The following is a 72089-nucleotide window of genomic DNA, read 5'->3' on the forward strand; positions in this document are numbered from 1 at the left end:
TTAATGGGAAGAATTGCCGTGATAAAAATGAATGTCCTACCAAGGATGCTGTTTTTATTCCAAGCCATACCAATTCTGGACAAATTGGATTGTTTTAAGAAATGGCAAAAGGACTTATCAAAGTTCATATGGCAGGGCAAAAAGCCAAGAATTAAGTTTAAGATTTTAACGGACTCTAAAGAGAGAGGTGGCTTTGCCCTGCCGGACTTAAGACTCTACTTCGAAGCAGCGGCCTTTTGCTGGTTAAAGGACTGGTTCAAACTAGAAAATGTTGATGTACTGGACTTGGAAGGGTATGATAATATGTTCGGTTGGCATGCATACCTTTGGTACGACAAGGCTAAGATCCACAGAACTTTTAAGTCTCATATAGTTAGAAAATCCTTATACCAGGTTTGGTCTAGATATAAAGACTTGTTAGAGAGAAAGACCCCTAGATGGATCTCTCCAGTGGAGGCCAAGGCCTATAAGAGACCGAACATGTCTGCAAATTGGTTAAGATATATGGACATATTGCAGCAGGAAGGGGACTCTTTTAAGCTAAAAAGCTACGATCAAGTGAAAAGTCAGGTCCCCGACTGGCTGCATTATCATCAGGTATATGAAACATTCAAAATGGACAAAAAAGTTGGTTTTCAAGTAGAAAAATCAAAACTGGAAACAGAACTGATAGAATCGAACTTTAAGAACCTTTCCAAAATGTATAATCTTTTGCTAGAGTGGCATACGAAAGATGAACTGGTTAAATCGTCAATGATAGATTGGGCGAAAGATGTAGGACATAATATTATGATGGATGACTGGGAGAGATTGTGGCAGAAAGGTATCAAATTTACTGCTTGTCATAGTTTAAGAGAAAACATAATGAAAATGGTTTACAGATGGTATTTGACACCAGTTAAGATTGCTAAGATAAATACCAAAATGTCAGATGTATGTTGGAAATGTAAACATGCGAAAGGTACCTTTTATCATATGTGGTGGCTGTGCCCAGCGGTAAATGCTTTCTGGGATAAGATTTATAATGAGCTCAAGAAGGTAATGAAAGTTACCTTTTGTAAGAAACCAGAGGCATTTCTTCTGAGCATGACCAATGAAGAGATACCCAGTCAGGATAGAGTGTTTTTTATGTATGCCACAACAGCAGCTAGAATATTATTGGCAAGAACATGGAAAGGAGAAGAGATACCAACGGTGGAAGAATGGCAGATGAAGATGATGGAATATATGGAACTCGCAGAGCTGACCGCCAGAATCCGGGACCAGAGGGAGGAGAAGGTGTCAAGGGATTGGAAGAAATTTAAGGATTATTTAGTTAAAACAGTAAAATTGAATATCTGAGCAGAATTAAATAGAATAGCGGCTTCAGTAGACATATGTTAGATAAAATTGTTGGTAAGATATTTTTGTGTGAAAAACTTAATTGTTAGGAATTGTGTTAAGATTTGGAGTTAAAGTTAAGATATGATTAAGCAAAGTAAAGTGTATTAGAAATTGAGCTAATGTGAATAGAACAAGATACAAAGCTACCTTGAAGATATATATGATTTTGAAGACAGTGGAGGGAATGGGGGAAGTCCCTCAAAATAGAGAAGTTAGTAACAAGAAAAGTAAGAGGATAAGTGTTAGTTTAAAGGTATGTATATGTTTTCTTTTATTGTGATTGTTTGATTATGTTTTTGTGTTGTGTTTTTGTATTGTATTTTGTATTCTTATATTGTGAATGTTGTTGTTTATGTTATGTTTTTCCTTTATCTTAATAGAAAATAATAAAATCTTATAAAAAAAAAAATAAAAAAATTTCCCATACAAGATTGCGTTCAGGTGTCTTCTAAAAGTCAGATAGTTGTTTATTTCATTGACATCTGATGGGAGGGCATTCTGCAGGGCAGGGAATTTGTTGTGAAAAGTTCCAAAATCCATATTGGAGAAAGACTGCAGTTTGTTTCTGGAGCATCTGCTTTACCTGCAGATGGTCCCAGTTTCAGTCCTCAGCATCTGCTGGTAGCGCTGGGAAAGGACCTCATCTGAAACCCTGGAGAGCTGCTGCCAGTCAGTGTACTGTAGACAATGCTGAACAAGATGGACCAACGGTCTGACTCAGTAAAAGGCAGCGTCCTATGTTTGTGTCTACCTCCCCCCACCTCACCCCAACAAGAATGTCATTGTAGTTATCAAAACTACACCCCCATCAAAAAGCTGCAAAGTAGCACTGAGTTTGCGCTGTTTCGTTCTTCCCCTGGACGCTCCAAGCTTAGACCATTGGGCTTTAAGATGCCATTCTTTTGAGTTTCTGTACAAATAATTTAGAAACATTTACCATTTTTGGAACCTAAGTTATGCCGCATGTCTTTTCTTGCTGACCTTTGAAGAGTTTGTAAGCAAACCATTTTTAACTTAACAAATGTGTGGTCTCTTCCTATGCTAAGGGAAGTGGGGAACTTTAGAAGCGATGTAGAAAAGGAAGTTTTAAAGGTCTAGCATGCAGCAAAGTAAAACATGTTTTGTGATTTTAAATCTCTGCTTAGGGTACTCTCTGCAAAGAGTACTTGCCCCAAACTTGGATCTATTCTAGGGGCACTCATGGAATTCTCCTTTTCTTTTACGTAGCATTTTATTATTTAACTAAATTACAAAATAGGTTGGGGCGCGGGTTGCGCTGTGGGTTAAACCACAGAGCCTAGGACTTGCTGATCAGAAGGTTGGCGGTTCGAATCCCTGCAACAGGGTGAGCTCCTGTTGCTCAGTCCCAGCTCCTGACAACCTAGCAGTTCGAAAGCACGTCGAAGTGCAAGTAGATAAATACCGTATTTTCCGGCTTATAAGACGACTGGGCGTATAAGACGACCCCCAACTTTCCCAGTTAAAATATAGAGTTTGAGATATACTCGACCCCAGATTCTCCACCCGGCGTATAAGACGACCCCCGACTTTTGAGAAGATTTCCCTGGATTAAAAAGTAGTCTTATACGCCAGAATATACAGTAAGTACCGCTCCAGCAGGAAGGTAAACAGCGTTTCCGTGTGCTGCTCTGGTTCGCCAGAAGCGGCTTAGTCATGCTGGCCACATGACCCGGAAGCTGTACGCCGGCTCCCTCGGCCAGTAACGTGAGATGAACGCCATAACCCCAGAGTCGGACACGACTGGACCTAATGGTCAGGGGTCCCTTTACCTTTACCTTTACCTTACAAAATAGGTTAAGTCAGGGGTCAGCAACCTTTTTCAGCCGTGGGCCGGTCCATCGTCCCTCAGATCATGTGGGGGGCCGGACTATATTTTGAAAAAATATATATGAAGGAATTCCCATGCCCCACAAATAACCTAGAGATGCATTTTAAATAAAAGCACACATTCTACTCATGTAAAAACACCAGGCAGGCCCCACAAATAACCCAGAGATGAATTTTAAATAAAAGGGCTCATTCTACTCATGTAAAAACACGCTGATTCCTGGACCGTCCGCGGGCCGGATTGAGAAGGCGATTGGGCTGCATCCGGCCCCTGGGCCTTAGGTTGCCTACCGCTGGGTTAAGCTGACACTAATGGCTTCCATTCCGTCAGTGAGGGGAAATTCAGTGCTATTCTCAAAGCAGTAGGGTTTTTGTTGGTAGGAAAACATACACCTGACCTTAGGCAGCTCAGCCTCTGCTGCAACACAAAGTAAGGCAGTAAAAATACCTTCCCAGCCGCTGTCCATCAGAATAATACTTTCTATATGCAACAGTAAGAGCTGTTCGACAGTGCAATTTGCTGCCAAGGAGTGTGGTGGAGTCTCCTTCTTTGGAGGTCTTTAAGCAGAGGCTTGACAGCCATCTGTCAGGAATGCTTTGATGGTGTTTCCTGCTTGGCAGGGGGTTGGACTGGATGGCCCTTGTGGTCTCTTCCAACTCTATGATTCTATGATTCTATTATTCTAACAGCTAGCTAGTTGCATAGTATTCATAGAGCGTTCCTTGGTCTGCTTCTTAAACAGCTAACTTGCCCCTCCTATGGTTTTCCCTTTTGAGTATCTGAATCAGAATTCTATAGCTACGTTTCTTAAGCTGGCCAGTATGTTTCATTCTTCTAAGTTTTTAGTTTTGTGCTCCATATCTCTCCTCTTCCCATAGAGATAACAAGTTTTTTAAAAAAAAACAAACAAACAAACAGCATTGCCTTCTTCACAATTGAAATAGCCTCTCAGGAACAATGATAAATATTTGATGGGTCAGAGTAAACACTACAGGTGCTTTTGTGCTGCATAGAAGTTTAATAATCAATGTTTTTCACCCTCAGATGGAAGAGTTCAAACAGTTAGTTTACTCTCCTGTCTAAAAATATAGGAATGACCTACTTATTAACAACAACAGAGGTGGGGAGGGGGAGCTCTGTATCCCTAGAGGAAAAAACAGCACTTTACATAGATTAAAATCCTAGCCTCACTTGCTTGAATTGCCAGCATGTTGAGAGTAGCACTTCATACAGTATGTACTACAACTGCAAAGTGCATTTTCTGTTATTTCTCCAGAAACAACATATTGCAGAATTCAAAGACACCATCACATTTCATGTCTGGAATTTTACCTGGCAGTTGTGCATTTACAAATGCCATTGGGCTGTTTACCCTGTTTTGTTTCTTTATTTAATTTATATCCCACTTTCAGCTTTTAACCGATGGCTCCTTAAAAAGAGAACATCAGCTCTTTCCCTTAGTATGTAGAACTAGCTTATTAAGGGTGCAATTGTAAATGTACTTTCTAGGGAAGAAGCCCCACTGAACACTGTGGGATAACGGTGCTTGCCCTTTTAGTATGGAATTCCTGTGCCTCTTTCACTACTTTTTGGAGCATATCCACACAATGTTGTCATCCAGTTGTGGCTTCCTGTGTTTTCCCTTGGCATCTTCCATCTTTTATACACTGCAAAAACCACACAATTTTCATTTGTGGAGTGCAGGTGATCACATCAGGAGTCAGGGTTGTTGTGAGCTGTAGTTCATCAATGGACTACATACAACTCCCGTCATTGAAAGAAAAAAAACACCCACGCTTTTATGCTGCGCTGCATCTACACACCTTCAAAAACTGGTGGGCTCTACCCAAGTCTTACTAAAAGTCCTTGGGTTGCCCCATCCCATTGTTCCACCTCTCCCTTTCCTCCCAGGACCTGCTCAGGTACCAAAATTCTTTTTTGTTTCAGGAGCTACCGATCCTATTTACCGGTAGTCACCCCAGCTGAAAAACCTGTAGCCACATTTACCTGCTTTGCCTTGCTCCAAAGTTAAGAAAGGCGAACAATTCATATGGGGGTTATGGTTTCTGGCACAGATTTCTAGGTGGCTGAAAGTGAAGTCACTTATCCAGAAGTAAGTTCATTGAACTCGATGGGACTTATTTATGAGTAGGCATGCATTGGATTTAAGGCGTACAGTTTAAAATGAAACTATAGAGAGCCGGGTAACTGGAATTAGCTGGATCAAGTGCTGAATTTGTGGTTGAGTTCTCTTTTTTGTGATTTTTGTTCTTTCGTTTTTGGCAAACTCTCTTGATACCTCCACAAATTTCAGGGTGGTAAGGGAAAGGAATCTAAAACATAAATCGCAAAAATCCAGTGCAACGCTGCTAATGATGTTATGCGCACTGCAAAGGGCAGAACTTCACAGGAAAACAGTAGCATGAACTCTGTTCTACGGGATGTCTGAAAATATGAAATCACATTAATTGAGCCTTTACAAAACCTTGAGCTGCACAGAAATTTCTCCCACTGCATAGACTTTGTAATAAAGTAACTTTCATTCTGTTGCCAGAGTGCAAACAAGGAAAATCTCTTTGCGATCTTTTGGAGGAGGAAACCATGGAATGAGAGTGTTTTAAACGTATGATGTGCTTGCACCGCGATTCTGTGGACGTATGAAAAGGAAAACACACAACCTTTGTTAAGATCTTCCTTTAGACTTGTCATTTATTTTGTTCCTGCACAAAATGGTTGCCTACATATTTATTTATTACAAAGCTTCAATAGTCTGAAAAGAATAAGTCAGTGGTATACTGTGCACTTTACAATTGCATCCTAAGGAGCTCAGCAAGAATAGTTGGGTTTTCACAATGCGGAGTCATTGCACACATTCAAAGTACTGTACATTTTCATTACTCTGCATGATGTTGTTTTCTTAGTACTAGAATGGTTGTTTGTTTGTTTGTTTGTTACAGGAAATGATTACCAATGAACACTGAAAAGATCATGCTTACCGGTATATACTCACTAACAAGGCAGTCCCATCCTTGAATTATGCTAGCTGGACAAGGGTAAGTCTTATTACTTTTCCTTCGCTGGTGCACCTCCAAATTACCCTATCATAGTGATGCATTGGGACCATTGTTACTTTATGTCAGACATCAATACAGATGTGTGCATTTACAGGCAATTGTGTACACACACAGAGACATACCTAGAGGTTGGTGAAACAGAACCCCCCCCCCCCCGGCCTAGGGCACAAAAATCACCTATCAGGCTATGGGGTGTATGTCATATATTGTGTGGCAATGAAGCAGGACTGTTGTGGCGAGATCGAATGCAGGCAGCTCCTTGCCAAGGGCACAAGGGACCCTGGGTATGCCTCTGTACACATATGTACAGTACATTGAACATATCCAGAAACAGAAATATTCTGATCTTAAAGCAGCCAAGAAACAAGCCAGCAAGGAGCTGATGCAGTATGGCAATCAATTTTAAGCCTGACATGCATGAACTCAGTGTAGCTAATACATAATATATACACTGACAGGCTGTATTCATGAGGAATAGCACTTGTCTGTTACAGGGATTCAGCATTGCAGAAGGATCTTGATTGGCACTAGGGGACCGGGGAGCAGCCCATGCAAGCAATGGGACTGCTTGGAGGAGAACTGCATCAGCAGGTCATCCTGTCACATGCATTACACCATACGATACATCACCCCTTACTTAGCGCTGGTTTAAGAGAGACTAAAAATACACACGGAACATAAACGCAAAGGCAAATTCCACGGGGGCAATAAAAATCCTTCCTCCCACCCACCCCGGTCAAGATTATAATTTTGACTTCTTCTGGAAGAAGCTTGTTATGGCATTCATGCACTCGTCTGAGAAGCATATTTCCACAAGCTGGTCACACTCTCGCGAATTGACTGCATGCAGTTTTTCCTTTTCCACACTTCTCATTAACTGTTTGGAGAGGGCTAGAGACTGGGGTGGAGATAAAAAAGAAGAAAAAAATTAGTTGCTCAAAATGAAGGATGCCTTATTGGTATCTGCACATTTGGGGGCTCTAGTCACATAAGGGCACACAACCCACTATAAATTCAACTGGGGGATATTATCCCAAGCAAGCAAGCCCTGTTGAAATAGATAGAACCAGTACAAGACGCTGGTCACACCCAATACAACAATTCTCTCCCTGCCCCCAATGAACCACTTGAAAGTTGCTGAGGAGTCTCTGTGCACAACTTAATCAAAACAAACTTGTTCATCTAATTAAGTCCTATTTTAGTTTAAAAAAAAAAAAAACTTCGGGAATGACACCATAATCAAAACTAGTGTCATATTATGGAACCTGGGGTCTTGTTAACCTGTTCATTATCCAGTCCTGGTCCAAGTGGCCTCAATCTCCCACATTAGAAATAAACAAAAACAAATCAAGTGCAAAGTACAGTTGTTCTCAACTCTTCTGCAACCTTTCCATTTGTAGCCCCTCCAAGTGTCCCTATTTGCTAGGGACAGCCCTGGATTTACAGAAGCCATCCCGGTTTCTGATTTGATCCTGGAATGCTCTGCTCTTCCTTTGGACATCCCTATTTTCATTGAAGTGTTGGAGGGGATGATGTCGTCTGACCTTGAGCCAGCTGAAGGCAGACCTGTATTGGGAAGTTTTTCAATGTTTAATGTTTTATTATGTTTTATATACATTGGGAAATGCCCAGAGTGGTTGGGGCAACCGAGTCAGATGGGTGAGGTAGAAATAGTGAAATAATAATAATAATAATAATAATAATAATAATTGAATAGGACATCCCTATTTTTATTGGACAAATGTTGGAGGGTATGCCATTGGTTGCCAACTTGAATAAAATATGGGGGGCAGGTAAGCCCCGCCCCACATAATTGATCACATGATGTAGCACACATACACCATTTGAATGACAATGCCTATCAACTTGGAGGGGGCAGCCCCCTCAAATATTTTAGGGGGGGGACAAAGATCCCTCAGCCCCTAGAAGTTGGCTTCTATTATGCCAGTTGTGTGGAGCTCAGGGTCCATAGTTTGAACGCTTCTGTTCTAGGAGGCAGCAGCAAAATCTACTGCAGCAAAAGTAAAAATCTTGTGGAACCTTGAAGAAGAGAAGAGTTTGGATTTGATATCCAGCTTTATGACTACCTTAAGGAGTCTCAAAGAAGCTAACATTCTCCTTTCTCTTCCTCCCCTACAACAAACACTCTGTGAGGTGAGTGGGGCTGAGAGACTTCAAAGAAGTGTGACTAGCCCAAGGTCACCCAGCAGCTGCATGTGGAGGAGCACAGACGTGAACCCAGTTCACCGGATTATGAGTTTACCACTCCTAACCACTACACCACACTGCCTCTTTTCTTAAAGAAAAGAGCACCAGTGAGATAACATTTCCATCTACCAGGAAATTCTGCTATTGATCTGAAAACCACAGTTCTTCAGCAAAGAAAGGCTCCAGTGTGAAATTGCTGAACTAGAATTTATTGGCAAGTTTTCATCCTATTTGTTTGGCACTCAAGTCGAGAGAGACCAAGGTTTTCTCTTCCACCACAGGTGTTAATTAACATAGCAATACTAGGAAGATTCTCCCCCCCCTAATTGCTGCTCTGGTGCAATTATCGTTGTGTTTATCTTATAAACTGCGGCACAGAATTGCCACAGACTGTCAGGCCTGTTCAGGTCACAAGGTTACGCGGGTCACAAAAAACGTGAGCAGGGACAGGTGTGCTAGCTCTGCTCCCTGTTGCCCTCCACAAGTGGGAGGATGAATGTTGGAAGCACAGAATTTGCTTCCACTCATGGAGGCGCCATATGTGATGTAGAGCCCTGGTGTTCCAGGGTTCTTTATCACATGCGGAAACCACTGGGGGATGTTTAAATGCAGTCAAACCAACAATTCATGTTTCATCAGAAGGGGCTGAGGCTCAGAGAGTCTTCCTGTAAACTTGCTAGAGAGAGCTCTGTGAGAACACCCCCCTTGTGCCCTAAGAGGAAGAGGGTATGACTATACATCCTTCTTCCTGCCAGGGCACACCCTCTTTCCGCTTTTCTCCACCATACCTGCAGTGTGAAAACATCTGCATTTTTAAGCTACACTTATGTCTTGGTAACCAAATTACTGTTCTAAGCCTGCCGGAACAAAGCTGCTGTTATCTGTTACTCTACAAGAAGCATACTGAGTGAGCAAATGTTATTTTTACCTTTTACAAGACTGTTTTGTGTGTGATTGTTATTGTAAGGGAGAGGGGCAAAAGGGGGCAATGCTGGGAAAATCCAGTCTGCCTTAAAGCATCCTGGATTACTTAAACTAAAAAGGCTAAAACTATCCTATCTAAGCTTCCCTTTTAAGTTGCAAAGGGATGGCACTCTGCTGAACTCACAAACATGAGGAAGGTAGGACGATGTCTAATAAATATATCATCTCCTAGCATCTAATCACATCCCAACAACTACAAGGACAGGGGCCTCCTTGCTTCAGACATGCTACACATTTTGGTAAAGCATACTGGATGTGGTGTGCTGTTATTTTTTTAGGTGGCAAATACATTTTCAAGGCAAAGTGGATTGTAAATTGTGAAGGGAAAGGGACAACGTGAGGATGGTGTTGCTTGTATCTGCAGCACCTCAATAAGGTGCCTGCATCTGAAGCACTGAATGCCTGCTGTCAAGTAGTGTGAACGTGCCCTAAAATTCAAATCGGGGCTTTTGCAAAGTAGAAATAAGATGTTTCAGGGATTATCACTGTGATGGTCCCTGGCTTTCAGAGAACCACAGTGGGTAATTGAGCTTTTAATTAGGTTTAAGATGCTTTTTGTTATAGAAGGATTGTGAGTTTTACAGAGCCACTAATCTGACACAGAGCTCTGACTTAACAAATGAAGATAAGTCAGGAATGAGCGTACATAATTCAGGCCCGCTGTGTGGGGCTGCTTTTGAACAATCTTTCGGAGGCCAAAGAACACAGTGGCTTGTTTTTTGAGGGTGTCATTTGCTGGAGCGCAAACGCAAGAGTCTTGGAAAAATTCACACTGCTGGGAAGAGCTTTGCACAGCAGAGGAGGATATAGGGCTGTGTGAGCTTTGTGCATGCACTGGGCACTGAGCCGAGAGGGCACTGTCTCAAAGGCACCAGCTTTTGGGAAGGAGGCGTGAGCCTCTGACAGGGTCCTCGGGTCCTCCCTCCTTCCCAAAGCCTAGTTAGTGCTTTTCCAGCTTTGGGAAGGAGCAGGGAGGGCTCTGGGACCCTGCCAAGAGCCCTTGTGACTCTTTCTCAAAACCCAGTGCCTCCTTACCTGGTTTTGGGAAGGTAGTGTGAGGAGTGGGGGTGAGAGTGCCAAATATTGGACTCAAAGTCCACCACTGCAAACAGCCATATTCTATTGCAGCCCCATCTCCCAAGAGTGCCTTGTTCACAAACTGGACTATATAACAAGTTAAACAATCAAGAACAGATATTTGGGCAACCAATGTGAAATATTCAAAACAAAATAAAAAAATTCCTTCCAGTAGCACCTTAGACACCAACTTAGTTCGTTATTGGTATGAGCTTTTGTGTGCATGCACACTTCTTCAGATACACGAAAAGCTCATACCAATAACAAACATGAGTCTGACCAAACTGTGGGAGGCAGTGGAAAACAGGAGTGCCTGGCGTGCTGTGGTCCATGGTGTCACGAAGAGTCGGACACGACTAAACGGCTAAACAACAACAAGGTGCTACTGGAAGGAATTTTTTATTATTTTGTTTTGACTATGGCAGACCAACACTGCTACCTACCTGTAAAGTGAAATATTATAATGGTTCACAAACACACACAACAACAACATATCTATGAGCTCCTGGGCCTAGTGTCTTTAAATTAAGGTTACCAGACGTCCCCGGGGAAAGTCCCTGGATTTACAAATCAGTCCCCATTCAAAATCCATTGAAGCTGAAAAGTGCCCCCCCCCCGGATTCATTGAAAAAAATCCAGTAACCTTACTTTAAATGTGACTTCTGTGGTGACTCAGCGGGCTTTCTTTAAAGGCTGCTCCCATATCCACAGCCACTCCAGGTTGCCCCCTTTGCCCTGCTCTTTTCAGTGAGCCCTGGCTGCTGACTCCTTTTCTACTTAGGGCATTTTCACACAGAAGACTTAAAACAGACTCGGAAGGGGAATCAAAAGCCTTTGATGGCTACAATGTTCATTAGCATTACAAATGCTTCCTCTCTGCAGAGTCTTAATCAGGAATGCCTAGCTACAGGTTATGTTAAATGCATAGCATGCATCATCAGTGGGTTTTGAAAAAATAATATTGAGTATGGGGTGGATTTTGCCAATGCACGGAGAGAAGAGGTTTAACTCTTCACTCTTCAGCTGCAAACTCTCCCCCAGTGTGGAAATTCCCCTTGTCCGGGGAACTCCCAAGGACACCAGAGCACTCTATGCTAGAATAAAGGTTTGCCTGCTATTTTCAAAAATATGTGCATTTTCCTGCACTTACATACTCATTTTTGTACACAGTTATTTTGGTGGAGAATTTCATCATAAATTCCAGAGAGGTGTGAATTTTGGGGTATAGTTTCAGAAAGTACAAATTAAGTAGGTTTGCCTGAGATTGAGAACCGAGCCAAATTCCTCCCCTATTGTCTACGCAAAGCAACTTAAGAAGCTGCCAACCTGAACCAGAGCATTGGCCTTTCCAGTACAGTATTGGCTCTGCCCGGCAGAGGCTCTTTGGGGTTTCAGGCAAGAGACTTTCCCTGGTGTACCGTGAAATGTCAACTTTCCGCATGCAAACCCTGTGCTTTAGCCACTGAACTACAGTTCTGCCCCTTTTCTTATGACCAGGAGAAGGGCATCTACTAAGACCCTGCTGTCAAAGAAAGTTCTTTTCCAGCAGCTGCTTCTGCCACAAAAATACTCCCAAGGGTTGCCTAGAGACTGTGCTTTCATAGTTAGGGATGGCTGGGCTGCAGCCTGATTTTTGCAGAATACAAAGAAAGAAAATATTGTCATTTGAGATCACACATGAAAATTGATGTTTGAATGGTTCGTTTTCTTGGTTCTCTGTCTCATTAGCGAACCTATGTAATGACATCTTTTTTAACCTTTCTAACAAACATTGCTGGCATTTTGACTGGTATTTGGCTCAGTGTTTTAATATGATTAAGGACGCAATCCTAAACACGCGTATTAGGAAGTAAGCCCTCTTCAGCACAATGAGATTTACTCCTGAGTAAACATGTATAGGGTTGCGCTGTTAAGAATAGTGTGTGCTGTAGTTATTACGAACATTTCTAGGAAGATTAGCATATGCTTTCAGCCTTGTCCAAACTTCTTGCTGAAAAGTACTGTCAGCAAAAACCTCCGTCACGAGTCCTTGGGTTCGTGCTTCATTGGCAGTCATCCTCTTGTTAAAAAGGAGCATCTCATTTGCCTAAGTGAAAGAAAACAATAATGAAGATTCAATAGCTAAGAAGTGGTGCTTGCTCCATTTATCCATCTTGTAGGCCTATGTAATTTTGCCAATATGCAAATGTTTCGATGTGCATGTAGCTACTGTGGTACCATGTAATTAGCAAGAAATGGAAAAGCACCCTGTTATACAAGTGCCATATCAATGATGAAAAACGCCACAAAGCCTTAATCTGACTTGTCTCACAGAATCCGGATTGGAGTGTTAAACCAGTTATCTCATAAGTGAGGCTTTCGCCGACTCCTGAAGAACAGAAAAAATAAATGATCTTGGAGTAGGCTGTACAAAGGAGATGGAGGTCTCCTGCCAGTTCTTGGCTGCTGGAGAGACAGAGAGAGCTAAAAGAAGCCACTCTGCCTAAATGCTCTTCAGATGGTGCAAAGTTCCGTTATATCTATGGCGAGACCTTCAGCCAATTTTGTTTTAAGAGTGTGGGCTCTGTGAATACAAGTGGCACCATTCAATTTGGCATTCTCAGGATAGCCAGAGTTGCCGAGTCAGGCTTTTTAACAATGGCACCCACCTTAAAGGTTGTAGTGAAGGTGTGCTGAGATGCAAAAGGTGTGTTGTGTTGTGTTGTGTTGTGTTGTGTTTTGTGTTGTTATGAGATGTGATGTTTTATGTTATGTTCCCTGGTGTGGACAGAGCATAGTGGAATGTTTTTTATAGAAAAGGCACACAGTATTCCCAATTGTGTGGCAGGTTCATTACAATTCTGCTTGCAGCTTTCAACAGAAGAACAATGCTTGGGTGGCACTAAAAGCCAACCAACTGGAAGCAGCCCAGATGTAGAAACCTGGAATACGCCTTACTGCTGTATTCGCCATACTATTCTGTACTATGTTCTTGTGACATTCTTTTCTTATTCTAATTTTTATTAATTGTTCTGAGCGGAAAACAACAACAACAATGCTGTAATTTGATGGCTTTGGAAAACTAAGGGACGTGTTCCCACGGCAAGCAGCTGTCCATGTTTCTTATTCCGAGAAAGTCTGATGACCTGAGATGGGCTGAACAAAAAGGACTCTAGATCAGACCCATGCAGAGGAGGAAGGCAGCTGGGTACACTTCCCCTGGGCTTGGAGGCCTAAGCTAGCTGGGGGACCCTACCAGGGACTGGCTGGGTTTTTTTGAGTTTATAACTTTATTCTAACAAGACTCATGCCCTGGACCTCAGACAAGCTTTGCATGGGTCTGCTTTGGTTGCTAATCTAAAGATTTGGATTCTTCAATAAAACGGCTACACATTCTTCTCAGTGTACTAAGATCAGAATCTATTCCTGAAGGACACTGAATATTACGACCCAACCACACGTGCTCAGCATATTGTTGCTTATGTACATAGTGTTAAACATGCCAGTGTGTGAATGCAGCTGGTATCCAAAATTTTAAAATATTATAATTATTTTGCATGAGTACATTAGTTTTCTGAGGCTGATCCCTGGTATCTCCAGGTAGGGTCGAGAAAGAATCCCGCCTGAAATGGTGGAGAACTGATGGTAAGTACAGTGCCAACCAGCCCTTGCCAGCTTTTGCTGGCCAGGGTTGATGGGAGTTGTAACCCAAAATACCTGGAAGGAATCAGCTTGGCTGAACTTCAGCCAGAGGGCCACATGTATTTCTGGGAAACTCTCTGTGGGCCTCCGAGCCCTAAGTGGGCAAAGCAACAGGTGTAAGTTTCACCTTTATATGGTAGGCTATTTTCTAGAGACACTCATTCCTATCTACCCAGAGAAGCAAAGGGCACTATCAGAGATCAAGGACACCTTCCTGGCAGGCAAAAACAACTGGAGTGTGAAGCAAAGGGCTGTAACCTGGGGAGAGATCTGAGGGCCAGATGGAGAAATTGGAGGTCCTCATTTGTCCCCCTGCCCTCCAGGCCTTAGATTCTCCACTCCAGGTAAAGACAGGCCTTAGCTACATGGTTCCAGTGGTTCAATTTGGTATGTGACAGTTATCCAACTCCCTCTTGGGTTTATGTATGTAGCTGTGTTTCAACACTTAAATGTTAAGTACTGTTCTGGCTCTCTCACCTCAAAACCACATTGTTGAGTAGGAGAAATTGCAGGCAAAGGCAACTTAAATAATCAAGGGAAAACGTGAAGCACCTTCTCTAAGAAGAGAAAAGTTAGTACTTGGGGGCTTTTTTGTTTAAGGCAACAATTACGAAGGGAAGAGTGGGAGATGCGATAAATGTTTGTGAAATTATGACTGGGGAAGAGGAATGAAATTACGGTATTCTCTGCTCAGACTCTAGAAGCCAAACAATGAAGCTGACTAGCAGTAATTTCCGGATAAACAAAAGGAAATGCTTCTTCACGCAAGGCGTAATTAACTTGTAAGATCCATTGCCACGATGAAGTGCTTGACATTAACTCGGATAGCTTTTTAAAAAGTTAGACAGATTAATGGAGGGCAGGGTCCTTGACAGCTCTTAGCCGTGGCCCCTAAAATGAGAGCATCCATTCTGAGAGACGTACTTGCCCTCTTCAGACACTGGATTGCATATGCTTAGTAACGCAGGAAGGAAGACGGAGGTATGAATATGCTGGCTCTACCTCATTGCCCTCTAAAAGTTATCGACAGCAGAGAAGAGAGTGTCCTGGAATATGGATCTTCCAGGGTTCTACTTTGTGGGGGGAGGCTCCACATGGGGTGAAAAGGTGGGGAGAAATCACATTCCCTAAATCACACTCCCTGAATCAATACACAAACTGAAATGTCAAAAAAGTGGTACCTTAGTTCTCAAATGCCTTGGTACTCAAACAACTTGGAACCCAAACACTGCAAACCTGGAAGTAAGTGTTCCATTTGTGAACTTTTTTCGGAAGCCGAACGTGCTTCGTTTTGAGTGTTACACTTCTGTGGCACTTCCATTTTGAGTGCCACACTTCTGGTTTGAGTGTTACACTGAGGTCTGTCTGTTTTTGCTATTTATTTTGCGTTTTCATGGCTCTTTTTTGTGACTGTGTGGAACCCAGTACAGCTACTGACTGATGGATTGTGTGACTGCGGTACATTGTATATCGCTTTCATTTTATGGATCAATGGTCTCATTAGACAGTAAAATTCATGTTAAATTGCTGTTTTTAGGGGTTGTTTTTAAAAGTCTGGAAGGGATTAATCCATTTTGCATTGCTTTCTATGGGAAAGCGCACGTTATTTTTGAAACTCTTTGGTTTTGGAACGGACTTCCGGAACAGATTAAGTTTGAGAACCAAGGTACCACTGTATTGCTCAAAATGTGCACTGCTGCAAATGTTGCAGCACGATTCTCTAACCCAACAGTGCATCCGAAACTACATCTTAGGGGGAAAGTGCACATAAAAACATGTTTATTTGTGAAAATAACTTGCAAAAATGCAATAACTTGCAAATACTTTTGCAATACTTTTGCAACACCTGCAAAAATGCACACTTTTTAAAAATGGCCAAACTAATGCACAAATGGGGGCAAAATGAAGTTAAAGCTAGAAAAACGAGAAGCCAAGATAAACTAAAACTGACAGATCTGCCTCTCCCTAACTTCAGGCAGTCAGGAGACAGAACTAGTGTACTTATCCCCATTTCCCTTCCTAGTATGTTATTTAATGTGCAATCTGACTGCTGGGAGAGAGCTGGTGGGCCTTTAATTATGAGAAACTGGATATGTGTCTCTCCATCACACCCCCTTTGTGAGCTTCCCCTGGCTATCATAGGAAGAAGAGAAGAAGAAGAGTTTGGATTTGATATCCCGCTTTATGACTACCCGGAGGAGTCTCAAAGCGGCTAACATTCTCATTTCCTTTCCTCCCCCACAACAAACATTCTGTGAGGTGAGTGGGGCTAAGAGACTTCAAAGAAGTGTGACTAGCCCAAGGTCACCCAGCAGTTGCATGTGGAGGAGCGGAGACGCGAACCCAGTTCCCCAGATTACAAGTCTACCGCTCTTAACCACTACACCACACTGGCTCTAGGAAGCTAGCTTAATACTGAGTAAGACAATTACTGTATCAGTCTTTCTAGCTTAGAATTGTCTACCTTGACTGGCAGTGGATCTCCAAGGTTTCAGGCAAAGATTCTCTCCTAGTCCTATGTGGAGTTGGTGGGGATTGAACCTGGGACCTTTGCATACAAGACAAATGCTCTACAACTCAACCATGGCCCTTCTCTGTTCTGATTCAAAAACCATTTCATATGGATTCTTACATTCTCATGTGGCCTACCGCATGGGCACTCAGTTTGGACCAATCACTCATCTTCTTACCCTTGTCAGAGCATGCAAATAAAAGGGAGCTCGCGAGTCTCTGAATCATGAATCTGATCTTTCCCAAGTCACAAGCTGTGGGGATTGTTATATGAACCTCAGAAAATTCAATCTGGCAGGCTTGAAAAAGAATAATCAAGATGATGAAAGGGAAACATACTGTTAGGGACGGAGTTCAAATATTTTGCATTGCCAGGCTGAGAGGAGGCTTTCAATTACTTTTCACACGTATAATTAGATGTCTTTAATATAGAATTCCCTGTTCCATGCTGCTACTGCAAAATGTGCAAGGAATGTAGAAAATAACCTTAAAATCTGCCGTATAAAAATAGAGCAGTTTTTAGTACGATTTACAAACATAAATATTTAAATTACAGCTAAGTGAGATGGCTGAAATCGAGATTTCTGCCACTGAAGATAGTCTAGGAAGAATAATGTTAACCCTTCATAGTTACCCATTGTGATAGTAGAATACAGACAAGGCAATCCTATGCATGTGCCAGTGAGTTCAAGGAGGCTTACTCTCAGGTAAGTGTACATTGAGCTGCAATCCTACTTACCTGAGAACAATGATACACAAATCTTTCAATTTTGGTTTTCTCAGTTTCTCATTTTCCCCCGTCTTAAATTCCGTTCTCTACATTTCTAGAGCAATCTTCAAATTTTAGTTAAAATAATCCTCATGAAAATTACCAGCATTTTAGTGCAAAGATCTTACAATAAACACATTTTTGCGTGCAATTCCAATTAATGTACACATTTTCACAAGCATTTCCTCCTAAATAATACATTTTGGTAAGATATTCTCAGTAATATATGCATTTATATGCACACTTCACATTAGTGTATGGATTCCTGTACACATTACTCAGCTGGAGAACTGCCTTGCAAAATTCAGAGAAGTGCAAGTATGGCTGTGTCTTGGTTCAGATTTTGTTTTAGAAAGTGAGAATGAGGTGAGTTCGCCTTTAAATGTGAACTGAATTGAATTTCTCCTGCATCCCACCTGGGAGTAAGGCTTTTGAAGACAGCAGCATTTTCCTCTGAGGAAATACACATATGATCACAATGTAAGGCCCAAAATATACACCAGGGTGGAGAACTATATACACCAGGTCTGGAATACAACTCCCATCATCTCTGACCGTTGAACCCCGCTGGCACGGATTGATGGGAGTTGGAGTCCCAATAGCTTCTGGAAGGCCAGCCCTGCTATATATTGATGATGGCACATTGTGCCTTTAGAAGCAGGGCTGCCCCAATTACATATCAAGTGGGGTGAGGGGTCCAGGTTAAGAGGTGCATGGGTGAGAGTGCTGAAGTATCTCCCCGTCTGCCATGAACTTTTCTGCATTTGGACTCGCTTCCAGTACTGGAGATTAGTTGAGGGGAAAGCAACATTAGGAGATGTGGGGAGGTTATTGCAAGGAAGTAAACTTTCCTTGCTTCCGGTGCATTTTTCTGGTGTATACTCAACTGCAAACCAAACTAGTACCGTGGCTACATTTTGTCAAAGGATTTTAGTGTCTAAGTTGTTTTAATTCTCAAAACCTATTCCTGATCGACTACAGGAACAAAATGAAATTAATCTTAACGATGAAATGCGGAGAAGGGGGAAGAGGTATCACAACTGGTTGGTACTGCGGTGTGTGTCCCCCCCCCCCAGTAATGGGTTAAGCTACTTACCTTTATGGGGCCCATTATCTTAGGAAAGGTGTAAGTTGAGCAGCCTTCTGGAGTCTGTCCGAGTAGGCTGAAAGGGGTCTGAAACACCACCTGCATTGACATTGAAATAGATATAAGAGCAAAAGCCAGAGAGTGTTTGAGAAAGCTTCAAACAGGTAAGATCTTTAGGACGTACACTTACCGGTAATTTATCTACTCTTTTAATTGTATCAGAAAAGTTTCAACCATTTTAACCATATTGTACCCCCACCTTGGGATCACATGACGAAGGATGAGCTAAAAAGACTCTTAATAAATAAACAAATGTGCCCCACTGAACCCAGTGGGGTTTATTTCTTGCTTAGGGTGCACAGGATGTTCCATAGACTCCTTAGAATCATAGAGTTGGAAGAGACCACAAGGGCCATCCAGTCCAACCCCCTGCCAAGCAGGAAACACCATCAAAGCATTCCTGACAGATGGCTGTCAAGCCTCTGCTTAAAGACCTCCAAAGAAGGAGACTCCACCACACTCCTTGGCAGCAAATTCCACTGCCGAACAGCTCTCACTGTCAGGAAGTTCTTCCTAATGTTTAGGTGGAATCTTCTTTCTTGTAGTTTGAATCCATTGCTCCGTGTCCGCTTCTCTGGAGCAGCAGAAAACAACCTTTCACCCTCCTCTATATGACATCCTTTTATATATTTGAACATGGCTATCATATCACCCCTTAACCTTCTCTTCTCCAGGCTAAACATACCCAGTTCCCTAAGCCATTCCTCATAAGGCATCCTTTCCAGACCTTTGACCATTTTGGTTGCCCTCTTCTGGACACGTTCCAGCTTGTCAGTATTCTTCTTGAACTGTGGTGCCCAGAAATGGACACAGTATTCCAGGTGAGGTCTGACCAGAGCAGAATATAGTGGTACTATTACTTCCCTTGATCTAGACACTATACTCCTATTGTTGCAGCCCAGAATTGCATTGGCTTTTTTTAGCTGCTGCATCACACTGTTGACTCATGTCAAGTTTGTGGTCTACCAAGACTCCTAGATCCTTTTCACATGTACTGCTCTCAAGCCTGGTGTCACCCATCCTGTATTTGTGCCTTTCATTTTTTTTAGATTCCTTCCTATTGCTAAGAAACCAAGAACAATGCAAAGGAACAGCCTGTTGGTTCCAAGAGGAAGTGAGAACACCACCTATTATTTTGAGCCACTCCTACTTACTGGCCATAAAACCATATTCCCATCCACAATGACCCACGTTGTATATGTGAGAGAGGCTACAGCTCAGTGGCAGCGTATATACTTTTCATGCATAAAGTCTCAACCTCTGACTTCTCCAATTGAAAATGGTATTGGGTAGCATGGAGGGGCAAGGTCTTTGCTTGAGTCCCTGGGAAGTAGCCAACAGTGGGAGAAGATAACACTGGGCTGGATGCACGAGTGGTGTAACTTAGGATGAGACAGCTAGGTATGTTGACGTAACTATGAGACTGCACTGGCTACCAATTAGTTTTCAGGCACAATTCAAAGTACTGGTTTTGACCTTAAATGGCTCAAGACCACAATACCTCAAGGACCGCCTCTTCCCATATGAACCTACCCGGTCCCTGAGATCATCTTCTGAGACCCTCCGTCATGTGTCTCCTCCTCCAGAGGTCCAGAGGGTGGCAACACGAGAACGGGCCTTTTCTGCAGTGGCTCCCCATCTGTGGAATGCACTCCCCAGGGAAGTTCGCCTGGCGCCTTCATTATACACCTTTAGGCGCCAGGCAAAAATGTTCCTTTTTAACCAGGCCTTTGGTTGATCTGATTGACATCCAACACCCTTTTAGAATGTGGCATTTTTGGGTTATTGCTTTAGGTTTGACTATTTTATGTTGTGGTCTTGTTGTGAACTGCCCTGAGACCTCTGGGTACAGGGTGGTGTATAAGTTGAATTAATAATAATAATAATAATAATAATAATAATAATAATAATAAACACAGCTGTACAGGATATCTGAAGGGGTCCACGTCTTGCCCAAGCCTATATCCCCCCTCTCCAAATATTAGCTTAAAAATCCATGGATGATAGATCTGTAGCTCTGTGAGGGACCATATGTTCTGTATGCAAAAGGTCTCAGGTGTGTGTGTGTGTGACGGGGCAACTTTTATTGATGTCAAAGCTGTCTTTCTAATAATGCACTGTAGACCCTCTGCTCTTTTCCAAGCTGCTGGATGTTAAAAATAAACACAATCACCAGATGCCATGGGGTGTTATTACCAACCTTCCATCATATTGTTTTTGTTTTTTTTAAGGTATCCTTTGGTTACTAATATGAGCAGAAAACAGCAAGTAAGTAGGTCAGCTGGCCATGACGGAGGGCTTCTCTAGCATGCAGGGTGGAACAGTTGCGGCAGTTGTAAAGTGCTTTATCTCATTGAGTTTCGCCGTCTCCAGTGATGCTACTTCTAAAGGGGAGAAGGGGACTAAAGCATTCAAAAATATTGCTTGGCTGAAGCAGTTCCTCCAGGCAGTTTCAGATCATTACTGCTGCTTCCCTGAGCCAACCTGAAAAGACTTTTTTTGCTCTCCCCGTTGTCAATTCATTGTACTCACATAAGACCTCTCATATAAGTTGCGTTACCCACATTGCTGTATTAACTCCTTGGCCGCAACCTGGAGATAAGAGTCTGTGTGGTGTAGAGTATCAGACGAAGACCAGAGACTAGGACACAGGCTTGGATTCCCTATTTTGCGTCCAGGTGACCTTGGGCCAGTCACCATCTCTCAGCCCAACCTACCTCACAGGGCTGTTGTAAGGATAGGGAGGGAGGGGATAGCCTGTCAGTTTGGCATTTCTTAGTGCAGAAAGTATTGATCTGATGTGTAGAGATCTTTCCTATTCTAATTAATTCATGAGGGTCCTAGAAGCTTCTCTGTGTGAAAGTAACAAGCAGAAAGTTCCTGATGTTTAGGTTATTCCTTGAGAGAAGCTGAGTACAGCTGATTTAAACTGGTTCTGTTATCTCTTCTTTCAAGGTCATGCTGACTATAAAAGTAAAGCCAGAAGGAGCCTGTTCTGTACATAGCATGCTTAGTGTTAAGGTTTAGACTTACCGGTATTCTAAGTTATTGTAAGTTTAAGTTAACGTCTGCTGCAACTGGATTTCTTATGGACAGTGCCAATCCTGAATGTATTGGATTTGTGACCATGATGCTCATTTGCCTTCAGTAGCAGTAAAGCTCTGCTGGATGAAATTACAATGGCTTCTGGTCTATTTTTGGGGGAATCCTGCAACGTGTTTACGTTTTTACTCTGCTAACTATACATTGAAGTTCTGCTTTGGATCAATATTGAGTAGAATTCCATGACAGAGCCTTGAATGCTGCCTTGGCCTCTGCAGAGGGGAGCTGGGATATAAACATTGTAAATAAATGGTCACTGGCAGCAATCACATGTAGCGTGATAACCAAAGTCAGTGCATAATGATGCATATTTCAGAGACACAGGTGGGAGAGAGGTGGGAAGATGCTCTTCAGGGATTTAAAAATTCATTGTTGGATCATCGTATGGTCTGTCTGGACTAGCATTTTGTTCTAAACAGTAGCCTCTGGAAGTTCACAAGCAGGTAACGAAGATGACTGATATTCCCGGGGCAAGGAGAATATCCATCATCTTCCATCTAGCTAAATGGAATCTCGGGGTTCAGACATATGCCAGTTGTAGGGGGTTAGAGGGCATCAAGGGAGGGCTGTTGCCTTCATTCTCTGCTCGTGGAGCTTTCCGGAAGTATCTGGCTAGCTGATATTGAAAACAGGATGCTGGAATAGATGGAACTTTGGAGAGATCCAGCAGAGCTCTTCTTCTGTTGATGATAGGATGGCGAGAGGCAAAAGAGAACACAAATCTCCTCTTCTACACCATTGTCCAAGATTCCAAGAATCCCTGTCCTGGCCACCTCAGTTCGCAGTTGTTGCTGCAGGATGTGTTGCTAAGTATCATAATGTAGCTGAGCATTGTTGTTGTTGTTGTTTAGTCATGTCCAACTCTTCGTGACCCCATGGGCAGAGCACGCCAGGCACTCTTGTCTTCCACTGCCTCCCGCAGTTTGGTCAAACTCATGTGCAGCTGAGCATAAACATCCCCTTAGCTATCATGGCCTGCCATCACTGTGTAAATGTAAATGTACATTTCTTTGCCCCTTCCCAAGCATCTGGTGACATCTGCATGTACCAGGATGCCAGTGGAGGTGTGTTACAAAAACAAGTCCTGCAAACACTTATGGCATGTGTAGGGAAACTAAGGCCCAGGGGCTGGATCCAGCCCTATCGCCTTCTAAATCCGGCCCACAGATGGTCTGGGAATCAGCGTGTTTTTACATGAGTAGAATGTGTGCTTTTATTAAAAATGCATCTCTGGGTTATTTGTGGAGCATAGGAATTCGTTCTTTCCCCCCCAAAAAATATAGTCCGCCCCCCCCACAAGGTCTGAGGGACAGTGGGCCAGCCCCCTGCTGAAAAAGTTTGCTGACCCCTGACTTACAAGAATAGCTTTCAGCATGATACAAACATCTAAAATGCTCAGAGTGCGGCCACTAAGAAAGCTGTTGCATATTCCTGCCTTCTCTCCCTAGTTTTATCCCAATAAAGCTGGCTCACTGAGAGCAAAACGCGCAGTTAGTGAATGAATGTAAATGACCCAGTCATAGTTTCATATCAAGTTCACCTGGGACTCAGGATTATATTGTTATAACTGCGTTATAAATGTGCGACACCAGATGGCACTATAGAGTTGTGATCCGTCGCCAACGGGATTTTTCCATTGAGAGCTTTTATACAGCGTTTTAAAAAATCTGTAGAGATCTAGCCCTGATCTGGAAAACCAAAAAAAGACCAAAGAGATTCAATATGCAAAGAAACAGTAGGTGGGGAAGCAGGGTTTCCTCTTCCTTCCTTTTCAAGGGTGCTGCTGAATCAATTCAGATTGTGCAATTATAGTTGACTGGGAGTTCCTAAGAACAAACCTTCTTCCCCCAAAGCCTGGACTTGTAGCGATGAGGAAATCACTGGGAAAATGCCTTAAGAAGTGTGAGCTAACACTTGCTTTGATGCAACATCACTTGGTACTTATACCAGGCAGGTATACAGTGGTACCTTGGGTTACATACGCTTCAGGTTACATACACTTCAGGTTACAGACTCCGCTAACCCAGAAATAACGCTTCAGGTTAAGAACTTTGCTTCAGGATAAGAACAGAAATCGTGCTCTGGCAGCGCAGCGGCAGCAGGAGGTCCCATTAGCTAAAGTGGTGCTTCAGGTTAAGAACAGTTTCAGGTTAAGAACGGACCTCCGGAACGAATTAAGTACGTAACCAGAGGTACCACTGTATTTGAGATGGCTGTTGCACATGAGCAGAGGAGCACTCATGCGCAGATTAGAGCTTCATGAATAGGAGTTCGGGGATGTGGGGGAGGTTGCAGTGGGGAGGAAACCCAAAAGGTTGTTGGGTGAATACATCCGCCCCCGTCTCTGATGTGCACACACTGTGACCTTATTGCTCTTTAAATTGCTGATGTGTACACACACTTATATGCAATGTCCTCAGGAGTACTAGGAACATGCCGTAGTGAGTTGGCAGATCGTCTAGTTGTTGCAACACAGTTTCAGGGAGGGGAAGAAATACCCCCCCCCTCACATCCATTCTCTGATTCTCCAAATAAAGTACTGATTTCTGACTTGGGGGAACAGGGAGTGATGGTGGGGGAAAGTATACAAAGGCCACTACTCAGACATCACATTAAAACTCATCACAGATAGACCTAAATCGTTTTGACAACTTATGCTGTTCTTTGCCCTCGAAGTTCTTTGCAGGTTTTTTCAGCATTTGACCCCAGGAAGCAATAAAACATCTCGTGGTTCTTAAAGAGAATAATCTATACAGATGCCTGAAAGGAAACACTAGGCTCACTGTCTGAACCCAAAGTGTAATCACTCAGCCTTGTACCACACAGAAACGGGTCCTTCAAGGGCTATGGTTATTGACTGCACTTTTCCAAAGCAATGGAGCCGTATGAAATGGGGAATTCTTGCGTTCTATAAATTCTAGTGAATGCATTTTAATGTCCCCACCACCACTTTTCCCCATTCCCTTGTGATACTGCTTTATTCATTCATAATTTATAACAGGGAGGATAAGGGCATCTCAATCAGGCCAGCTGTCATAAATTAAAACTTGCTTTTTACACTTTCAATATGCCATAGATAGACTCTTGCCATTATTTGTACATGGCGTGAGAAAAACAGGTCTCTTGTAAGTAGCAGTCCTTCAAAAAATAAAATGCAATGTACACAGGAGCCACAAACATATCTGAAAATGGATCTTGCACTGAAAGTTTCTCGCATGTCAGTTTACTGTTGAACTGCACCAGCACATGATTTTTGCCTCAGATCGTAATTTCATTAACCAAAATATCAAAATCAATTCCACACCAGTGGGTCTGATCCAAGTCTCTCTTAATGGCAGGTTCCTTTACTTGGAGACGGGATGGCTCAGCTGAATAAAGAAGACAAGGTGGCCTTTGAGCGTGTGCAAAGTATACACCTCTCACCACCACATAACCACAACCTTACCCCCACCCTCGCTGCAAAATGCATACTTGGATGAAGGCTTCCCAGGTGAAACAGCCCGACCTCCAGGCAAGTTTGACTCAGTCTTATGCAGATGACTCACCTTGTCCGACGCAAACACGAGGTCAAACAGCCCAAGAAGAGTGACGGCGATACCAATAGCAGGGCCGTTGACCACTGCTACTAGTGGCTTAGGGAAGTCAATGAAGTGACTGACAAAGTTCCTAAAACCAATGAAAGAACATTCGTTTTGTTTTAGGCAGCACAGGGAGATGCTAAGGTAGGTGTCACCAATGTTAACACCTGCAGGTGTCGGTACCTCTTATGCCTCCTATGAAAAGGTCTACATCAATATCCCTTCTAAAAATCCACAGGGCATATGAGACCATTTGCTTTTACTGCTCAGTCGCTGTTTGGACTTGCTCAGTCTCTCCTATATTGAACCCTGCTCCTTTAAACACGCCTACATTTCATTGGATCCCAGGATGGGGCACCCACCCACCCTTTCATTCTGAACAGCAGAGAGGTGCAAAGATGATGATGTGGATGTGTCCCCCCCCCCCCGATGGGGGGCTCTCAAGGCTTAGGGTTAAGTGGCTCTCAAGGAGCTCTCTAGATTTGCAGTCGCAGTCCAGAGCTCTTTCAACATCAATGTGGATAATAGTCTATGTTGTAAAGATGTGCATAATAGTATGAATCGAGCATTTAAATTATGAGAACATATTTAAAAGTTTCTGCTTACTTCAGCAGCTCTCCACTATTTTTCAGAACCTCTTGCAAGTTTTCGGCAAAATTGTTAAGATCGTTCCCACTGCAGTAGTAATCGCCGCGTCCTACAGAGATCCAAAAGTAACATTCAAAATGTATGCAGTGTGCTGATTTATCAGGGTGGTAAACATAATAGAGATAACAAAGACAAAAAAACATTGCTGAGGTTGCAATCCAAATCTAATTAACCAGGAACCTTTTTTATTATATGACTAGATGACCTTCGTGGTTCCATCCAACTCTTAGAAAGAGAGGCTACAAGTTGCAATGCAACTTCATATACAGTACAGTAAGCCTGCAACTTATTTGAAGGTTCAGTTCCCAGGAACTTCGTGCAAACACAAAAAAATGTGTAAAGCCAGGAAGTCCCTTTAAACAACCTGTAGAAAAAACCACAACCCAAAACACAACAGCATTCACCAGCTCAAAACACCCTCCCCTCACTCTCAGACCACCTTAGCCTTCTCTTTATGCGCTAGCTAGGCCCTGTGTCACTCTCTGACAACACACAAACTCTCTCCCAGGGTGAGCGCAATGACTGAAGGGACTTCCAACTGCTGTTTCCTCCTCTCTTGTCTCCTTTTGACAATTTTTCTACCAAGTATTTTTATTCCCATTCCCCCCATGTTCTTCCAATCTATTTCTTTCTTTTTCGATCGCCCGGGTAAGGTTGGGATCACATAAGAAAAGTGAGTGTGAGTTGCAGGCTTCCTGTACTACTGGGCACAATATAGAGAAAAATATTAATAAGATATACACCCAGTTCAACATCAGAAAGGAGTGACTAGATGGGTGGCCTGAGCAAAACAGCATGTTACAAACGAAATTTGTCTTTTGGTCTCCAATGGCAATTGCTTATCATTTATTCTTGATTTTATTTATATTAACATTTTAAAATGATGATTGCAATGGCTTTGTATCCTTGTATTAATTGGATTCTAGATTTCAAATAAATATATTTCAGAGCAAACGAATGTTCAGGTCCAACTTTTACATCAAGGCACATCTGCTAGTCTACGTGTGTTTACTTAGCAGCCCATTTCATGCTATTCAATGCGGGTTATTCCCAAGTAGGGAAAGGCGGGCGGGGACAAAATTGCATTTAAAGGTTAACCTACTTAATTTGCACTTTCTGAAATAATACGAGAACCTTTTCTGAATTTTGCAATGCTGTTTGCCATCCGATTGCTTAGTACGAATGCACGTTTGCATTTTTATGTTGTGAACCGCCCTGAGATCTACAGAGTCAAAGGGATATTTCACTGAAATGCTCTCTATGTGGCGCTGCTCTTGAGGCTGACCAAGAAGCAGTAGCTAGTCCGACGTGTGGTGGCTCGACTGCTCACAGAATATTGCCATCATATTACACTGCTGAAATATCTGCAGTGGCTGCCAGTTAGCTACTGGTAGCAACATCAGTACACCCAAAATGCTGGTGCTGCTGTTCAAAGCCCTATACAGCTTGAGACCAGGATACCTAAAATATTGTCTCATTTCCTATATACCTCATCAATCACTGTGTTCTACAGGAGAGGGCATGCTGCAGATAAAATCTTATCAGGAGGGTCGTTCCTCACAATGATGTAACTGGGCCTTTACTGTGGTGGCCCCTAATTTTTTGGAACTCCATCTCATTACACATCAAACAGGTACCAACTTTATTATCTTTTCAAGTCCTGTTAAAGAATTCCTCTTTCAGTAAGTCTTCCAAGAGGATATTTCTATTCTGAATTTATTTGAAATTGTTTTATATGTCTGTAGTGTGTAGTGTTTAGAGTATGGGAAGCGGGTGGCGCTGTGGGTTAAACCACAGAGCCTAGAGCTTGCCGATCAGAAGGTCGGTGCTTCGAATCCCCGCAATGGGGTGAGCTCCCGTTGCTCGGTCCCTGCTCCTGCCAACCTAGCAGTTCGAAAGCACGTCAAAGTGCAAGTAGATAAATAGGTACTGCTCTGGGCAGGAAGTTAAATGGCATTTCCATGCGCTGCTCTGGTTCACCAGAAGCGGCTTAGTCATGCTGGCCAATAAAGCAAGAGGAGCACCGCAACCCCAGAGTCATCCGCGACTGGACCTAATGGTGAGGGGTCCCTTTACCTTTACCTTTTAGTGTTTAGAGTACTGGAATAGGACCTGGGAGACCAGAGTTCAAATCTCCCCTGGGTGACCTCGGGCCAGTCACTCACTCCCAGTCTAACCTACCTCACAGGTTTATTGTGAGGATAAACTGGAGGGGAGGAGATACAAGTATGCGACCTTGAGCTCCTTGGAGCAAAGGCTGAATATAAATGTAATTTTTAAAAGGGTTTTAACTGTTCTTGTATGTGCAATATGTTTTGTATATGATTTTTATTCAGAAATGAATTTTATAATCATCATCATCATTCCCTTGTAAACTGTTGTGTGAAGGTTGGAAATACATGTCAATAAATAACAGGAAATGGAAGTATTGCCCCGCTTCCACAAAGGAATCGCAGTGTCTCAGGAGCTTTTAGCATGCGATACTTACAGGCGTTTCTCCACCCCCATAATAATTGGAAACACATTCTTTTTCAATATTTTACAGGAATTCTGTATTTCTTCCTCCCTTGGCGGATAAATTTCAGACTCTGTGGACCAATTGAAGCTCAAAAGTTTTCTAGAGGAAGAGGAACCTTTTGTTCTGCCAGACAGATTCTTTCTAACAATTTCCACCCACAGGAGAGAAGGTTTGGCCGCTGCTTTATTAACACCACTCTCAGAACTTCCACGATAAAAATACCTGTTATTACAGTCAATGTGGAGTCATCCTTGGCAGCTTCTTCAAGTGCTCGCATAATTTCACCATACATCTGTGGGAAAAGAGAAGGGGGGAGGAGGAAACTGAGAGTACAGGGAAGACAGCATTTCACTCACGCTATCTAAATATTGTAGAGATAACATGGCAAACCAACTATCAAATCCTGAAGAATCTCTATCGGGAATATTTTACTCCTCTGTTCTCTGTTTTGTGCCTACAACATGCAGATAAGTTGATTTTGGTTTAATTATTATGAGTTGCCCCCAAATAATGTAAGGGTGGTGTTCATCTAGGTTTCAGTCAGAGCAGACCCACAAAATGAACATGCAGCAGTTGGAGGAAACCACATGTAAAGTTATGCAGCTTAAGCATATATGTAGTCTAAACCACTGAGCCTCTTGGGCTTTCCAATCAGAAGGTCGGCGGTTCAAATCCCCGTGATGGGTTGAGCTCCCATTGCTCAGTCCCAGCTCCTGCCAACCTAGCAGTTAAAAAGCATGCCAGTGCAAGTAGATAAATAGATACCACTGCAGCAGGAAGGTAAACGGCATTTCCGTGTGCTCTGGTTTCCGTCACGGTGTTCTGTTGCACCAGAAGCGGTTTAGTCATGCTGGCCACATGACCTGGAAAGCTGTCTGTGGGCAAACGCTGGTTTCTTTGGCCTGAAAAGCGAAATGAGCGCCGCAACCCTTCGACTGGACTTAACCGTCCAGGGGTCCTATACCTTTTTACCTTATCCTTGAAGAAAATAGATGCTATTGTTGGAATATGTGAGGGAAGGCACCAAACCACTGCCCTGTGTGCTTTGTGCCAGATAGCAGGCAATTTCTCACAATGCTAGAGTGTTGCTCTGGAGAATGGTAGGAAATTAAAATGGTGGTTGATAGCCACCCATATCAGGTGTTCAGGGGCATTGTGGGAAATTTAAAACGATCGCTCATAGCCACCCACCAACTGCTGCTGCCAGGTAAATCCATCCCCACTGATGCAGGAGGGGCCCCATAAATCGATCCTATCAAAAGAAGGAGCCTTACAGCTCCCACTTAGGGATTTTTACACTAGCAGCAGTATAGACTTCCATGGGGTTAAGACTTAGATCATTTCCATGTTTCATAAGCTAGTCCTTTTAGAATATGGATCATGACTGAAACACTCTTGACTTGAAGCAGAACAGACTAAATGTGCTAAGAGAGCTCAGTTTCAGCGGGTAATTTGCTCATTTGGGGGATTACTTCTTAGCCAACAAACGAAAACAAGGGCAAGCCTGGAAGCTTGGCATTCCTCTCCTTAATTATTTGTGAATCTGAGCCAACCATGAATTATTACTGAGAGAATCACGAGAGGCCCGCTCCTTTAAACATAATTTTGGGAGCCTGGGACGGTACATAAATTACCACTGCAACCAATAATTTAGCATAATAAGGCCATTTTAGTTGACATGGAATACACATCAGATTCCAGTTGATGCAGAGTCATCAGAACATTGGCTGGCAGTGAAGAAGAAGAAAAGAATTATGTAAAGAATTTATATGAAACTGCTTCGATCTCTAACAAACTGCAACTTCCCAAACACGTGTGCCAAAGGACAGTGGTGTGACCCATTTGAAGCCCACAGATTTGAAATGAAGGACAGGATTTTCTGCATTACAATCTCTGGAATGACTGCATTGAAATTAGCCTATGATCAATCCATTTAACAGGTTATTACTGCCCTTAGCCAGACCCTGTGCAGCCAGTTTCGAAATTAATGTGCCCTTAAGTGCCATTAGAAATTGTTAACTGCCAGCTTGTGTAATACTTATATAAGTGCACTAAGATTTACACATAAGGACTTCTTACAGTCTCTGCAAGAATGGGGACCCTGAAAGTGGAAGCAACCAGCTTTTTCATAAAAGAATTGTGATGCAGTCTTAAATCAGAAGTCAGGGAGACCACTTTTCTCTGGATCATTGGTTTTCTTCCAGTGACAAAGCTATTCTCTTGGTTCATATGCTTTCTCAGTTCTATAAATGTATTTCCTTGTGCTGATGGGGGAGTGTAGCAGTTCTTACTCAGCCCTTTTCATTGAAAAAATTATTTCCCCTTTTCCTATTTCTGTATTTCTATCAATGATTTACCTTCTGTGGTCTCCGTTGAGTTGAATATTTTGTGAATCAGTCCTACATCCCAGTAATGTAGACTGACTACTGACCTGCTGGGTTTTGGTTTGCACCGATTATTTCGATATTCCTGTTGGTTTTTCCTTGTTATCTTTCCACTGAAAATTTCAACAAAGACAATTCTGAAGCAAAACATTTTGCCTTTGATTTGGATTGTGGAGCCTTCTCTGATCCTACTAGCTAGCTCTCCAGTTTCCTGTAGGCAATTTATATAAGAGCAAACACTTTAACAATGAATCTAGAATGATAATAATAGTAATCCTGATTGGTCAGTAATAAGCAAGTGATTAGCTCTCACGTAATCCTGGCATATGAATCAGAAATGAAATAAAATGAGTCAAAGAGATATTATCAACCGCTCATACTGATTTAGGGGGGTGAGTTATGCATTGACAAGAAAAAGAGAGAGAGCACAGATTTGCATAAGATATGCATATGCTATTTTATATGTGTAGTTGCATATTTAAGGGCCCTCCAGATGCCATTTTATTGTACAATCATGACTATTTTCACTCATGGTGGAATCAGGGCTGTTATGTGCAATCCACCTTTAGGTGCCAAGCAGAAACATTCCTCTTCATCCAGGCAATTGGCTGATTGATATCTGATGCCCTTTTAAATGTATTGCGGGGAGGGAGAATTTCTGTTTTGTTGTTCCTATTTTATTATGCGTCTTGTGGTTTTTATATCGTAATTTCATGTTGTGAAGAAGAAGAAGAAGAAGAAGAAGAAGAAGAAGAAGATTGTTTGCATCTGAAAAAGTTTCAGGATGGAAATGCCATTACATTGCCAATTAATGCAGGACTCATTGCTTCCTGCTGAAATCCTGTAACCTTTTATACTGCAAATGTTCTGGCTTGTTTTGGGTTTTTTTTTTGCCTGTCTTCTGTTGCTCTGTAGTGCAAGAATGCCGCTCCAGATGGCAATAATGTGGTAACATTGGAGAAGCATCACAGAACAACTTAGAAAGCAGAACAATGTGTGGATGCTCCGGTATAAATCCACCAGTAATGCATTAATACTGCGTCAATGATGTGTTGCAGAAGGCACCCACCCAAAAATACCAGTCTGGAGGGGCTCTTAGGAAAAATTAGTATAATTTTACTATAATGCACTGTATTTCTATTTAAATACAATGCATCTCACCATAGCGGGTAAGACTGTGACCAGATGACTTGTGTTCCTGCTCATTCTGCTGTCCAGGCATGATAGCAATTTCTATCTTCATATAGGATTTCCCCCCCCCCCATCTTTAAACCAGACCAGAGAGCCCTTCAAATAGAGGACTCCCTTAAGCAGTGGACAGTTCTTAGTAAAGCGAGTTACATGGCCAAAGTGTTCATACGCCTGCTTGTTTATATACAGAAAATGAAATTTTACCCTCAAACCATCTATTTTTTTTTTTTTGGATTGTGGTTGCTCCAGTAAAAAAGCACAGAAGCATCAATCTGTTTAACAGTCCACTAAAAATAACCTAATAAGGATCTTGCTGATTTATTTTGGGGTCATCTTACTTCAGAGTAGGAGGGTAGTTCCTCATGTTCCGAGTCAAATTCAATTTTTGGCTATTGACCTGTGTTATGTGTTCAGAGCTTAAAATGCAGAGCTAGCCTATAACAACCTGCGATGGTTGTTCAGGGCACACTTGGCTACATCATCCAGGGTCTTAATAACAAATGTTTACTTAGTCATTTATCTTGACATGAAACGACGATAAACCAAGACCCGTGTCATTTCCCCAGGAGTATTATCCTTAGGTCTCAGTTGGCTTCAGCCTTTAATTAACCCCTTGATCATATACAAAAATCAGAGGCTGAAACCCTTTAGAGGATTCTCGTTTCATGATAATAGCTCGTATTATGATGCCTGGAGAGACGCAATTTGCAAGAAAAGGGCCCAAAACAACATTTGCTTTGAAGAACATTTTGATTAAAGGGCCATGAAGTATATCACATCTCGGGGGAGAACATTATCTTCCAGATAAAGGATGCGTTGAGTCTTTATTGACCGCATTTTGCCTGCCTTGGCTAATTTAAACCAGAACAGATAGCCTGTTGTTAATTTCAAATTCTGGAATGCACACAGTGTTACCACCATTTGACACATAATGTAAATACCACTGCAGCCTGTCATTTTGAAGCTATCTTTGTGTACTCACCACAAGGTTGATAGCATTTTTTTTGTCCGGGCGATTCAAGATTATCTTTGTGATCTTGTCCTCTGTGGTGACCAGAAGGGTTTCGTATTTGCCCTTACTTTGAGCAGAAGATGCCATTTCCTTACTGGGAGAGTCACAAGCAGCCAGGCTCAACTGAGAATCCACAGACGAGGGGCCAGCTCCTTTCTGTAGTCAGCAAAACATGATATGATTCAAAAGCCCAGGAATACAAAGCAGAATTACCTCCTACTGACAAATGGCTGCAACACATCTATATTCCCCCTTTCTCTCTTCAAGAAGGGACACAACTAGGGGCGTAGGAAGGTAAATTGGTACCCGGGGGCAAAAAAAATTTTGTCACACCCCCCCCCCCAGGCATGGGAAGGTCAGGTGGTACCCAGTGCGGAAATTTCTTGCCAACCCCCCCCCCATTGATCCCCCCCTCAAAAATGGTTTTACGTTATTTCATATTTTCTTACAAAGGAATAATAACAAGTAATAATAAAAAAAAAACCTTTTATTTATATCCCACCCTCCCCAGCCGAAGTCGGGCTCAGGGTGGCTAACATCAGATACCTAACATTGGTATAAAATCAAACAATAATTAAATTACCTCCTAAAAACATCTCAAAATCAAATTAAAGTCTAATTAGATGGCTTTCCACAGGGTTAGGGTTGGGAACAGTAAGTGTTCTCTGAACTGAAATTTCAGCCTTCATGACATAGGAAAACAGCCAAGTGAACAGCTATTTTGGTGGAGGAGGGTCAAGATATTAACCGATATGCATGAAATTTCATATATAGCTATATAATCCCTAGTATAGTAAGATACGACCTTCGGAGCAGGCATTTAAAAAAAAAAGTTCCTTGATAATTTGTCACCCCCTCCATTATGGAACCCGGGGCGGACCGCCCCCCGCCCCCTTTCTACGCCCCTGAACACAACAAATGGGAAGTAATTATTTACTAGCAGATTTTAGCCCTGTTCATGTGTGTAGGGCATTTACATGTATCAACAGAAGAGAGGCTGCACTTCTGGCTCCAACCTTGAAATTGGGTATCTCAGCTGCCACAGTGAAATGAAGGCGGAAAATGGCGCGATGGCATGGGCAAATCTTTCAATTTCAGTTTTGCATTTGGTTTTGCATTTTTGCAGTCTTAAATACATCTCTCCACATCTGTCTGCAATTTCTAAAGAAAGCCCTCGTGGCAATTCTGTGGGATAACCAGACTCATGGTGCCAGCATGCTTGAGTCTAATTAATGCATGAAAGGGTTAAAACCATAGAGTAAGCTGTCCTGCCAGGCTTAGCTCTCCCACTTAGACTTCCTGGAAGGCCTATGCTATGGAATCCATCTTTTCACTCATGTCAGAATCATCAGGCTGTCAGGTAGGACTTTATCGGTTGTAGCCCCATTTATATGGCTTTTCCCTCCCGAGCTTAAATGCACCAGAATTCCAGCAGGGTAGCAGGTACCTTTATGGTACTTCAAAAATATTTCTTAATGTCTTAAGATTTAGTGTCAGGAATAACATAATCCTGGACACAGCAGAGTTAACCACAGGTTTTCTTGAAGCTTCTGGCTGTAGAGTATTAACTGGACAGCACAACGCAGGAACTCAGCAACTCACTTGGATAACTATATACAGTATTTATTGAAGCAACTAGTATCCATAAGTTACAATGTACAGACTTTACAAATAAAAGAAACAAAACATAAAACCTCTCCTCTCTGTCTCTCTCTCTCAACCTCAGTAACCACACCACTAACAACCACCAACACAAGCTCTCACACAGAGCTCATTCTTTAGGAACTCGACCAATCACAGGTCGTTGCTAAGGATCTGGAGAGAGAGCAGAGCTTGGCTTTCTGCCAACTGGTAATTGCTACAGCCAGCTGGTAATTGCTACAGAAGGTGATAAGCTGAATTTCTGCACGTATGCACTTTGAAATCTCTAACATAATGTTATGTCATTTCCAAATGCTATAAGCATGCAAGCTCTTAGCGACTGTATGATTCTTAGAATATGATCAATGTGTCAGGTTGTTGAGTACTTGGATGTGCTGAGGGAAATGCACTAGTTGCCTGTTAGGTACTATTCCAGTGGTGGCGAACTTTTTAGAGACCGAGTGCCCAAACTGCAACCCAAAACCCACTTATTTGTCACAAATAAGTGTAATGTTCTTCTTGCAGAGAAGCACTGACCACATCCAAGACAAAATCTGAATAATTTGTCCTGCAAGAGAAAGCTATAATTCTAACTTTTTTTGGAGCTGGTTGGCTAGAGGTACTGATACTGATTTTGGAGGCTGAACTTGCCTGGGGACTTAGTAGTAACTGGCTGGCTTTATTTCGTGTGTGCATCCACCTTCTGCTTATTATCTTCATAACAGCTAACAACATAAATAGCTATCTGCCTCTTACCTGTTTGGCCTGTCTGTTTTAAATTGTGACGTGAGGGCGAGCTGGTTGGCAGGCGCACAACTCCCCCCAACACCGCTGCGGGCGGCGCACACTCTAAGGAGCATTTTCTGCTCACAGCGGCATGGGGGGGTGGTTGGCCACTTTGCCAACCCCCAGCAACAGCCCTGCTGGGGCGATGGTGTGCGTGCCCACAGAGAGGGCTCTGAGTGCCCACTCTGGCACGTGTGCCATAGGTTCGCCATCACTGAACTTGACCTTGCTACCAGCATATAGAAGCTATTTTGGAAATAAGTTGTATGTTCATTCATTCATTATAATCAGGACCAGATTAGCTGAAGATTCTCCTGTAAGCTCACTTAGATCGTCTTTCAAATAAATAATATAGAATGAGGAGATAATATTTAAAACATTATGGATATAGAATGTGTATACAATATATCCACAACCTCTACTACCTCTTTTTTTGTCTGATGAACAGTGATTAAAAAACAGTGCATCTCTACTGGTTTATGTTTGCCTACAAAGAAACCAGAAATGGCTACTTTTTGCCGAAACAGGCTAAAGTATTCTGGAGATTCAAGCAAATATATATAGTTGGCTATATTTAAACTGAGGTATAAAAGCGACGTATCTATTTTTAGTTATTTTAAATATTTCTGTGTTGCTTTTTATGGAGGGGAAGAACCATAACCCAGGTAGCTTGACACTCCTCCCTAAAACCGTGTTGCATATTTTATCATTTACAAAGTCAAAATGGGGTCTTCCCAGGGATCGTAGAAAGATTATTCAGAAACGACAAGATCGTCATCCATTTTGAAGAACACGCATATACAGGCAGCCCCATTGCACTGTTCTGGGGGGAAATGGCTGCATGTTGCAACAAAGATAGCTATTGTCAGTGTTTACCTCAGAGCTCATTCTCAGCCTGTTAAGAACATTGCAAGCCATTTGCAAAGCTAAGCATAGTCCGGTTTGGTTTAAAATTGGATAGGGTATCGTGGGGTCCCTTCCAACTCTATTATTATTATATTGAGGTTGATAAAATTGGTTCAACTCCATGGTCATAATAACAAAGGATTAAAAGCTTTTGTACAGTAAATCATGTTAGAACGTGCTAGCCCAGAATTACACATTTCCAGTGCAATTTACAATCAACCGCCAAAAGACCACTGAACCACCTAAGGGAATCTTTTTTTCTTTTTCTTTCTAATTTGGCCAATGAGATAAAATTATATGAGAATTTGGTGTCAATCACACATGAGTCGTTTTGCAATGTCTGTGGATTGGGGGTATATATGAGTGGCGCATAGGCAAATACTTTGTTCGTAAATACTGTTGATAACATATAGGTTTCTGGGCATAGTAGTTATCACCTTCAAAGTACTTTACGAGAATTAACTCATCAGTTCCCCTCGCCTCCACAACTCCCCAATGTAGAAGATAATATTCTTTAATCCAGCCGCTTAGGGAAAAGACATCAAGTTCTTTTCTCCTTTAATTTTCCAGATCTCACTTACCTTGCTTCGCGATTCGTCGCACCGTAGCAGCTTAGCTTTTGTTTCCAAGTCCTCCATCTTGTTTTCAGCTTTTGCAAAGCCTTCCCTGAATGACCAAACTGGAAATTCTTGTTTTTAGCATGTGCGCCTCAACCTGTAGTGCTCTACCCAACCATGCATTGTTCAAAAGTGATATTGGTCATATCCAGACTGTGCATTTAAAGCATTTTCAGAGTCACGGCTTCCCCCAAAGAATCCTGGGACCTGTAGTCTGTTGAGGGTGCTGTCAGGGGTCTCCTAACAACCTCACTCCCACAGTCTTCATCAGATCAAGTCTCTGGAATAGCGTAGTGCTGGTCTGCATTGAAAATTATATTTATATTTACATACACTGGTAATGGCACCCGCCCTGTGGAACACCCTCCCATAGATGTTAAGGAAATTAATGACTATCTGACTTTTAGAAGGCATCTGAAAGGAGCCCTGTCTAGGGAAGTTTTTCATGTCTGATGTTTTACAATTTTTTATATGTGCCGTAAACTGGCCAGAGTGACTGGGGAAACCCAGCCAGATGGGTGGCATATAAATAAGAATAAGAATTATTATAATTTGGTCTTGTGGTTGACATAACTTGCCCCAAACTTTTGATTGATCCCAAGTCTTCACATGCCCCAAATCCCAACAGGGATTGATCAAGTCTGTTTACCGCATGAATCATGTCTTTGGTTTATTTCCTCTTACTCAGCAAAACCTCCCTACAATTGCTAGGACTTTTCTGGAAGATCACCTCAGATTTTTCATCAGGTTCCCTGGGAAGAGGGATAGACTGTTAAATCAATCTGGAAAATGTAGGTATGTAAGGGGAACAGGGACCCTCTAACAACTGTCAGCACCCTTAACAAGCAACAATTCCCAGGATCCTTTGTGGGAAGCCAAGACTGTTTAAAGTGGTATAAAACTGCTTTAAATGTACAGTGCAGATGGGGCCTTAGGTTCTAAGCACACACCCAGCCCAGGAATTGGTTTTCTGTACTGAACTGTGCTCACAATTACTATACTGAAAAATCTATTCTAGGTTTTCTTTGAACAATCTATTTTTGTTTGTAAGAGGGGTGGGGTGCTTTTTGCTGTTGTTAAATCTTTGGAGAGGGGTGGGAAGTAATTTTTTTAATTTTATATTTTTATATTATATATTTTTAATTTTATATTCTTTATTAAAAGATTAAAAATATCCACGACTACAAGTGTGCAGAGTAAGATGAGACAGAAATAAAAAGAAAAGAAGAAAAGAAGTCACACCCATGTAGAAAACAAAACAGAACACCAACCAAAAAAAAAAGAATACATTGCCAAAAGGGGAGGGGGGAGTTACTGTAGTTAACCAGACCTTAATCTAATATTGTTTTAATAAAAATGAATTCCAAATATCAGTGACTTTGTCCATGGCAAGTCTACGTTTGTATGCAACTTCTTCATATGTAGTGAGTTTGGACATCGCTTCAACCCAATCGTTGAAGGAAGTAGCTTTTTTATTATTATTAACTACTGGTGCCTGACCTAGAAAGTTATCAGCAGATCCAAATTTACCTTCTGTCTATTCTAGTTTTATGGTAAATTTATTCAGTGTTAATCAGTGTCCTGGTTTTCAGGTCAGAGAATGCATCTCTCTCTCTCCCCCCTGCCCCAGTTGACTCTAATATTTTTATGCCACTGGGAAATGGTGAGGTTTCTATACTGGCCAATCTTTAATATCCACTGGTTTTAAGTGTGGGATTTGATGCTGACAAGGGACCAAGATTTAATAAATCATTCAGCACCTAGCACCCACCTACTCTACAAACACAAAGCAGGCAGATTTCCTACTCTGTAGGAACAAAGACCTGTCACAGATCATAGAGATATGTGGGAACTGTTTTGACAGCAGTAGGATTAATTTCCATTTAAACTCTAATGTGTGTTGTGAGGTGGTGGGGAGGTGTGTCGATAAAAATTAGGTATTTGGTGGAAGGCCACTTCTGATTAATGTCCTTCTGCATTGGTGAAAATATTATCAGTGGATCTGAACCTAATGCAAACAAGGTCCATCTGGAAGGATTTTCTTTTGATAAGATTATGAGAAATGTAATTTCAGCTGGAATTTATTCCCCTCATGGACATGCATCTCAGTTACTATGCATCCTGACTGAATGTCTACCAATGGCTCATTATTGATCAGTTATTGCTACTTCTCCAAACAGCAGATTAGTTTCCCACATCTATAAAATAATATCATTTATAGAGCAATCCTGAGAAGTAAGATCACAGAGTTCAATAGGTCTTACTCTAGGGTAGGAATGACAGCCAATGTTCTTTTTCTGTATTCTTAAAGTCTCTCCTGAGGTTCAAGAAAAATATTTGTATTTTGTATTTTCTTTTCTATATTATTATTTTCTTTTGATATATTGCCTTGTATTACCTTTCTTTAAAGGAGTTTGGATTTTATTGAGTAATATGTTAAAAACCTCTAATAAAATTCTATATTTAAGAAAGGAAAAATATTTTTATTTTCCCCTATTATTTTACCAGTGTGGCAACCTGGAGTTGATATATTTATTTTATCTATTTATTTCATAAAATTTATGTGCTGCTTCATTGTGTGTGTGTGTGTGTGTTTTATAAAAAACAAACAAACCTCTCACAGCGGTTTACAAAAACATAAAACAATAAAATCAAGAAATTGTACAACCATACTTTAAAACGCACAAAAGTTAAAATACTAAAACAGATTGAAATTACCTCAACTTTCTAAGCAGTATTTAATTTTCCTCAGAGTTCACCATTTACATAGGTATTTTTTTGTTTTGTTTTGTTTAGTCGTTTAGTCGTGTCCGACTCTTCGTGACCCCATGGACCAGAGCACACCAGGCACTCCTGTCTTCCACTGCCTGCCACAGTTTGGTCAGACTCATGTTAGTAGCTTCGAGAACACTATTTCCCAACATCAGGGTCTTTCCCAGGGAGTCTTCTCTTCTGATGAAGTGGCCAAAGTATTGGAGCCTCAGCTTCAGCACCTGTCCTTCCAGTGAGCACTCAGGCCTGATTTCCTTAAGAATGGATAGGTTTGATCTTCTTGCAGTCCATGGGACTCTCAAGAGTCTCCTCCAGCACCATAATTCAAAAGCATCAATTCTTCAGCGATCAGCCTTCTTTATGGTCCAGCTCTCACTTCCGTACACTACTACAGGGAAAACCATAGCTTTAACTATATGGACCTTTGTCGGCAAGGTGATGTCTCTGCTTTTTAAGATGCTGTCTAGGCTTGTCACTGCTTTTCTCCCAAGAAGCAGGCGTCTTCTAATTTCGTGACTGCTGTCACCATCTGCAGTGATCATGGAACCCAAGAAAGTAAAATCTCTCACTGCCTCCATTTCTTCCCCTTCTATTTGCCAGGAGGTGATGGGACCAGTGGCCATGATCTTAGTTTTTTTGATGTTGAGCTTCAGACCATATTTTGCGCTCTCCTCTTTCACCCTCATTAAAAGGTTCTTTAATTTCTCCTCACTTTCTGCCATCAAGTTTGTGTCATCAGCATATCTGAGGTTGTTGATATCTCTTCTGGAAAACCTGAAATTCAGTATAAGAATTCATGCATCTCATTAAATCAGTGGTGGCCAAACTTGGTCCTCCAGCTGTTTTTGGACTACAACTCCCATCATCCTTAGCTAACAGGACCAGTGGTCAGGGATGATGGGAATTGTAGTCCCAAAACAGTGGAGGGTCAAGTTTGGCCACCACTGCATTAAATGGATGGTACTCCACCAAAGCTTATGCCACAATACATTTATTAGGCTTTAAGGTGCCACAAAAGTATATATTTACAGAGTGCTTTTTTCTGGGGGGGGGCGCAGGGGGATGCATACCCCTAAACATTTTGTGAATCTTTGTGCTTTTGTCCATTTACTGTATTTATTTCCCCCGATTTGAGAATCCAGGGAACTGTAGTTTGCCTTTCACACACTTAAAATTCCCAGCAACCCTGAACAAACTACAGTGCCCATAATTCTTTGAGGGGAGGTGTTTTGAATGTGCTTCAGAATTACAGTGTGTGTGTACCCAGCCCTAGAGTTTGCCTTCTAAGATAATTGTGAGTTTGATTTTTTTAAAAAAATGTTCTCCAACTCAGATTACTTCTAAAAATGAAAGAGTCTGGACTTGCCAAATTTACCACTTCAGAACTATGAGAAATCAGGAATGATGTGAGAAATCAGCTATGAGAGATCAAGAAAGGGTAAAAACAGAACAAAACTGGCATGGGACATTTGCAATTGACAACCAGCTCAGTCAAGTGAAGTCCAGACCAAAGGAAGGGTGGGTAATTGCTTTGAAATCCATTTTTTTTCCAGAATGGAAACTGGATACGTTGATAAAACAAATGTACAACATGCAGAAGTCTACCAGTTTGCTTTTATGGGTGCAGGCTTGATTTATCGATGATTTAGTAGATCAAAAAATGAATCAAGGAAGGCCTTTTCCATCAGAGTATAAAAACAATACCATTCATCTCCTTGCTGGTGATCATAAGTAGCTTTCAAAAGGGTCCTGCTATCATCATTCATTGCCTCACAGGATACTTTTTTATATTTAATTCATGTAATTCATTCACTGCAGGTAAAGGAACCTTTTGATATATGAGGTACCTGTATTTTAAAAATGACAACTTGGCTTTTAAAAAATTCACAACTATATTTTATCCATTCAAGGGTTTATGTGGCTTCAATTTCTCATAAACAGACCAATAACGCAAGACCGTTTAAAACATTCCTGTTTACCCAGGCATTTGATGGCTGAAATATAGTTCCCGGCAACCCTAAATCATTGGCTAAGAGGATGTGATTGTTTCTAACTGTTTTTAGAATTTTTGCCATGGTAATGTCATTGATGTGTTTGCTTCACTGGGTTCCTTTTGGAAGAAAAGTGGGACATGAAATGAAATAATAATAATAATAATAATAATAATAATAATAATATCAACTTGTTTCAGGAGATGAACTACCCATGTGCTTTCATTTGCTTGGCTTTGTTTACTTCTTTCCGCATCTGCGAGGGTTGCTTAGGTGGCATTGAGAGTAGCAGAGGACTTCTTCTGGGCAGCTGGAAGCTGGAAGCCACATGCCCCTTCGAAGAGGGTTGACATAGCTTGCCATCTTGTGGGTGAAACTTGTGCTTTTTTTTCCTTTAAAAATGTTTAGGGGTGCTCTTATTTTGACTCAAGAAAACCCCCCATTTTATAGTTCGAATCGGGGGAAATAAATACAGTAAATGGACAAGAGTACAAAGAACATGCATTACCTCATATTACACAGCAGACAGCTCACAGAAACTTCCACATTGGCATGAGGTTGTGTGCACTAACATCTTTCCGATCCCTCTGCTTGTTGTTGGTGTCCGCCATCATCTGAAGCCGCTATCGGAGGTGGGAACAATGAAACTGACCAATCGCCGTGCTAGATTCCAACTCCTACTTCACACATTAAATGCTTGCTTCTGTCTGAGACGCAGGAAACAATGTGACAGAATATGAGGCCGCCATCGGGGTAGCAACGGAACAGATGATTCACCGTGCTAGAGAAGAAACTGTTTTTTTAAAAAAAATGTAGTTTCTTCTCAAGTTAGATTCACAAAATGTTTAGGGGTATGCATACCCCCTGCGTCTACCCAGAAAAAAAAAGCACTGGGTGAAACCACTATGCTGGTTTCCCCCAGCAGGTGGGTCAACGCCCATCATCCCTGATCATTGGCTGGGAGTTGGAGTCCAAAAAATGCTTGGGGATGCAATGTTGGAAAACACTACTCTAGATGACCTCCAAGCTTCTTTTGAATGCTACGATTCTGTTGTTCAATTTGATTTAGTCTGTGACATTCAGAGCATTTCCCCCCTCACATACATGAGGAGGTGGTTATTTGTTATTCAAGTTATATCATTTACAGGGCAATCCTATGAATGTTTATCACTGTGTTCAATCAGGGCTTACTTCCTCATAAACGTGCTTAGGTTGCGGCCCTAATTAATTTCTAAAATTGCTCTGTTCCTATTTTGTGCCTTAGCTATCAACAGCAGACATGATGAGAGCAAAACCACTATGGTCATTTTCAAAAACTCTATCAACAGACCTCTGATGGCTTGATATTGTTTGTTCCACATATACCCAAAGACTCTGTTTACCTCAGAAATCTATTATTAGGTTCTTTGGTTACATTTCTAGGTTTCTCAGGAGAAGAGATCCATTCCACCACAGGGCAAAGGCAGTTGTTTAAAAAAGATGGTATTCTCCTGGGTCCTGATCTCTCACATGCATTTTGTATGTTGCAAATGGTTAACTAAATTCGTTTTGATTTTGCTATGTGAGTCTGTGCCAGGGACAGGACTATGCACACTGAACATCCTACGTGATGTGGTGAAGTTGGTTCTTTGTTCCAAATCAGGTGCCTCGGTGCTTCCAGACCAGCTGTCTTATGACCCTCTTTGCAAAGACACCCCAAGATGCTGTGATATTGCGAGTGATAATGACCTCGTTTTTGATGTATCGTAAAGAATTAGATTCAGAACAGGAATTAATAGAGATTTAATTTGACAGCATCCTGAAATTGCCCATTAAAAGTGCTGCTATGATCAGCCTATTCCAGTCTAATTTTCTTTGCAACTAAAAATCAGAGCTCATACATCTTCATCACAATTTTTCCTAAATGCCTACCTCACTATTCCATCAACTTTTTTTTTGGTCATAGATCAATAGGCACTCACTTCCTGAACATTTTAACTGTCATCTGTAGCGTGTGTGAATGTATTAATATCCCGTGGATCTTCTTCACAACAGCAGTTGCTTGTTCTGTTCATTGAACATTTTAGTCAGGTCCTCCATTTTGAATACTGATTCTATTCCATCTGGCTCCCATCCCCTCACATTCCTGCACTGCACAGGCTTTGGTAGCTGAGTTGCTAACCCTAGACTTATTATAAAACCAGTTGTAAAACCCCACCAGTTGACATGATATATCACTTTTAGTGCCATTATATGCAGAAGATTGGAAATAAGTTTGCCATTTTTTTGTTCAACTGCACCATGTCCTTTGTAGATCATTGTCTGAGGCTAGCACTTCAATATTTTTAAATTCTCAAAATCTGACATCAGAAGGGGCAGTCTTCAGAAACTAGCAGAAGAACCTTAAAGTGACCATTCTTGAGCTAATGAACTTCAAAGGTCTGATTGACAACTTATCAATAAATTCAAGTCTATCACTTGTGGCCCAAATCAAGACAATGGCTTCATCTCCTTACATGTGTTAATTAGCTGATTTACACTAAGACATCATTTTTCCATTTTGCAATTCATCTCCTTCTGACATCACTGCTATACAATTGCCCCACGGCCACGAGTATAAATAACATGTCCTGCACCCAATGAAGTGGATTCTGGATTGCCTTTCTTATTCTTTTAATGATTATCATTTTTGTTGGTTTTGAATTCTTTGGGAATAATTCATTCCTTGATGCTCTGTTTGTATTTATTTGCACAGCAGCACAAGTCACTATCTGAGGATATTCTACAGGTCAGCAGAGCAGATTCACTGAAGAAGAAGAAGAAGAAGAAGAAGAAGAAGAAGAGGAGGAGGAGGAGGAGGAGGAGGAGGAGGAGGAGGAGGAGGAGGAGGAGGAGGAGTTTGGATTTGATATCCAGCTTTATCACTACCCGAAGGAGTCTCAAATAAGTGTGACCCGTGTAACCAGCCCAAGGTCACCCAGCACCTGCATGTGGAGGAGCGGAGACATGAACCTGGTTCACCAGATTATGAGTCTACCACTCTTAACCACTACACCACACTGACCACATCTTACATGGCCTTCAGCATTATTTCCTTCAGCTGAGGAGGGTTGCAATTTCAAGTAACACACCAGGAAAGAAAATGTAAAAATTAGACACTGCTAAAAAAAACACTCTTAATTTTAATTATTTGTTTTAATTTTAAATATTATTATGACATATAATTGTGAATTAATTCCAAACATTAACATGCATCAATAATAACATTCTCATATATGATATGCAAGTGGTTTTTTTAAACAACAACAACAAACGTATCAAGCTGCCAGTTTGACAAAGTTACCATACAAGAAAGTATATTTGTGTTTCCCAGGTAGCTCCACTACTGAAATAGATTACAAAACACATGTCTTATCTATAACCCTCCAAAAGCAGACTTTCACATCCCAACTTGCAGTTTGTTAATACCTAGGACCCTGATTATTTCATACTATTGCTGCCAATTGTTTTTATAGCCAGAGATCATAAAAGGTGATATTCAATAGTGACAGGTTGGGGGGACCCTTGGAGGGGCTGCAAGAGGGGGCGAGGAAGGGGAAGTCCTCTTGGATTTGCTGGTGCCATGTTGGATTGCAATCACAGTCTTGATTCACAGGTAAGGCTTAGGCCAGAGATAGCCAGTATGGTGCCCTCCAGATGTTTTAAACCAAAACTCCCATAATTCCCGAGCATTGACCAAAGTGGCCATTGCTTATGGGAGTTGGAGTCCACAACAGCGATAGAACACCACGTTGGGTATCCCTGGCTTAGCCATACCTCGGCTTAGCATGAGTGTGCAACCTCCTTGAGAGGAGTTTGTGGCTACTTTGCTCCTCTTCTGGCCTTGCTACTGTGGGCTAAGCCATGGTTTGGCTCACTGTGTCATCCACACTTGGACTTGTGGCTTGTCTCTTCTAGACAACTCGAAGTTGTACAACAAACCTTGACTAGAGCTTGCAATTCTTCTGGAACAAGTCAAAGCACAAATCTGGATTTGGACAATAGCCCGAGCCAAACCATGGCTTAGCTCACAGCAGCGCAGCAGCAGCAGGACCAATGTGGTCAGAATCTCCTCTCTGGGAGCTCACACACTCATGCTAAGCCATGGTTTATGTGAACTGAGTCACCGTCTGTTATAAAAACACTCCTTTCTAAACCGTTATTTAAAATTTCTTCTGCCCCTAGATCAAAATAATGGCTAGAAAACTTATTTCCTTCTGGACATAATGATCAGCTAGGTGAGATGCGTTCTCCTGTTGCTATTCATTTTTAACAGAGAATGAAAATTTATTGGACTATTTTTAGAAGAGTACATTTACATTTTAATTGAGAACTTGCGATAGAATTTCACTGCTTTACAAAATGAGAAGTGGTACCAGATATCTAATGGTGAAATTCATTGAGACTTACCCTTGCATTCCAGTGACAATAATTGTACCCTAATTGAGTTGCCACTGCTAGTCACAATAAAATTTTTCTCACTATGTCAAATGTATAGGGTTTCATAAAAGCAAATGCTGTTGATTGTAGAGTGGGTGGATATTTTTTTCCCCTCCTTGGGAGGAAAAATCCTATTTAAAACGGAGGATATCAATCCCTCCTTAGCTGGAAAGCCCCATCTGCCAGTCTGTGTCTGGTTGGTTCATGAAAGTGTATTTATACATTTATGCTATATCGTATATGAATGGAGTGGGGGACCTATGGCTGTCCATATGTTGCTGGACTACAACTCCCATCATTCCTGACCACTGTCCACTGTTGAAGCAGGGAATTGGAGAGACCCCAAATCAGGTGTCTGCATTAACAGAGTGCTCTTACCTGGAAGGAGGGAAATGCTTGAAAGGCATGAAGACAGGCACTTCCCTCCCCCTTCCCATTAGTCCTCACCAAGTCTCCTCTCCTCCCTTTAGACCTTCTCCTGCGAAGAGGGAGAGAGGTGGGTAGCTCAGGATAACCACAGAAGAAGTCCCCTCACTTTAGACCTTTACCCGTGAAGAGGAGGGAGGCAGCAGAAGAGCCCAGGTGGGCTGCAAAGGACATCCCATGTCTGTGGCCAAGCAAACTGCAGCATGATGATACACTTACATTTTTATTATATAGCAAGAAAGTGCAGTTCCCATTCAACTGCCTCACTAAGAAAATGAGCAGGAAAAATAGGCCACAACATACTTAAGCACCCTCCAAATTAAGGGTCAAAAGTCTAGATGAGTAAAAATGTTTCCCCTGGTTCCCAGAAACAGAAAATGCATGCATTGTTGTGGAGAGAGTTCAACTTGAAGAAGAACTCAGCAAAAACTGCTGACCTTATTCTTCATAGAAAAATAAGGTACCTGGAGATATATCCTTTTCGAGAAGGGATATGCTAGAGGCGTTTAAAAATAAAATGTGCATGGCGTAGAGGAAGTAGACAGGGATACGTTCTTCTCGCTCTCATAATACTAGAACTCTGGGACATCCAATGATGTGGAATGTTGAAAAATTCAGGGTAGACATAAATAAGTACTTTCCCCCACAGCACATAGCTGAAGTATGGAACTCACACTCACAAGAGGTGGTTGACAGCCACCACCATGGGTGGTTTAAAAAGAGGATTAGACAAATTCATGGAAGAGAAGGCTATCAGTGGCTACTAGGTTCTACCAGCACGCTCAGATGCAGTATGCCTCTGAATGCCAGTTGCTGTGAATTACAGGTGGGCAGCGCAAAGTCATGCTCAGGTTTTGCTTCCGGGCTTCCTATAGTTACCGGGTGGTTCTTGCTAAGACTAGATGGGCATTTGGCTTGATCCAGCAAGGTACTTCTTATGCTCTTGTGAGATCCCTGGAGAAGAAAGACTGTCTCTGCCTCCTCCCAAGTAGTAATAAATGCTACTTTCGCAGAGGGAAGACTGGGGGTATGTGGCTGAGAGAGGGGGATCCTACATTCAGGCAGGGGAGAATGGGGGTGTGGAGTGAGGGAGGGAGATGCTGCCTTCACGGAGCGAAGAATGGGGGTGTGGGGTGAGGGAGGGAGATGCTGCCTTCCTGCAGGGGAGCCTTGGGGTGTGGGGTGATGGAGGGACGGAAGCTTGGGAAGGAAGCTGCATGCCCGCCAGCCATATAGTTGGCGGGGCACAGCTTCCATCCTAAGCCTCTGTCTGCAGGCATCACTCTCCTCCCGCGGAGGCTTGGGAAGGAAGCTGCACACCCGCCAGCCATATGGTTGGCGGGGCGCAGCTGGTAGGCGTGCAGGGAAAGGGGAGGCCGCCAGCAAAGCCGCGCAGCTCCCCCACTCACTGGGGTGCCCCTGAGAGGCTGGCGCCCTGGCACAATGAACCACTAAGCCCTATGGGAAAGACGGCTCTGCCTGAAAACATCCTCTCCTCCCCTCCCCGCCCTCCCCTCCCCTCCCTCCCTACCTACATACATGCCCGCTCCAGTTTTGTCATTCACTGGTGACTTTCAGTAGAGTGCTCTGTTGTCAACTCTGTTGCTAAAGAGAAGTACAGACCTGACTGAAATGAAGTGAAGCTTTACAGTATAGCCGACAAAGATAACAGATGGCTCTTGAAATAGAGACAGACTGGAATGTGGCTTGTCTGTCTGGTTGGGAACTTCGGAACGGCCTTATTAGCTGTGCTGGTTCAAGCTGCTTCTTGCAGCTCACCTCCCAGAATGGCTGTTTTGGAATCTCTGGTTTCGATTTGGCTACCGTTATGCAGCCCAGTAGCATTTCTCCACGATGGCAAAAACATTTGCAAACTGTTGCAAAGGGGCCATATCTAGCTCTGGAAATGGCTGCTTTTGGAAGAATCGTCCCGTTCGACAACAGATATGCTGAGGACATGACACGCTTTTGTGGGCCGCAACACTTTTCGCTGGCATTGTCTCTTGCAGACATCATTTACAAGCTGTTATGCACAACCTTAATTGCACCCAGACCCCAGGAGGCAATCCTCTCTCACATCCATCCTGTGCATTAGCTTGCAGAGCAGCACAAGTCAGTAGCAAATAGATATTAAATGAGGCTTGCACATGAATTGATCTTTGCAAATAGGCATCCCATTACAAAAGCAAATAATCAGAAGTCAAACAAAACAAAACCAGCCCCTTGTGGGAGCCCAGCGAGAGAGAAGCTGCCGAGCGCTTGCCTGCTTTTTGTACACTGTACAAAAGTTTTGCAAAGACAAGTTCTGCGTTTAAATTGTTTCCCCTCCCGATGGGATCGCTCCCAACTGCTTTCTACAATTCAGACCCACAATGTGAATTAGTTATCTCATGGTTTGGCAGAACAGTCTTTTGTCTCTTTGCTTATTGTCTGAATTTCTTCATCATTGTTCACTTTCCATATTAATTATTGTCATTTTCCGAAAATCTCTTTGTTGCTTCAATGTTCTTCTTAACTTCTCTGCCTTCCTAGACTTCCCTGATGCCATTGGCTGCTTCCAGTGATGTCACAGTAGACAACATGGTGCCCTCCAGCTGTTTTGGACTACCATTCCCATCAGCCTCAGCCAACACAGTCTGTGGTCAGGAATGATGGGTTTGTAGTCCTAAATATTTAGAGAGCGCCATGTTGGCCACCCCGTAGTAGGTTTTTGCAAAAATGACCTCTCTAGCAATAACTGTTCAGTATTTTTTCAATGATTATTCTGTCTTTTTATGGTATTTTGCACTTGTAATGTTTGTTGTACACTGTCCTGATTTTTTTTTTATGAGAGGCAGTGTATAAACAGGTTTATAAATTAAATAATGGACTTAACTGCTCAGGCATCACAGCTGGTCTGAGCAGACTTGTTTTGACATCCAAGTGAGTGCTAAGAAGGACTGTGATGTCAGAGGGCCCTGTGACATCACAGATCACCCAATAGCTCTCAGACCAGGAAAGTTGAATTCAAAGGTTCGCAAACAACTTTTGCTAAATTAAATTGTCAATGTTTGTTGGGCTTCTGATGGACGGCCTATTGTTACAGATCAGTTCAGCGGTTTTGGATTCTTTCAACAGAGACAAATAAGACAGGCAACATTGCTGCTGACTGTATGTGATTAATAAGGGCTCCTTCCACAAGGCTGATTGTGTCAACTTAAACTGCAGCATAAATAGATACTCCCAAGAAACATCCGTTTGAACAATCCATAACAACTTTCCCTGTCATTCTGGTTAACTCCATCAAAAACATACAAATTAGCCAGAATTTCCTGCACTGCAGAAGCATATTGAGTGCAGATGGAGTTTTCCATTAAACTTGATGGCTTTTTTTATTTAAAAAAAAGGAAAATACACTGTTATGTTCATACTTCTGAGGAAGGGAGCTTATGTTTGAAGCAGCTTGTTGATATTGATGTGATAGACAAGCCAGTCTTCATGTGTCATCTTAATCACATAATTATAACGACGGAGGTCTGTTTTGTTTGCAATAATCGGAATAAAGATTTATCGGATGACTGATTTGAAGATGATATAAATGTCTTTTTTATTTATTAAGAATGTCCAATTTTGTATGTAATTTCTTAATTATGACCCGGCCTTGGTTTAATTATGGATTTGGGGTGTTTTTTTTTTTTAAAAAAAACCACCTTGATATAACAAATATATATACCAGTATACAAAAAAGATTTGTCGGGGGGATTTGAAAGAAAAACTGAGATAATTCCAAATGCTGCATTAAAAAGTGCATGTGCTACTAAAAATTATCAACGTGGATTAATACTTGTTCATAAAGTTAATCAGCATTTTAGGATTAGAAGTTGTGACTCAATGATAGGCACATCCTTTCCACACGAAAGGTAATAGGCACCTCCAGACAGGGCTGTGGAAAAACTTGTGTCTTGAGTCTTGAGACCATGGAGAGCTACTGCCAGTCAGAGTAGACAATATTGAGCAAGAGGGGATGAAGATATAAGAGTTCTATTCCTATATGCAAAATTGTTTTAACATATGTTAATACGATAGTTATCTATGTTGCTTTTGCTAGATTTTCTATGGCACAGGGCAGCTGTCTACCAGCTCCATCTGGTATGCCAGCTGAGACCCAGCTGCCCACAGACTGTCTCACCAGAGTGGTGCACGCTCTGGTTATCTCCCACTTGGACTACTGCAATGTGCTCTATGTGGGGCTACCTTTGAAGGTGACCCAGAAACCACAACTAATCTAGAATGTGACAGCTAAACTAGTGACTGGGAGTGGTCGCCTGGACCATATAACACCAGTCCTAAAGGATCTTTACTGGTTCCCAGTATGTTTCCGAGCACAATTCAAAGTGTTTGTGCTGACCTTTAAAGCCCTAAATGGCCTCAGCCCGCTATACCTAAAGCAGCATCTCCGCCCCCATCATTCAGCCCGGACACTGAGATCCTCCTCCAAGGGTCTTCTGGCGGTTCCTTCACTGCAAGAAGTAAAGTTACGGGGAACCAGGCAGAGAGCCTTCTCAGTAGTGGCGCCCTCCCTATGGAATGCCCTCCCATCTGATGTCAAGGAGATAAAGAACTACACCAGTTTTAGAAGACATCTGAAGGCAGCCCTGTATCAGGAAGTTTTTAATGTTTGGCGTTTTATTATGTTTTTATATTTTGTTGGATGCCGCCCAGAGTGGCTGGGGAAACCCAGCCAGATGGGTGGGATATTATTATTATTCCATAACGACCATTTTATAATAATGGATGGTGTTCTACTAAGTCAAGTCAAGTCAAGTCAAATCATATCATATCATATCATATCATATGCCTTTATTGGCATCACAGTACAGTATAAAACATTAAAGATCACTGGGATAATTAAAAGGACAAGGGTGGAACTGTCGAAGGTCATAAGGTTACACTGTGATCATGTGCACTTATATATTCTGCTTCATCCTGTCTGTTCCCTGAAGGAATGGTTTGTAAGGGTACTCCCTTATGGGTAAAATTGTGGCTAAAAAGAAAGCTACTGGAGCAGTGATATCTTTGTCCTGATCTGCCAGAAGAAACCTCGTTTGGCTTCTTCTTGGAGTTATAGACCAAAGGTCCAACATTTTGCTCAGCATCAGTTGGCGAGGACTGCTGTGTAAAGAGCAATCTAAGAGACTGTGGTCCATTGAATCAGGTACTCCTTGGTTGCAAGCACACATATGGGCTTGATATGGTGTATGTGTGAATCTGCCTTTGGTCACTGCAGAAGGGAAAGCATTTAATCTCGCGAGCATAAAGGCTCTTCGATGGGAGGGGAGTAGTGGATCCTTTAGATATTTGGCACAGTTTCTGTAGGGTGTTGTGATACCTAAGGCCTCAGAGATCTCAGAGTATGAGGTAACAAGCGCTGTCTTTCGTGGGCGTACAGATTATTTAGAATATATAACTTTCGCCACATGCTTCAAGGCTCTTGAGAGCAATGGCTCTACTAAGTCCTACTCAGAGTAGACCCAACCAAAGTTTGCCATGTCCATTAACTTCAGTGGGTCTTCTCTAACTAGGAATACCAGTCAGTATAATATTATATTTACTTATTTCGTAGACAATTTTCCTAAGTTTTTGTTAAAGCCTTTGAAGGTAAATGGCAATTCCGTGTGCTGCTCTGGTTTCGCCAGAAGCGGCTTAGTCATGCTGGCCACATGACCCGGAAGCTGTACGCCGGTAAAGTGAGATGAGTGCCACAACCCCAGAGTCGTCCGCGACTAGACCTGATGGTCAGGGGGTCCCTTTACCTTTTACCTTTTTTACAAACCCAGTATTTGAGACATTCCACCTGAGGGTCTTTAGGATTTCCCTTCCCATCCTTAGTTGAACAAACATAGGATACCCACCTACCCCATGCACAATTTGAGTATAGGACTGCTCTATCCATTCCCCTCATTTCTGGATAAGGTTTATCTGCTTCATTAATTATCAACAGATCTTACACCAAGAGAGAATGGAGCTATATTTTGATGAATACAAAGAAGCTTTTTCCACCCTCCATTTATCTTGATAATCTTCATTGCTGTGTAAACATTAATGCACATTATCATGATTCATGGAGAGGCAGCCTTCAGCTAAATGCTGGCGCCAAAGCATTCCACCTATCGTTGGAGACTTCATTAGCAGTAGACAAATGCAAATGCTAACTGCCGAAGATCCTAATATAAAAATACAAATACTACAGGGTCAATTGTTTCTTGGTTGCCGAATGTCTGTGTGCCTGAGGAGAGGGGAGCATAATAGTGAGGATCACATCCAACCACTATGATCAATATTTGGGGGTGCGCCATAGCTCAGTGATGGATCATCAGATTTCACACCCTCCAAGTGTCCCTGTTTTCCAGGGAGAGCCCCTGATTTACAGAAGCTGTCCAACTTTCTGATTTGATCCTGGAATGTCCTGCTTTTCCTTAGGATGTCCCTATTTTCTTTGGAGAAATGTTGGAGGGTATGGAATTATTCGATTCCCAAGCTTTCTGCAGGCAATCCTGTATAGGGAATTTTAAAAAAAATGTTTTATTGTGTTTTTATATATACTGGAAGTGGCCCAGAGTGGCTGGGGCAACCCAGTAACATGTGTGGGGTATAAATAGTAAAATTATCATTATTGAATGGGATGCATCTATTTTCATTGGAGAAATGTTGGAGGGTATGTGATTTGCATGCAAAAGGTCTTAGGTTCAATCCCCAGCATCTCCAGGTCGGGCTGGGAATTGGCCAAAACCCTGGATAGCCACGTCCTGTCAGTCCATACAAGTCTGATCAAGGTGGACCAATAATCTAACTTAGTTTAAGTCAGTTTCCTATCTTCCTATGAAAGTTTTCGTGAATTCCCACCCTGTATATGCAGGGTTTTTCAATCCTTGGAAAAACCAGGTCATGGAGAGGGAGAGGGAGGGAGAGAGAGAGAGAACATTTAAAATGGGTAAAGTCTTGGACAACAATGCAATGGGAGTCCACAATGTGTTCCAGTGTGAACAAGTCCTAGATTGAAAAACTCATTACAGAAGTGAAATAGCTATAAGTTCCCTCTGTTGGCAAAAGTCCACTCTGCACAATTCTCTCCCTAGTGAAGATAAAATTCTAGAATATTCACACAATGAATATTTGTCAACTAAGCAAATGTGTTCTACAAATGTGAAATAAATATTAGTGGTTTTAACAAGTTTCGGTTTATTTATTTAATTCATATTCTCTCCTCCACAACTCCATTAGAAAAAAAACAGCTTTATATAATTCTGTACGTAACAATGACATCACTCTCTTCTGTAGGCTTACAAATGGTCATATGTGCACAATGCTATTATAGGGATGCTTCCCCTTGTCCCATTGCACCTCAAGGATGCTTCAAAGGACTGTGGTCTATGCAAAACTCTGGAAAAATGGGATGAGAAACACCCACCCACTCAACCTTCAAGCAGTTTTGATGGAATCTTCCATTTTATTTGGCGCAAATAAAAGCAAATTTTTTGTAAGCTTTGTTACAACTGGTAGGGCTACAAGAACCTGCAGGGAATCTTTCCCCACTTATCAATAACACTTGCTGGAGCTGAGCAGCTGGCAGAAACATTTTGTTGTGGAAGTGAATTCGGTGCCCCTGCCTCTCAGAAAAGTGCAATGCAGAAAAGTGAACTCACTGGGATTCGTTGTTCGGTGAATGTTACAAGATTGGAAATCTGGAAGGCGCCGAGATGCAGATAGGGGAGAGATGTTTGAGGAGTGAGAAAACGACTTGGAATACCCAAGGCATTCAGTTCACCTAATTATAAAGATAATGCTGACGGTGAGATAATCACCATCATTATTTATTAAATTCCTTTTCCACCCTTCATCCAAAGAAGGCTTCATTCATGAATGGCTAGAGAACATAAATGTGAACAATTTATGGTTTATCTTTCATAGTATCTTTGTATAAGAGAAGTTATATAACAGCAAGAACTGGGATGCCATCTTCCCAGATGCCATCTCCCTGGTGTTTTCTTGCGAGAGAACGGCAACCGTTTTGTTGTTGTTTTTATAATTTTTTTCATTGGGTTTTTGATAATTTTATACATATTTAACATAACCATTTCAAACATTAAAATACAAGGTTCCTTTGAACCTTCAGACCTCCTTCCCTCCCTTACATGGGTTCCATGTTTAAGATTAAAGAACAGTGCATACAACAAAAACAAGATTAAAGAACAACCATTTTGGGTGCCATGATCTTGCGTTATTTCACGCCGTAATTTCCCCCTGGAAAAGTGCTTTTTCAGGCACGGTGCCCCAAAAAAATGTGTGTTTGGGGGCACCAGGCAAGATAGTGGCCCTGAAAAACTGCTTTCTCTGGGGTAGGAGTGGGGGAGAGAATCGTGGCACAAAATCGCGCAAGATCATAGCACCCAAAATGACCACCGTTCTCTCCCAAGAAAAAAATGGATGTCCCAGTTTTTCTGGGACACTTGTGGGATATGCAATGACATTGTGAGGGATTTTAAACAGTGGATTGTAGCTGCTGTCATCAAGAAATTCTGCTGCAGGACCCCCTAACAATGCACATTGCCAACAGCTCAGAGAAACCTAGGGACCACCTACATCAACTTTGCTGTTCTGAGATTGTTTCTTTGAAAAGAAGGTAGGGAGATGTGACCACAGCATTTAGTTTTTACATCTCAGTATATCCTTTAAAAGGCTGCGGCTTCAGATAAAAGCACAGTTGAAATAGTGACAGTACAGATCTCTCACGGGATTCAGTGACAAAATGAGCCTCTCTAAAAATTAATGGAACAAACTAAGCAAAATGACAGTTACTGAAACCTGTACTCAGGTTAATTTAAGCCATGCTGTGAGATCACAGAAGTTAATTTTTAGATTAATGGGAAGCTCAATGGCTAAATTCATTTTAAGAGTTAAGGTTTTTCCTAGGTACCTCCATTGCCCCCATAGTGTGGTGGATGTGTAGAAAACAGTGAAGACTTACAGTTAAATAGATCGGCTCTTGAGTTAGACAATTAGAAGAAGGAAAGAGCAGTTGATAGACTATAAGTGCTCGATGCAAGCTTGAAGACATTTGAAAAAAAACTTTTCATCACAGCTTTATCCCAGTGGAGTCACAGAGCAGAAACTCTTTAATTTCCCTCCAGCCACAATGCATAGGGCGGGTTCCTTTATAATATCGCAAATAAGTCACTGCTGGCTTTGTTAATTTGGCCCTTTTTTGGTCTGACAAGGAAGAGACATGGGCTTCTCTTGAATTTCAAAAGTAGGGTTGCCACTGATGAAAAGTGTAATCTACCCTGTTGTCATCCACTTTGCAGGAGAATACATAGTCACAGAAGAGCGGAGGGTGTCTTATTTATGTACGGTATATTTACATCCTGACTCATTTCAAAGGGAACCAGGCAGAGGGCCTTCTCGCTAGTGGCACCTGCCCAGTGGAACACCCTCCCATCAGATGTTAAGGAAATAAACAACTATCTGACTTCTAGAAGACATCTGAAGGCAACCCTGTTTAGGGAAGTTTTTAATGTTTGATGCTTTATCATGTTTTTAATATTCTGTTGGGAGGCACCCCAGAGTGGCTGGGGAAACCCAGCCAGATGGGCAGGGTATAAAGAATATTATTATTATTATTATTATTATTATCATCATCATTATTATTATTATCATTATCATCATCATCAAAGGCTCAAGGTGGGAAATAAAGGGAAAATGTGTGAATCAGAACAAGATGCCCTATGCATGCCACCTGAAAGCCCAGGCCCAATGGTAGGTCTTACTCATTGCTTCCGAAGCGTACTTTGGCTTGAAATTTGGCACGTCTGCAGGGGGTTAAAATGTTGTTATTTGGTTGTGTGCATGCACAACATTTGACAATAATTTCTCTCCTAATGCAGTTACTGACTGATCTTTATGAATGGATGGTACTATTGAGAAGATGGCAATGGTCAGTGGCGGAGGAAGGCGGGTGTGTGGTCCGCCCTGGGTGTCATCACTGAGGGCTGTGTGTGACAAAATGAGTTTTTTAAGAAACAAAATGAGTTTGTTCCATTAATTTTTAGAGATGCTCAAGGAACTTTTTAGGAGTGACACGGTGGCTTAGGCGCCTGCAGGTTCCGCGCTGCCTGAAACAGAAGCGTGGGACTTGCATCTGCCTGCTACCTCTCCCTCAGCTACCCTATAGCTGGGGGGGGGGCGGCAGAGAGGCTCCAAGCATCGAAGAAGCTTGTCCCGCCCCCATGGGCACAGATCGCCCCGCCCCCATGGGCAGCTCACCCTGCCCCCACGGGCAGATCACCCAGCCCCCAGCTGCAGGACACGCCCCCACACCAGGCACCTGAGCAGCTAGCTATGCCACTGGCTACAGTGGATCTCAGGGACGCGGGTGGCGCTGTGGGTTAAACCACAGAGCCTAGGGCTTGCCGATTAGAAAGTCGGCAGTGAGCTCCCATTGCTCGGACCCAGATCCTGCCCACCTAGCAGTTCGAAAGCACATCAAAGTGCAAGTAGATAAATAGGTACCGCTCCGGCGGGAAGGTAAACAGCGTTTCCGTGCACTGCTCTGGTTCACCAGAGGCGGCTTTGTCATGCTGGCCACATGACCCAGAAGCTGTATGCCGCCTCCCTTGGCCAGTAACGCAAGATGAGCGCCGCAACCCCAGAGTTGGACACGACTGGACCTAATGGTCAGGGGTCTCTTTACCTTTACCTTACAGTGGATCTCAAAATCACAGTGGCACACCGTTCAGAAGTAATCATAAGAGAACATTTTGTCTTCTCTTGAATTGGTAAACTGAATGCGCCAATGGCTGCAATGAGGTCTATAGGCCCCATTGTGGTGTAGTGCTTAGGGGTTATGACTACAATTGGGGAGGTTCAAACCACTACTGAGCCACTGAGGCTTTTCCTTGGGCACTTTGGTGCAAGTTTGCCTACGCATGAGAGCACTCAAGTGAATTCTATGTCAATGATCTCATTCACACTAGAGGGTGCTGCTTAATGAGATATATTCGCATTGTGTGTTGTTGTCTCCCGCCCTCAGTTAGTGCATCCTCGGCCTCCCAGAGTTCGGAAAACCTAAGGCCCACTGTGGGCATGTGCTTGGGTATTTGTTTAACTCTGCATGCAGCCATTTAAAAAAAGAGAGAGATAGGTGTGTTGTTGCTGCTGCTGCTGTTAAAAATATATATAACAAAACATCAAATATAAATGCTAATATCAGTTATCCTAAAATATTACAAACATAAGAACAATGACCCATACAAAAAATATAGATGGAAATCAATTTTTAAAATGTCAACTCAAAAGTAGGTAACCAGACTTGCAAAAAAAGCAGATTTCTTTTTTAAATGGCTGATCTACACAGCTGCTGTTTACCTGCAAATCTACATGTATGAATTTTCCACTTCTGTATACAGAGAGCGAGAGAGAGCTGGATCACTCCTGATGTTTATTTGGAAGCAGCCCTAATCAATATGGTCTGTTTGTAATGATATCTTTAAATTTACCATCCTTTTGTGTGCGGTTTATCTACAACTGATGTAAGCTCAATTGATGCCAAGCACACTGAGATATTTATGTTCCCTAACACTTGTAAATTGACTCATTCATCAGATGTCTGGCTAACATTCAAATCCCACTCCATTTGTCATGTTTCTACTGTGGCGCAGCTGAGAAAGAATGCTCAAAACACCACCAGAGTGTCCATTTATTTGGATATCCAATTATTTAAAAAGCAATATCATACAGAGCCTCTTATTTGTCACAGCTAGATAAGCTGAAGCTTTGTTTCTCATCCCAGAGGTTCAACGGAGTGTGGCCCTGTGTCAGAGGAGAGGAAGGGAGACAAAAACCAAATACTTGGTGTTATGTATTCAGTGGTCTGTGTTTGCCTGATCTTGAGTCTGGACTAAGGATTCTGAGCCCCTGTGTCCTGATTCAATATGTGATATCCAATCATAGAACATTTCAGGATTTGGGCCTCTGCCATTGGCCCTTAAACTCTGAGTTATGATTTGCAGCTTGGATGTTTAGACAGCCAATCATGTTGGGAGTGGGAGTGGCCCAAGCCTTCAGAAATGTATATAAGCAGTTGCTTTGCCCTGTTGTCCAGTTCTGTTAGTTCAATGAAGGTTCTTGCTGTTATCACTGTGTCTTGCCTTGTGGGAACCCACATACAGTACACTTCACTTGGGACTAGGTTTCCCTCCCTCTCAAATTGGTCATTCAGTAATCGGAAGGAGTTTTGCTCAAACCAACTTGCAGGAGTGGTTTGGTGAGATATTTTTTGATGTAGTGATAGGCAAAAAAGAAGGAGGTGAGATATCTTACCAAGGAATACAGTCCTTGAAATAATCAAGACCTAGAATTTCTCCAGATGAGATCATTTCTTCTCTATGAAAACTATATATATATAAATACACACACACACACACACACACACACGAGTAAGATGTGGAGGAACTCCCAAATTCCTCAAGCCAGTGATCAGCAACAAAACTCATTGGGCTATATTGTGTTTCTTCACCCAATCACTGCTCTCTCTACTTTGCAGGGTTGTTGTGAGACTATAGTGAGATTACTATAAGACTTAGGTTTTTAAAAAATGTTTTTTCCCTATGTTTTTAGCTGTGCCTGTTTTTTATGTGTAAGCTACCTTGAATCTCTGTCAGGGAAAAAGACAAGGTATAAATAAATATAAGAGAAGAAGAAGAAGAAGAAGACAACGACAGGGTTCAGCAGTGTGGCACCCTTAGGCATCAATACTCAGTATCTCACCATATATGCCACCACGCTGAGCTACTCTGGTGGAAAAGTGGGATAGAAATCTAACAAATGAATGAATAAAAAATACAAACTGTTCTTCTTGTTGTTGATGATCCATTTATTCTGCATTTATTATACATTTGTGTACATACATGGGAATTATCTGTGCTATTTTTCTAGACAAGGAGGTGCCAGAACTCACCATGAATACCTCCCTTGTTCTCTTGTAACGGCGATGGCACCCACCTGAGAGGTGAGTTCTGGTGAGTTCCGGCTGAAAAAAAGCATTGGGAATTATCCTATTTTATCTTCAAAACAACCCTCTGATTTAAGAATAGGCTGAAAAAATGGCAACTGCAAGGTTTCGAGGAGAAGGCCTCTCCTGCAGTGTTAGTCCTTCACTTCATCCACACATCAACACTGTCTCTGCAGAGCAATGTCTCTCGCACAGTGAGAATCTGATGAGAAAACCACAGCGACTGAAAGTTGGAAGCTGCTTTAAATAGTTCTCTGCAACAGGCCAGATCACAAGCAGTATCCCTTTTAAGCTCCATGACAGTTGGTGCCTTTAAATAATTATTAGTGGCAAAATCCACCTATCCAAGCAATATTGGGGGGGGGGGGCGCTGAACAGGAACTGGTGCATATGTACCAAAATAAATGGTCAGCACAGTGGGCTTAGGGGACACTGTTCAAGGGCAAAACAGGAGAGGCTGGATTTCATCCCTGCTGCACCACACCAAACAAATGATTGGCACTGTCATAAAGCTAATCGTGGTGGCCATCTGGCAAGGAATGTGCGCACCCGGCACAGATGACTGCGCATGGAACCCCATGTGATAGCCATTAGACATGATCCAGCTGCATCACAGCAGCAGACAGAAGCAGTAAGTCCTGAATTGCTGCCATATTACAGCTATATGTATTATTTATTTCATTTTCTTCCTTTTAAGAATAATACAGCCTGATGTGTGTATGTGCCTGGGAAAGCCCCAAATTTAGTTTTTGAGATTGATAGCAAGCTGCACTGATTGCTGTAAAACCTAAACAAGTTGAGCTGCATCCCCATCATTTTTTGAATGGCCCGGCCAATGCATGTGAGTGATTATCAAGAGGAGGAGCTCCCATTTTTGCCGCCTTTTGTTTTCTTGCTGGGGATCTACACTGATGTTATTTCCCCCTATTAGAATGATATTAGATATGTCGTTCTAAAATGTCACCGGGCACACTTGTTAATTAAAAACGTTTTTTAACCTTGGCTTTTTTCATCAAATGTAAGTAATCCCCTGCCACACCACTTCCCAAAATGATGTTTATTTGTCTGCTGCTGGTTGCTGGTTGCTCTGCTCCGCCCTCTGGTGTCAAATTTTAATTCTTCCTCCCTCCCTCCTTCCCACTGGAGGGTGGGTCAGAGTTTGAATGCAGTATAAAAAGGTAAAACACTACATTACATATGAGCATCATAAAATGATTAAAAAATAAGTGATAAAAAGACAAGGTAATAATGCATTATGAACGTAAAAGTAGGATGTCATCTACATTATCAAAACCATTAATTAACCCTTCCTTAACGTTAAAAAACATTAGTATAGATCTGTTCTTGGTTGAGTGAAACGCTTCTGAGAGTCTTCACAAGGAGGTTCAAAAAACTGTGTCAAGCAAGATTATGCAAGCAATATGCAAACAGAGCTGTCTAGCTTATGGACAAAGAATTTCCCTAAACCTTGATGTACACAGATAGTGGAGGGCAATATGTAATTGTGTTTGTGCAACTATGTAGATTAAATAAACATTCTGGTAAGAACTCAGCAAAGCCAAGGGAATATGCATGTAATTTAAAAAAAGTATTAAAGATTTCTTAGTTTACAAAAATACGTTCATTGTCTCTTTCTTCAAGTTGTGTTTTCTACAGATCGGTTTCATTTGTTGTGAGACATTAGTTTTGCATGCAGTATTAGGTTGGGAAGAAAAAAGGGGGAAAGAGGGGCAGGGTGGGGTTGTAATGCTTCTATTCTACTACTTAGTGTATGTGTGGGGTTTTGTGTCTATGCAAGCAATTTTTGTCCATGAAAAATGTTTTTATAAACCAACTCCTTCAAAGCAATAGAGTTCTATAGCAGCGTCAACTCATAAAGCTGAATTACTTGCTCATTAGTGCTTAACAAATCAATAGCAGGGCTGGGCCCCAGAACCTGTTTCCATCACAATGGAAAGTTCAGCCTTGACAATATATGTGTAATCATGAGTTGGATCCAGAATAAGCTAGTTGAACTTAACTCTCATTTAAAGACAATAGGGTAAGCTAGTCCCTAATTGAAATCCCATTGTTTTCAATGGAAACAAACTCCAACTGAGATACAATAGATTAAACCTAATGTGTGTCCAGTCTGTGTGCGTGCATCTGAGATTAAGATCTAGGGCCAATAAAACAGAGAACCGCAGTCACAGTCAGGATCTAGCTGCAGCTCTTGTCATATTAGAAATTAGGCACTTCTCACAATTTGATGATGATGAAGAAGAATTTATATACCACTTGATTGCAGCTAAAACCTCAAAGCGTTTTACAAAAAAGATAAAACAATACAATTATCACTAAAAAGATTACCACCATAATTTAAAACAAACACATTGTCAACAAACATATTATATAATTTGAAGGAATGAAAGAGATGCATTGGAAATAATGGGATGTCTGCCCATTGAGTTGGTTCATAAACTCTTTTTTCAAACATTTTGTTGTTGCTTAGTAGTTTAGCCGTGTCCGACTCTTTGTGACCCCATGGACCAGAGCACGCCAGGCACTCCTGTCTTCCACTGCCTGCCGCAGTTTGGTCAGACTCATGTTGGTAGCTTCGAGAACACTGTCCAACCATCTTGTCCTCTGTCGTCCCCTTCTCCTTGTGCCCTCCATCTTTCCCAACATCAGGGTCTTTTCCAGGGAATCTTCTCTTCTCATGAGGTGGCCAAAGTATTGGAGCCTCAGCTTCAGGATCTGTCCTTCCAGTGAGCACTCAGGCCTGATTTCCTTCAGAATGGATAGGTTTGATCTTCTTGCAGTCCATGGGACTCTCAAGAGTCTCCTCCAGCACCATAATTCAAAAGCATCAATTCTTCGGCGATCAGCCTTCTTTATGGTCCAGCTCTCACTTCCATACATTATTACTGGGAAAACCATAGTTTTAACTATACAGACCTTTGTCAGCAAGGTGATGTCTCTGCTTTTTAAGATGCTGTCTAGGTTTGTCATTGCTTTTCACCCAGGAAGCAGGTGTCTTCTAATTTCGTGACATTTCATTTTCAAACATTACAAGTAAGCATAAAATGAGGAAGTGCAATTCACTTGAACTTCCTATTTTAGCATTTGCCGGAATATCCAGGCAACTGAAGCATGTCATGTCAACCTATATTCTAAAAGCGTCTCCATGTTAACCACCAAGCAAAATGGGCTCAAGGTCAGGAAGGCTTATGTCACAGCTAATGAGTCAGTTTCCAAGGTGCTACAAGACTCTTGGCTGCTCCAACCAAAAACCACAATGTCTACCCCAAACAGTCTGGACTATTTAATTTTGTAATGTGAAAAAATGATATATTGCTTTCGGGCTTGCTCTATGCAATGGGGAAGGGGAATTTTTTTTAACCTGAGGACTACATTCCTCTCTGAGCAGAAGTACATAAGAAGAACCTGCTGGATCAGGGCACTGGCCTGTCTAGCCCAGCATCCTCTTCTGACATTGGCCAACCAAGTGCCCACAAGTGGAAACAGAGTGCAAAAGTCTTCTCCCTACCTGTGATTCCTCAGCAACTGGTATTCAAAGGCTGACTGCTTCCAACAGTGGAGGCAGAACATAGCCATGAGGGTTAATAGCCCCTGATAGCTTTATCTTCCATGAATTTGTCTAGATGTTGGATGGCCATCACTGCCTCTTGTGGTAGCAAATTCCATTGCACTTTCCAGGAACTCTCCATCCAGTCAAGCAAGAAGCATTGTCACAGCTGAATGACACATTCAAGGCCGGCACTTGAGGAGAGAGCAGAGCAGGGCCAACAAGGGGGTGGCATGAGGGGTGGCGTGGGCTTTGAAGACGCTTGAACTCAGGATGAAAGAGAGAAATGTGCTAAGAGGAAGGTGCGCTTGGCAAACCCTCACCATGATCAACTCCTGCTCGGAAAGCTATCTCTGGGTTATTTGTGGGGCATAGGAATTCGTTCATCCCCCCCCCCAAAAAAAAAATATAGTCCGGCCCCCCACAAGGTCTGAGGGACTGTGGACTGGCCCCCTGCTGAAAAAGTTTACTGACCCCTGACCCAATAGGTATCTAAAGCCATTTGCACATTTTGCCATGCAACCAGTCCATGCAGAATGTAGGTACCCTATATATAGAAATGAGCAAACCAATGATATTTTAGGGAGCAGGCTAGCAGGTGGGGCCCATTACTTGCATCATAGGAGTCTACACAAAACAAAACAAAACACTGTTGCTGTATGTAGTTTTTATTTTATTTGTTTTTTATCTTATATTTTGGAAATGTACATCCAGTTTTTTCCCCTTTAAATTTTTTTGGGACCCCAAGAAAGTAGGGCCCTACGTTTTAGCTTATTTAGCTTATACATAAATCTGGCACTGACTAGTAATCACTGACCCCTGTCACAAACTGTTTAGAGCCACTGCTACACAATACTGAGCTACATCAGAGGTGGGGAACAATTTTCATTTCAAGGGCTCCAGTCGCGAATGGAGAAGTCACATGTCAGTCGGTGATGGGCAGGGAGGGACAAAGGGAAAAGTGAGGGGGTCCAGTGGAGCAATGGGTGCAACTCTTACCTTTGTACACTACAGTACAGAGGGCCAAACAGAGAGATCTGGAGGGGCCACATTCAGCTTGTGCCATACTCTCCAACATCTTGAATCCCAAAACTGGTACACGTGTCTTCCTGCCTGTTCTCCTGTGCAAGGCATGTGGGTCTTGCTTCCGTGTGTAGGCTTGGATAGTAGCACTAGTGGATCACTTTGAGTGATTGGTGAATGAACCCCAATATTTGAAAACAGAGACCCTTGTGTACTTACTACATCTTATTATTAAGACTTTTCTCTGCCTTCTGTCTGTCAGAATCATTTATTCTACGGCAGCTTCTGAAGCAGGATTTCCATATATATATTCATTATATAGCCTGAGACTGAGCAGCCTTGGGGGGGGGCCATAGAGGGCATTGGGAGAGGAGGTTTAACCCTTTCTCTCCCCGCCACAGTAATTAAAGTCCAAAATGTAATTTTATTCCCATTCATTGAAGATAGATGGTTTCAGAAACCTCATTTGCTGCTCGTTAGATAAAAGCACATTCCCTTATGTAATGATAAAATATTAATTTCCTAGTCCATTACCTAGCTGATCTTATAATTCCTACTTCGTTATTGAGAAAATCTTTCAAATCCAAGAGAATTTCATAGCATAGCCAACCACTCAAGATCATCACAACTGATGGTGAAATATATTCTCTTTTATTTCCCCTAAAGAAGCTCAAGAGCACAGGAATTAGGTCCTCAGCAGCTATTGCTGATATTTCGAAACACTGTGAGTTTGTACTGAATTGTACTAATTGTTTGATGAATTTTGTTTTATGCTTTACTTATATGCTATTTCTTGGTGGCTGCTCCCAGACTTTGGAACTCCCTCCCTAAAGAAGTTAGACTGGCTCCCTCCTTGTTGTTTTGTTTTTGCCAGCAGGTGAAAACTTTATTGTTCCAAATTGCCTTTTGGAAACTGACAGCTTTTAATGAAATGATTGGTGCCATGTTGTTTTTGTTGTAATTATTTCTATAGTTATAAATAGTTTTAATTATATCCACGTTTAATTGTTTTTTAATTGTTTCCCTCACTCCTATGTTCTTATTTTTATCTGTAAACCACCTTGAGTCCCTGTCAGGGAAAAAGGTGGGGTATAAATAAATATAATAAGAATAAGATTTATTGTTATAATGATTGCAGTGCTTGCTAATGTTTGATGCTATGGTTATTGTGAGCCGCTATGAGCTTGTCATTTGTTGTTTAAAAAGAGGAATACAAATATTAAATCCAATCAAAATTTTAAAAAGCACAGTATTATCAGTGTCCTTTTTTGTGTGTGGAAAAAAAGCATATTTGGTATTTTCTGGAAGCAACAATGAGGTATTCCAAATACGAAAGAGCCATACTGGCAGTGGTGTTGTCTCTTGGGCGACTTGCAAACCCTACCTGCAATGCCTAGTTAGTAAGTAGAAATGATCCGCCCTCCCTCTGGCTTCTTGCCCTACAGAAAAGCAAATTTTCTCCCCAGGCCTTCTGAAGCAAAGGTGCTGCATTTTACTTCCATTCAATTCATTGATGTGTACCTAAACAACGACATTCACATCCGTTGGTTAATGCAGCATGCCTCCCTTTTCCAGAGCGTCTGTAACAGCTGCATTGCTGAAGAGGGCAAGAATGTCAACCAGCTATACAGGTTTTCTGCTTTTGGGCGGCTTGCTAACAGCTGACTCATGCCAGCTCCTGATAGAATGACATCAGTTGGTGCTTGTTTCATGAAAGGAGGGTGCAGTGACCACATGGAACCATTTCCAGAGATTAAAGAGCTACAGCGGAGCTGAGTGACGACTCTGTTGACAATCTAATCGGAGAAGGGAAGGACTGGGCAACATCTTCCAGCTTGTATTACTTTGTCTCTTACACAGGGGTGGTTCATACATGTATAACTTGCACATTTTATTTATTTTCTTTAGCCAAATGTATATACTGCTTACTGATAATAACAGGGCTGTATTCAAAGTAGCACAAAGGAGATTGTTTGTGGGAATACGTTTTTGGGACTTCCCGCGCTTTGCCGCTTCACAAAAACCTGCTGTTAAATATTGAGGGATTTAACAACAGATTTGGGTGGCACTCGTACCTCTGGCAGGATAAAGCAAAGGTCCACAAAGAATCCTTAGCGCATGTGTTCCGGAAGCCATTATATGAAGTGTGGCAGAGATATAAAACCTTACTAGAGAGGAAAACACCAAGATGGTTAACGCCCACGGAAATCTTGACGGTAAAAAGAATTAATATAGGAGAGAATTGGCTAACGTATGATGAGCTTTTAGTAGAATGGAAAATCAAATCATATGAGCAGGTAGCAAACAAAGTGGCCTGGCCTGCAAATGGGCTTTCAAACAGCCTCATGCTGTGCTCTGAAGCAATTCCCAGCAGGATTGAAGTCTCCACTCATCAGCTGATCAGTGGAGCTTTCTATCTTTCTCCCTGCAGGGGTCAGAGCAATATTGGGTTGCCTGCACCTGTTCCCAGCAGGAGAACTGGCACACACAGCAAAGTTGGTCAGCAGGAGTTAAATCCTGCTGCTTCGCTTGCACACAGCCTCCCCCTGTGGAGAACCCCACCCATCAACTGACATCACACACCCATTGAAGTGAGGTCAGCTGGTTGTCGGAGGGGTGCAGTTTGGGGAAAATACCCTTGGGGTCCAAATCAGTTCCCTTGGTGGCCAATTCTTCTCTTCTTCTTTTGTGATCACTCATAGCCGAGTAAGATAGTTTTCCATAAACACGGTTTTAACAATGAGTCTGTAAGTGACTGTGAAGACCAATTCTGGATCCACACGTCCTTCCACAGTGGGGACATTGGTTTCCAGGCAGGAGTTGATCACGGTGTGGATTTGCCAAGTGTGCCTTCCTCTTAGCACATTTATCCCTTTCGTCTCGAGTTCGAGTGTCTTCAAAGCCCATGACGCCTTAGGTAAAGGCTTTTCTCCAATTCGAGCGCTCGCAGGCAAGTGTTTCCCAATTGTTGGTGTTTATACTACATTTTTAAAAATTGCCTTAAGACAGTCTTTAAACCTCTTTTGTTGACCACCAGCATTACACTTTCCATTTTTAAGTTCGGAATAGAGTAGTTGCTTTGGAAGACGATAATCAGGCATCCGGACAACATGACCAGTCCAATGAGGTTGATGTTGAAGAATCATTGCTTCAACGCTGGCTTCTTCCAGTACACTAGTATTAGTTCGCCTGTCTTCCCAAGTGATGTGTAAAAATTTCTAGAGACACTGTTGATGGAATTTTTAGAGGAGTTGGAGATGGTATTTATAAGTTGTGGGAATACACTCCGTGGGTATCTTTGCACCCGCGATCGTTTATACCTGTTTAATGTCAATTATGTGCACTATTTAACGTATACTTCCGAGTAAAAGCGAAAGTGAAAGCAGGACTCAGTAGGCGTCTTGCCACTGAGATCCCTCCGCTTAGACTTTTTGGCTCCAAAGGTTTAAACTTGTTAATGGTCAGTTAATCTGCTTCCCGCCCTTTTCAAGGGCAGCAACAGTGTTCTGATTGGTAAAAGTATTGATCATGACGTTGCCTGTTCGTTGTCAATAAAAGGCTGCGGCTCCCCGTTTTGGGCAGATAGTCAGGTTCAATCAGTCGTTCAGGTAGTCGGGTTTTGGGAACGGGTTGGTTGGGTTGGAAGCGCGTGCAGGAGGTAGAGAGGTTAGTTTGCGGAAGAATTGGCGGTAAAGGTTTAGCTAGCTTTAGCTTTAGTAAAGGTTAGATTGCGGAAGAATTGGCGGTAAAGGTTTAGTTAGCTTATAGATTGCGGAAGAATTGGCGGTACAGGGTCAGCTAGCTTAGATAGTCTTAGAACAGTCGAGGCATAGAAAGAAGCAATAGCCCATGCGGGTTAGCCAAAGCCATCAAAAGAAACAATGGTTGTCTGTCTTTATTTCGTCTTAATTTAATTTTTTGTAGTTTATTAGCGCTCTTGCTTGGCCGTAGTTTTGGCCACCTTTTATTTGGGTACGTTACTTAAGGGAACAACTTAGGAGGTCGCAAGTGTTTGCAGGTACATCTACGAGGCACCTTTTCATCCGAACTACTCATGCACCCTTCAGATTCAGCCTGGCGGACAACGGCACGGTGTGAGTTAAGCTCCGGAATTACCGGCCGTCCCGTTCGCAGGCTTGGCCGGCGCCCGTGCAAGGACGCACGTGAGATGCTGGCCGCAGATCCCCAGCAACTGGTATCCCGTGTGCAGTTGACCTTGTCCTGCACACGGGAGGCTCCAGCAAAGAATCCCTGCAATAAGTGGTCCATGTTTCACAAGCATACAGTACCATATTGGTAGTACAATATTGGTGGGCCAATACTGACCTACAGGCTGAAGGCTCCCCACACATTTGCAGCTAGCCATTATTTTATTTCCAAGTTTTATATACTGCATGTTTATAAATCTTGCAAAAATAAATTACGGCTGCCTGTGAATTACTGCAGATCATGGTGCTGCAATCGAACTGGTTCAAAACGGACATCGGTATGCCCATCCCTTGATGTTCATCTTTTTAATATGGTTTGCTTAGCAACAGCTGTACCTCAAAAGCAGAACGGAACCCATACATGTATGTACCTTGAAGCATGGAAACTCTCTTCACCGCCCGCCCACCCCCCCACATGGTGAATACCAGTCTCCGTTCAAATATAAAGCAGCAGCTGACAGGCAGAACAAGGAGTAGCCAGAAGGCTGTTAACAAGGACTTCTGGTCTGTCGAGTTTAAAGTGTCCTTCCCTGTACAGCTCAAGGCTAGACATCAAGAAAAGCGAACAGAGTGTTCAGAGCTTTGGCCAGAAGATGAAGAAGAATAGCAGTAGCAGAGCCAGCTAGAGGAAGTTGCTAGACTTTGCTTCCTCTAAATCTGCCCTTCTCAGATATGATGGAAACCAGATTCTGAAGCCATGGTTTCTGCAGGGGAGCAATCTGAAATATGTCTGCTCAGTATGTGTGTATATAAAGGGTTGCAAGCTTTAAACTCTCTATTCAAATGTGGTCCTGAGTTGCATTTAATGACACAGTGGAATCTTTTGTGCTTTTATGTCACTTCACATTATGCAATGATTTCAATAATTTTGTATTATGACCTAAAGTCGTATAAAATGCAATAAATATGTAACAACCACTGCTGCTATTTATTTATTTAAGTAAGTAAGTAAGTAAGTAAGTAAGTAAGTAAGTAAGTAAGTAAGTCTCTTTGTTGCTCTTCTGGATTATAGATAACAAAAGTCAAAGCAGCACACTAAAACAACATTATAAACTAGACAATCAATATTCGTGCAATTTTTTAAAACTCATTTAATACAAAACAAAGGCAGCAGATAGTACATCCAACAACTTTCAGGGTGCCCTGGTTTTAACTTTTTGAAATATGGCAAGCCTACTGTTGTGTACATACAGTACTATACAATAGCAGTGGGATTTATGTCGGCAGATGCTGCAGAAGAAGACACACATGTTTTCATCCTTTGAAACTGTGTTGGATGTACCTACAAGCATTTTCAACTTTAGTGACTGTGGTACAGTAGTACCTCGGGTTAAGAACTTAATTCGTTCTGGAGGTCCGTTCTTAACCTGAAACTGTTCTTAACCTGAAGCACCACTTTAGCTAATTGGGCCTCCCATTGCCGCCGCGCGATTTCTGTTCTCATCCTGAAACAAAGTTCTTTACCCGAGGTACTATTTCTGAGTTAGTGAAGTCTGTAACCTGAAGCGTCTGTAACCTGAAGCATCTGTAATCTGAGGTACCACTGTATTTCTATTAGTAACCCAGGAAGCTGGATATTTAAAGGAGCGCTTTCTCCCACATAGACCTGCATGTGTGTTGAGATCTATGGAGGAGGCCCTCCAATTGGTGCTACAGTGGTCTAATGTTCATGAAGTGGCAGCCCATGGGAGAATCATCTCAGGATGTGGCATCCCACCTACAGAAGCTTTTTTCTGCTGCATCAATGGAAGTATAGCGTCTAGATCAAGGGAAGGAATAGTACCACTCTATTCTGCCTTAGTCAGACCACACTTGGAATACTATGTGCAATTCCGGGCACCACAATTTAAGATGGATGTTGACAAGCTGGAACGTGTGCAGAGGAGGGCAACCAAGATGATCAAGGGTCTGGAAACTAAGCCTTATGAGGAGAGTTTGAAGGAGCTGGGTATGTTTAGCCTGCAAAAGAGGAGACAGAGAGGAGATAGGATAGCCATCTTCAAGTATCTGAAGGGCTGTCACGTGGAGGAAGGAGTATGCTTGTTTTCTCCTGCTCTGGAGGGTAGGACTCGAACCAATGGCTTCAAGTTGCAAGAAAGGAATTTCTGACTAAACATTCGGAAAAACTTTCTGATGGTAAGAGTTGGAACAGACTCCCATGAGAGGTGATGGACTCTCCTTCCTTGGGTTTTTTTTTTAAAACAGAGGTTGGATGGCCATCTGTCACAGATGCTTTAGCTGAGATTCCTGCATTGCTGGGGGTTGGACTAGATGAGCCTTGGGGTCCCTTCCAACTCTATGATTATAGGACCCCTTGTTTGCTCAGGCACTCACTGAGCATTAATGCTGGAGTGTGTTGTGATTTACTGTTTTACTAGCTGTTGATATTGGCAAAAATATCTTTTATTTTAGGTGTTACGTTTAAAAATTGTTTTGTCTCCCTCACCACCGCTGGATTGTCTGTATAACATTTAAGAGGAGGTAACAAATATTTGTTTAAAGTAAAATTAAATGCTGTCTGTATTTAGATATATAAAACTAGCCATCATTTATAGCAGGCTATGAGTTGCTTTTTATGGTTGTAGGGGGTGTACTTATGATCTGGCAGAAGAACAGAGAATATCGCACCCGTCTCCTGTGTTCTGAATGAGAGACGTTTCCTGCAGAAGCACCCTATGAGTAAGATTCCCGAGAATGATCCCATTGTTTCCAACTGCATCTGTGGTGGGAATCAGAAAGAACAGCCAGACATATCACTCTGCACTTTCATATGCTGTTTTAGACCTCACATATTTAATTACGGAGAAGATTCCTTTGCAGATATATAAGCTTCTGAATGCATTTCAGCCTAAAGCTTTCTTTAAGCAGGGTAATGACTCCCTATTGAGAGACATTCTCATGCAACTGCTGGTTCTCCTTGGAAAGGAAATGGAAGTTCAGACTGCTGATTGCACAAGAGGAAATTGAATCCTGGCACCTGCTCCTTGTACTGGTATCACCATCATCTTGCTTGCTTGCTCAACAACTGAACCAAGATGCATGGAACCTGCCAGTTTTCTGAAGCATTACCGTACTTGCCTCTTCAGTGAAGATGCACAGCTCCATCTCGTATCCCAAGTTCCTTCTTGAAATTATGGTTTCCCTTTCTTCAAAAACACCTGCAAATTTCCAAACTTCTTCCCCATACAGTAGTAGATAAACTAAACTAAAAAAAAAGAAAGAAAGAAAACCTAATGTTATTGTACCTTGGACAAAACGTATTCCTTGGATTCTTGCAGCAAACCTAGGTAGGCTCTTGCATATTAAGCTGTGGTGGTTTGGCCTCTCTGAATTGCTATCCTGTGTTCCTGCACTAATAATTTCTAGTCCTACTCCTCCCCTATTTAAATTTTCATCAGTGCTACAATCTTCACCACAACAGGGAGAAGTGTTCCAAACTTCACACTCCTCAGCTTTCATCCCACAACCAGTTTTAAAACAGTTCCTTTTTTAAAAAATAATAATAATTTTTATTAAAAAATTTAACTAAAAC

General features: G+C 42.1%; 1 protein-coding gene across 1 annotated transcript; it reads right to left on the reverse strand.

Moving 5' to 3' along the window:
• Positions 1-7047: 7047 nt before the first annotated feature.
• On the reverse strand, positions 7048-33257 carry LOC117049369 (enoyl-CoA delta isomerase 2, mitochondrial-like). Its single transcript, XM_033154040.1, has 7 exons — positions 33087-33257; positions 28752-28821; positions 25970-26060; positions 25331-25451; positions 18633-18722; positions 12518-12661; positions 7048-7204 (listed from the first exon to the last, which is right to left on the reverse strand). Exons 1-7 carry the CDS (start codon positions 33201-33203, stop codon positions 7049-7051), a joined length of 789 nt encoding a protein of 262 aa, XP_033009931.1. The 5' UTR covers positions 33204-33257; the 3' UTR covers position 7048.
• Between the last annotated feature and the right edge of the window lie 38832 nt (positions 33258-72089).

The sequence above is a fragment of the Lacerta agilis genome, chromosome 7 (assembly GCF_009819535.1).
Source record: "Lacerta agilis isolate rLacAgi1 chromosome 7, rLacAgi1.pri, whole genome shotgun sequence".
In the NCBI taxonomy this organism is placed as follows: Eukaryota; Metazoa; Chordata; class Lepidosauria; order Squamata; family Lacertidae; genus Lacerta; species Lacerta agilis.

Bases quoted from the DNA above. Each gene is read 5' to 3' on its own strand.
- LOC117049369 (XM_033154040.1), bottom strand. From the start codon at position 33,203: ATGGCATCTTCTGCTCAAAGTAAGGGCAAATACGAAACCCTTCTGGTC. The intron at 18,723-25,330 runs GTGAGTCATCTG...ATGTCAATGCAG, and splicing joins TCGTGTTTGCGTCGGACAAG to GTGGTGTTTCAGACCCCTTT. The intron at 7,205-12,517 runs GTTCGTAATAAC...TCTCCACCCCAG, and splicing joins ATGCTAATCTTCCTAGAAAT to TCTCTAGCCCTCTCCAAACA.